The sequence below is a fragment of the Lissotriton helveticus genome, chromosome 3_1, assembly GCF_964261635.1.
Source record: "Lissotriton helveticus chromosome 3_1, aLisHel1.1, whole genome shotgun sequence".
In the NCBI taxonomy this organism is placed as follows: Eukaryota; Metazoa; Chordata; class Amphibia; order Caudata; family Salamandridae; genus Lissotriton; species Lissotriton helveticus.
In genome coordinates, this window is record NC_136061.1 from 448030515 (window position 1) to 448102603 (window position 72089).

Consider the following 72089-nt stretch of genomic DNA (forward strand, 5'->3'; position numbering starts at 1 on the left):
GTGGAGCGCATCGATAGTAATGCCAGTGGGAGGGCATCTGGCCACTTAAGTCCTGTGGTGGCCACTATCTTTGACAGTTTCAGTTTCAGTGTAGCGTTGTGTCGCTCAACCAGGCCAGCGGATTGGGGGTGGAAGACTGCATGGAATCTCTGTTTTATCCCCAACCCCTTCAGGATCAGTTGGATAACTTCAGCTATGAAGTGGGGGCCATTGTCGCTCCATAAAATTCGACAAAGGCCGTAGCGAGGGAAAAACTCTTTCAGTAGTACTTTGGCAGTAGTCATGGCAGTGTTATCTCGGGTCGGATAGGCTTCCACCCATTTGCTGAAGGCACATACAATGACTAATACGTACTTCAAGCCTTGGCACCTCTCTAGCTGGATGTAATCCATCTGGAGGACCTCAAAGGGGTGGTCGGGGATCCCAAACCCTCCCCGGGGTACCACAGTTCCTTTCCCGGGGTTGTGTTGTAAGCAGATAAGGCACTGCTGCACTAGGCGTTTGGCTGAGTCGGGGATCTTGTTGTTGTGCCAGACTTTGGAAATGAGTTCAATCATGGGGGCAGAGCCTATGTGTGCAGGGGAGTGTGCCATTGTCAGTATGGGGATCAAGTATGCATCAGGCAGCAACCATTTGTTCGTGTCTTTTGTCCGCCAGCAGCCTTCATCGTCCCTTAGACCCACCCGTGCCCACTCAGTCAGTTCGTGAGGTGTGCTGGCCGACTGGATGTCCTTAATCGTTTCCCTAGCGTCAGTCAATTTTTCTGCTTGTGACCTAGTCACATACATGCGTGTCGTTGCCCTATTCTCAGCTGTGGTTCGGGCAGTGATGTCGGCCAGTGCGTTTCCCTGTCCAACTAAGTCCGTCACCTTCTTGTGTGCCTGGCATTTGATTACTGCTAATCGTTTGGGGAGGAGAACTGCTTCAATTAGGGCGGAGACTAGATCTCCATGAAGGATGGGCGTGCCGTGGGACGTCAGGAATCCCCTTTCCCTCCACAAGAGCCCAAAATGATGAACCACCCCGAAGGCATACTGGCTGTCCGTGTAAATGTTTGCCGTGGTTCCCGCCGCTAGGATACATGCTCGTGTGAGGGCAATTAGCTCTGCTGCCTGTGCGGATCGTTGTGTGATGCGAGCTGTTTCAACTACTGTTCGAGCTGTCGTCACCGCATTGGCAGCAGAAGTGGTGCCGTTTGGGAGTTTGATACAAGAGCCATCTACCCATAGTTCTCCATCAGGGTCTGTAAAAGCAACGTCTCGGAGGTCAATTCTACTCCTGGTCTGTTCGTCCGTGGGGGTCACACAGTCGTGTATAGGGGGCACATCGGGGTCATTTTCAGGCAAGGGCAACAGTGTAGCAGGATTCAATGTCGTGCATCTCTTTAGGGTGATGTGGGGTGCAAGTAGAGTCAATTCGTACCCTGTCAGTCGTGCACTAGTCAGGTGTTGAGTCTTGGTCTGGTTCAAAAGGGTGTCAACTGCATGGGGTACTAATACCGTGAGAGAGTTCGAAAGTACAATTCCCTCACTCTGGCGGATAGAGACAGCAGCAGCGGCTACTGCTCGAAGGCAGGCAGGTAGAGCTCTGGCGACTGGATCAAGAGTGGCAGAAAAATAGGCACAAGGGCGTTGTTTGGTGCCGATGGGCTGAGTTAGAACAGACAATGCGCATCCCTCCCTTTCGTGAGTGAAGAGGGAGAAGGGCTTGGAGTAATCTGGTGTTCCTAGAACGGGTGCCGAGCAAAGGGCATCCCGCAACTCCTTAAAGGATGCTTGGCATTCGGGAGTCCAAGGGAGTGGGAAAGGGACATCTTTGGCCAACAGGCAAAGTAGGGGTTTTATGATGAGACTGAAATTCGGTAACCATTGTCGGCAGAAAGAGGTAAGACCCACTAATGAACGGACTTGCTTCTGTGTTTTTGGAATGGGGGTGTCTAGGATGGTCTGGATTCGGTCGGGCGTAAGTTTCCTCCCTTCTTTGGACAGGAGATGGCCTAGGTATGTTACTTGGGGCTGGCAGAACTGCAGTTTCTTTTTGGAGACTTTGTGGCCATTCTCCGCAAGAAAGTGCAAGAGTTGGATAGTGGCTGTGATTGCAAGTGGAGTGGTGTCGGCCGCCAAAAGGATATCATCGACATATTGGATCAACACCACTCCATCTGGTAGCTGGACGGCGTCCAGCTGTCTTTTGAGGGCCTGGCTGTAAATGCTGGGACTTTCAGTGTAGCCCTGGGGAGCTCTACAAAATCGGTATGAACGGTTTTTTAAAGTGAAGCCGAAGAGATAGCGGCTGTCTGGATGGATGGGGATAGAGAAAAATGCATTTTTAAGATCAATAACGGTGAAGGTGGTGGCGGTGGACGGGATGAGAGTCAGAATGGTGGCGATGTCCGAGACTACGGGGTACTGTGGTACCACCACTTTGTTGACTTCTCGCAGATCGATGATGAAGCGGTATGCTTTCTCATCTCCCTCACCTTGCTTCTTAACAATGGGTAGGATAGGGCTATTGCAGACATTACTAACCACTTCCTCTACCACTCCTGCATCTACCAAGGACTGAATAATCGCTACCAATGCCTTCTCGCCTTCGGGCGATATCCGGTACTGTGGGAGTTTCGGGAGTATTGCATCTGGTCGAACAGTTATGTGTACGGGATCGATCATCATTCGTCCTACATCCGAGTCGTTTCTGGCCCATAGGTACAGGGGTAGGGTATCGAACGAGGATAAGTCAGCATCTGTTATGGTGTACATATGTCTTGCAGGGTAGGGTCTGGGCATGCTCGGGTTGTCGTACAGGATGACTCAGATTCCATCCGGGGAACACCTAATAGTAGCTCGGAAATGTTTCAGTAAATCAATACCCATAATGGCGTCAGGGGAGTTGGAGGAGAGCAAACATGCTGTGTCAGTGGGGTTGTCTCCTAGGTCAAAGGAGATAGGTACAGACAGGGGGTTGGTGGAGGGCGTTCCATCGAAACCTATCGATGTAATTTGTGAGCCAGACAAGGGTGCCCTTGGAATCAGTCGCTTTGATAATACACTACGTGTCGCTCCAGTGTCTACCAAGAATGGAGACTTTGTACCCAGGACCTTAGCAGTGACGTAAGGACCTTGCTGGTCAACACAGAGCTCGACTGGATCCCTCCCTTGCCCCTGGCAGTCCTATGCAGAGTCGTGAGCATTGTTGTAGTCGGACTGTTGGCACTGATTCTGTCGGGGGCGGTCAAATGTGTTTGGTCTGCCAGGTCGGTCATTGATGGTGTCGTGGGCCTGCCCTCGCCCCTGCCCTCCAGTTTTGGGGCTATTTGTCATATCCCTTGTCTCTTTATTTTTAATCATTTCCCGAAGGGCCAGGCATTGGGACTTCCAATGTCCAAATTCTTTGCAAAATGCACACTGGTTCTCATCGAGGTCAGTTCGTGGAGCACCGGGTGTGGGGTTGCGGTCTCTAGTGGGCGGATTCCTAGGGGCATTCGACTGGTAGTTTCCCCTATACCGTTCCCTTCCTGTAGTCACTCCATGTAATTGAGCAATCATCACTCGTTCCTTTAAGTCCTTTTTCTTTCTCTCAGTCGCCCTCTCGTTCTCGTTCTTTTGGTGTTCGTAATACTGAGCCATCTGAAGGATAGCTGCAGGTTTGGAGGTTCCCCAACTACTCTCACTCGTCTGTAACTTTTGGGAGACCTCTTGCGATAGCCCTTTTACGTAGTTTTGCACGAATAGGTGTTGTCCGGTTGCGGTGGTCATGTCTTGGCCACTGTAGTCGGAGAACACCGTTTCAAATCGGGAGAAATATTCTGATACGTCTTCCTGGGGTTTCTGACGGCAAGCCGTGACTACCGACCAGTCTACCTTCTTCTCTGGGATCAATGTCTTTAGTTTCTGCACTATTTTGTCCGGGAGTTCTAGTATGTCTTTTACAGGTTTCTTTCCGGGCTCTCGCTGCCCATCTAGTTCATTGAGTTGTTTCCAGGTGTGTCCGAACAGATCTGTGTGGTCGGCTTTCCGGATTTGCTTCCACACATCGGCCGGCAGACACAACCCGAAAAACAAATCAATGTCCGATAGAGTCATTATAGTTGAGCCCAAGGCTGTGCCTAGTTCGGTATAAAATGCTGTAGGGTTCTTCCTTAAATCGGGCAGGGTTTGCCTAAAAGTTAAAATGTCTTGCCGATCCCATGGTTGGTAAACCCAATTATACACAACCCTCCCCTTTGCATCTGCATGGTTGATATCATCGTTTGTTCCCTGACCTCTTGGGGGAACCCAGTAGGGGGCGGCTTCTCTGATAGGCATCATAGTGTTGGCTGCTTCTAATGAAGGCTCAATCGTCTCAGGGACTGTGATCTTGACTTCTGGTTTCTGTTCCGCGAGGTGGCGGAAGACCTCAAGCGTTTGCATGAAGAGGTCCGTCACATCACTCTCAGTCCCATCTCCAACATCGACCCTTCTATATAGAGTCGTCAGTTTTGCAGGACCCTTATTCTGGTACCTATCCTCATATGCGTTCAGGGTGTGGTAGCTGAACCGCAGAATGAAATGCCGCCTGTGACTACCGGCATGTGAGTTGTGCATATTCATCGTATATTCTTCGCTCTCCTTCAGTTCTACCAATGTTTTTGCTATCTTGTCGATTCCATCCCGCTCATCTTTGCTCAACCTATTTGGTCTGGCTGTTAGCTGTTTGCCAGTCTCGAGTTCATCTGGTGTTGTTACTAATGCGGCCGGTGTGAAGGCCTTAAGAGTCGGGGCACTAGCGCTAGGGTTACCCTCAACTGCACTCTGAACTGGTGAGTGTTGTGCTAGAGGCTGGCAAGGAGCATAAGGAGGGGGCATGTAGATAATTGGAGGACCGAGCAGTAACTCGTCATTTGCCCGCTGTTTGGAGGGCATCTCCGGGTAGAGCGTAGGGGGGGTCCTGACAGGGCATTGGCCTGCCAGTCCTGATTCTTGTGTTTGTTTAACTTCCTCTCTTCTTCTTATTTCTTCATCTATTTCTTTCGCGGCCAGATGGGCTGCTTTACGTAACTCTTTCACTATTTTTGCTTCTTCTCTTTTCCTTCGCTGTTCTGCTTCTTTGCGCCACATGCCAATACTATCGAGCATAGTGGGCGTTGCCTTATTTATTTTTACAGCTGCTTCTAACGTTTTTATTTTATTTTCATCAAAAGAACCTATCAGTGGCCACTGACTTTCGGGATTCTTTTTTGTATATTTATGCCATAACTTACTATAAGCTATAGCGACTAGTCCTTGCTTAGTAAACATGTCCTTATTAGGGGTGCCTTCCAATGGAGCTGGATGGTTCATCTCTAATAAGCGGTCCGGGTTGACCCAACTACTAACCAATGGGGAGAAGATAGGCATGACGGATTTCATTGGGGGGCAAAAGCCTGCACTACCTACCTTTTCACTACTTGCAAAGACTGGACAGAATATTCTATTCTACGCTGTTTGCAAACAGAGAATACCTCCAGAAGGAACCAATTCCAAACAGTCAATGTTTGGATAAACAATCAATCAATGAGGAAAGAAATAGGCACGACGGGTTACAATGGGGGCAAAAGCCTGCGTTACCTACCATTCACTTTCTACAAAGGGAGAGAGAATATTCCTATTCTTCCCCGTTTGTAAGCAGAGAAGATCCTTAAGAGAACCAACTTCGAACAGCTCAATGCTCGATTCAAACAATCAATCAATGGGGAGAAAAATAGGCACGGCAGATTACAATGGGGGACAAAAGTCCGTGTTACCTACCCTTCACTATCTGCAAAGACTAAACAGAGTATGGCGACTCTGTGCTTGTTTGCAAATAAAGAATCTCTCAGAGACAATAAAATGAGTAATACTAGTATTTTCAAACAATCAAACAATCAATGTCGCAATTTGTCGTGTGTCACGACCTTACCCGGACCGCGTGGACAGTTTCTCGTCTTCCGCTTCCAGCGCCCGATCGTTCTCTATTCTCTGTTGCTATCGCGGCACTCCTGGTGGTTCCCAGTCAGGACCGTAGATCACTCGGGAGAGGTCTGCTCGGAATCAGTGAAGTCCAGATGATCGGCTGTCAGACGAGGGTCTATCGGACAGGAGCTCTCCCGATCGTTGCAGTCGTTCACTCTGTCGTCGGGACCTCTCCCACTGGATCCACGTGTCGCTGATGGGCCCCGCGTTTGGGACGCCAATTGATAAAGATCAATTTAAAATGGTCAGGCGATTCAGTTGATGCTTCCTAAGTTAAATTTGCCCGGCGTAAAACGCCTCTAATACCATACGAAGTTATCCAATAAAGAGGCAGGCGCTGGAGACAGGAAGACAGGAAACAAGTTTTATTCCGACGGGTTAGAACACGTCAGATCGGACAACAAGGTATCGTCTCGAGGTGCTCTCTCAGCCTCTCTGGGGCCTGGTCTTTTATACACTGGTTTAAGACATGTGAACGTTCTTTATTACAACAAAGACGTTGTGAAGTATGAGGATGACATCCCCGGCACCCCCCCAGTTCCGGCCCATTCCAACACATGACAACAGTAGAGGCCCTTACCCCTCATACAATGGGAGGGGGCTATCACGCAGCTGAGTGTTCTGCCGATTCCTTTGGAATGTGTGCGCCTGATCGAATCTCAGGGGGTGGGGAGGTCATGATCAATAGTGGCTCCTTTCAAGAGAGGCGAGTGCATACAGTAGTGGGCAATAAACTGTATCCTCAGGCTAAGGGATGACCAGCGGTTCGTACAGGCAATCGGGCTCAAAGGAAGGGGTCATCAAAGGAGATATATTCATGAATGGAAGGATCGGTGTGGACAATCGAGCGTGGAGGAAGGGTTTATCCAAAGAGGGGTATTCATGGAAGGAGAGGAGGTGCTGGTCAGGCGCGGGGTGTGATTCATTCATGAAAGCGTCATGCAGAAGGAGAAGGGTTCATGACTTGTGCATGTGAGAGCGGGGGCGGTCAGGGTGCATGGGGGATGCTTGCAGGGTCAGGGAAGTGTGCTGACGGGTGATCGTGAACAGGGATACCATGGTACCTAAAATGGCTGTCGTATATGTTCATACGTGAGTCTGCAAGATGGCGTAGATGATGTTCAATACACAAACTAAAATTCCACTCATGGGCGAGCGGTGCCATGTAGACGTTGAACAGTGTCGGGCTGATCAAACTGAAAGTTATTATAATTTTATGTTTTTGCTTCTGCACTGCTTGAAAGCAGTGGGATGACACTCTTCTGTCATAGTGGAGGAGCCACCCTTGGACTCTATTTATTTATGAATTCAAAGGCCATGAAGAGGATGTCGGAGGTGAGAGGAGTTCATTGAAAATTTGTTTGGTGCATAATGCATAGTGCTTCAAAGGACCAATGATTGGCAATAGGAAGCAAAGAAGGGATCACAGCAGGGCCGGACTGGCCGTTGTGGGCACCGGCATTTCCCCAGTGGGCTGCCAGGGTGGGGGCCGGTTTGGGCCCCTGGGGGGCCGTTTCTGTTACCGGGTGTCAGCAATATTACCGCTGTCCATATTACGAGTTGGCTTTTCCACAAGCTGACTGCGGCAGTGGGACCACCAGCTTCAAGTCAGCGGTAACAAAGGATTTGGGGTGCATACTCGCCACTTTCTTGTTCTTTTGGTCAGAGTTTGACGTGGATCCCTTTCTTCAGGTACCCCCTTCACAGAAACATCTTCACTCCAAGGATTACGGTGCTGTTTGTGGCGCTGTACGGGCGAGTCATTTTTGTACCATATACTCATTGCCTGGACTGCCCACATATGGGCCAGACTAAGTTCTGTATTTGTGGATGAAATGTAGTAATGAAAACTTGTTGAAACAACGAGAGACCCTCTTTAAAGTCTCCTTGAATTGGATTTAGTATATTTTTTTCCCATCCAGTTCACTATGGCCTTGAGTACTAATTTTGTGTATATTTTGTAGTCAATGTCAATGAGGTTTGTATGATATTGGGTCATTTTCTGAGCCCTTCTTGTAAAAGGGAACGAAGATACTGCTGAGCCATGATATAGGACAGACTTTTAAAGATGAAGGGCCTTATTTATGAAGGCCTTGCGCCACCGATGCGTCACTTTTAAAATGGGAAAAAGTGACGTACCGGTGGCGCACGGCCTTCATAAATAAGGCCCTAGGGGCCAGATGTAGGTAACTCATTTTTACCGATTCTAAAATACCGAATTTTACCGAATCGGTATTTTAGAAAAGGGAAATGAGATGTAGGGAAAAAATCTGTAAAAAATACCGATTTGGTAAAATTCGGAATCCAGGAGTCGGTATTTACCGAATCGGTATTTACCGATTCGGCAAATACCGAATCGGCAAATCCCATTCATTCCTATGGGCCTGGATGCCCCTAGGAATGAATGGGATTTACCGAATTGGTAAATACCGATTCGGTAAATACCGACTCGGGGATACAAAAAAGCAGGCAGTTGAGCTAACAACCAATCACGTGCCTCCACCCCGCCCCTCAGCCAACCAAAAGAGCAATCAACCAATCCTGTGCATCCACCCCACCCCACAACCAGGAAGTGGCCACACCCATGCAGGTGCAGAGTAACTGATCTGAGGATCATTATCAAAAAGAAATTGGCAGCAAGAATGAAAGAGGCCAATGCTACATGTGGAGGAAAGAACAGGGCACCTGCTCTCACGGATCTGGAGGAGCTGGTGGAGTCCACACTGGAGCCAGAGTGTGTAGTAGGAATTGGTGATGCAGACAGCTCAGCCCGAGCTGCATCAAAGAAAGGTAAGGGACATGTCCATCATTCCTCACCCCTTTCCTGTCTCCCTCCCCCAATGTGGCTGTGTGTTGAGGAACTCCAGTACAGCCTTCTGTATCCACCTGCAATGCATTATGGGAGTGGTAGTCATGAGAATTCACATCAGAGCAGGCAACATGAAAAAAGTCAGGCATGCCACACAATACAATTAGAGACAGGGGAGCACCAGAAAATAGTGCAGATGCTATGTGATTTAATTTTGAAATACACGGTGAAAGCACCACTAAGCCCCTGTCCATATCTGTCCACAGGAGAGACTTCGCGCAAGACAATGCAGGAGAGGGAGAAGACACATCCCCAAAGGGAGAGGAGTGAGGAAGAAGCCAGGGATGCAGGGCCCAGCACTGCAACACCTCTAGCACCCTGCACACAAGCACCTGCCGCACCAGAGGCAGCCACCATGCAACTGCAAGCATCTCCTCTGCTCCTTCGCTCACCACAACATGGGTCACAACAACTTGCCACACCAGCATACTCAGAGGTGTCAGACATCTGCAGGGCCAGGAGGCATGATGTTCCCCCGCTAAGGATCTTACAAACATCCTCCGATGAGGAAAGGGAGGGTGAGATCCCAATGGAGTCAATGGCAGGAAATACAGCTGGTCTTCCGTCCACTCCTGTCACTTTATCCGGATGCACAAGACGTCGTAGGGTCCGGGAGGCAAGGTTGAGTGGCCATGATGAGGGTGTCTTCCGTGGCCTCGAGACCACAATGGTCAAGGTGCAGCGCCTGCAGGCAAAAGCAATTAGTGCAGTGCACAGACAAATGCGCCATATGAACAAAAACTTTGACACCATGAACCGGGGGATAACATCAATGGCGGAAAGCATGAGGGACATGGCCGATGGGTCAGGGACATGTGACAGTGTGAGATGTCACTTTGTGATGAACTACATGAGGACCGCGCACAAAGGCGCAGGGAGAGGCAGTGCATGCAACAGCAGACAAGGGGCATGCACCGTCTTGCAACAGCGACTTCACTGCTGTGTCGCCGTTCTGTTGCAATGCAGGAGGGGCTGGTGCACTGCTGCACAGATCTCACAAGGGGGATGGGGAGAGTCACTACAGCAATGGAAGTGCTGCTGACTAACCAGTCAACCACCACAGGAGGTGAAGGTTTAGGGGACACAGACATCACCAGTAGCAGAAGCAGCACCCCTATCCCGGAAATTCGGAGGAGCAGCAGACGCCAGAGTACCGGCGCTGGCACAGCAGACAAACAACAAAGCCAACCTCAGGCATCACGCAGTGCAGTGCAGTGCAGTGCATGGGCGCAGGCAGTGAGGCTGCCAAATTCGGTCGGACATGTGAGGGTGAGGTAACCTGCGTCCACCCAGTTGTGCTAGGCACACTTAGAATGTTACAATTGTGTCTTCAGACATTTAACGTAGTGCCAATTAAACTACGTTCATTGCATTTAAACCCTTGCTTTGTCTCTATACTTACTCAAAAGTAGTTGTGTGTGATCTCTGCCCGTCTCTGTCTGCCGTCTGTCGGTGTTGGTACTCCTACTGTGCTGCTGGTAGTGCCTGCTCATCGTCATGGTCTTCATAGTCCTCCAATTCCACCTCTGTGCCCTTCTTAGTTGCGAGGTTGTGCAACATTGCACAGGTTGCAATGATCTTACAGCATATTACTGGTGAGTACTGCCGTGCCCCACCACTTTTGTGGAGGCAGTGGAACCTGCTCTTCAGGAGGCCAAAGGTGCGCTCCACTATGTTACGGGTTGGCTTATGTGCCACATTGTATCGTTTCTGGCTGGGGGGTTGTGGGGTTGTGCTAGGGTGTCAGGACGAAGGAACGGAGGGCATATGCACAATCCCCTAATGTGAAAAGTGAAAACCATTACTCACGGGCACACATTAACATACGTCTGCATTATCTATCAAGGGAGTGTCACACAGTAATTTACCTAGCAGGTATCCTTCGCCAAATTCCCCCGCTGTCAGGCGGGTGTAGATCCCACTGTTTTGGAAGATGTAGGAGTCGTGGGTGCTTCCTGGGTACCTGGCCACTATATCTGTGATCATGTACTTGGCATCACAGATTACTAGTACATTTATTGTGTGTGATGACTTCCTGTTCCTGTATATGTACTCATTGGCAGCAGGTGGGCATATTGGGATGTGGGTGCCATCAATGCAGCCAATCACGTGTGGAAAATTTGCCATTAGGTAAAAGTCAGTCTTGGTCCTGAGCAGGTCCGCATCAGTATCTGGGAAGTGGATGTAATGCTCCATTCTTTGCATCATGGCATTCTGGAACTTTCTGAAGAAACGGGACAAGCAGCTCTGGGACACCCCACCTACCGCAGCAACAACACTCTGGTAACTCCCAGATGCAAGCAGGTGTATGCTACAGAGCACCTGCACATGGGGTGGGATGGCGTGGGCCCTTGGTGTTGGGTGCTCCAGGAGTGGGTGCAGGTCCCTGATCAGGTCCAAGATGGTTTGGGGGTGCAGTCTGTACCTTTGCAGTATCTCTGGCTCTGTCAGTTGGAAGAGTGCGATCCTCTGCCTGTAGACCTGCTCCTCCCTTCTCCATTCCCTCTCTCCTGCTGCCTGTAGCCGTAGCCGCCTTGCTATGACGTAGAATGCCACCATTCTGGTTACACTGTTGCATTTTGGGGCCCTATTTTATAGCCTGCACCTGGTTACCACCTGCTTTCAATCCATGCTAAATACCGACTCTTAAATACCGAATTTGCAGCGCAATCGGTATTTTAGGGGTCACCTACATCTCAAGGGTGTTACTTTTTCCATTTCTTATTTTCCGAATCGGTATATTTACCGATTCGGAACATTTACCGATTCGGAATATTTTCCGATTCGGTACATTTACCGATTCGGAACATTTACCGATTCGGAATACTTTCCGATTCGGTAAATCTACCGACTCGGAATTTTTACCGATTCGGGAGTTTTTGGAAGCCCTACATCTCAATGTCCAAATACCGGTCGGTAAAGGCCGAAATTCTGTAAATTCGTCCGTTACCGACCGGTATTTGGCTACCTACATGTGGCCCTAAGTCTTTTAAAAGGTTAAAGTTTGGATTTTTGCCCGCCATTCTAAAGAGAGTTGGAAAAACCTTTGGGAGGTCCATGTTTGGGCCCTGAATTTTTCACTTTGGGAGCTCTTTGATGGTTAACTGTATGTGTTCCCCCTGAAGCACTGGTTCATAATTGGAACTTAGGCCATCACCATTTGGTTCTTTTGAGGGGAAGGGAGATGTGGGAGTTGTGTTGTTTGACAGGTTACAGCTTATAGAATTGTCTTCTCTGAAGACGGTTTTGAAGTGGCTTATCCATGTTCCATACATGTTAGCTTCCAGAAGGAACATCCTCACACATCAATATGCGTGGTAAAGACATGCATCTGTCTTTACCATGCATTTTAGAAATAATTATTTGGGTTTGCGTTAAATTTATATTCCATTTAATGAGTCATACAATAATCATTTGAAATGAAAAATTGATTAATATGTGTCCGGATGTATGGGTTATAGGGATATTGAGTGGGGAAAGGTAATAATACTTAGATATTAACTATTAAAACCTGGCTATTAAGTGTTACGTTTTATTTATTATTAAACTAAAAGATTAAATGAATTGAAAACAATTAGGCTATGTTTTAGGCATGGAATGCAAGGGAAACAGGGATATTGGGTGGGGAAATGTATTAATAATAAGGTATTAACTAATAGTACCCGGAAAGTAATTTTTAATTTTAATTTAATCTTAAATACATTCAAAATAAAATGTTGGATACGTTTTAGACAAGAGTGATTCAAACGACACAGAGGTATTGGGTAGGGAAGTGTATTCATACTCTGGTATACTCAGGTATTAACTTTGAATACTTTCGTATTCATGTTGAAGTTTAATTTATTATTAAGTGTAATGATTAAATAAATTAAAATAAAATGTATGATACATTTAGGCATGGGATGCAAGGGACAAAGGTGTATAATACTCAGATATTAACTATTAATACCTGGTTATTTATTGTTTAAATAATACTGTTTAAAAGTGGACAAAATATATTTAATATAATCACCAAAAGGTAACATACCTTTATAATAATTATAACGTTAAAAAACATTAGCAAATTTTATTTACTTTTAATTATCTTAAATAAAAATTCAAACCAAATTGTTAGGGAAGTAATATAATTTTAATAACAGTAGAAACAATTTTAATAAACATCTAAATAATTCTGTATTAATATAAACATATATATTTATTAAACAAAATACATGGGTAATTTTATGCATTTTGTTTTACATTATAAAATGTATTCAAATATTTTCGCAGTTTCACTTTGATTTCAATTGTCATTTTTCAGCTTCAAATCTTGATTGTGCATCTGTTTCTACATTTGGTTGAGCGTCGCAGGCAAGATCGGAAGCACTGAGGAAATGCGGCCAGGTCAGATTAATCTACTTTAAAAAAAATAACATATAGGTTGGTCATTTTATTTTAGGGAGAGAGGAGGAGAGGTAGCTTGTAGTAAAATGATGTTTAGATTTATGATAAGTTACATTTAACCATTTTTACATTCTCATACAGGCAGTGTTTGTAAGAGTATGTCGCTAATATTAGATTAAAATAAAAACTTTACATTAGAAATACATCTTTATAAACCTAAATTAAAAATAACCATTTAAAAATGTTTGATGTTGCTTTTTTGAGAGGTGTTTAACTTTCAGTGAGGAAGACAGCAGAGACTTTCTAGTAAAATGAATTCAATCTAATTTTTTGGATTACTTAAAACATTTTTTTTTTTAATAACTTTATTTTTGGATTTTATCAATGCAAGTAGACAACATTACAGTACATCAGGGTATGACACCCATTGCCTCCCACCAGAGACCAACAGGCACATTCTAAAACCAAAGCATATAGCCCCAGCATGTGTATTTGATATTCCACCAGCAAACACCCAGGACAGAAGTGGAGTACCTGCCCCCGGTCTATGTATGCCCGTGGTGCTGTAGCCAACAATAAACATGTCTTCCCCCTAGCCGCACCTGTCTAACCACCCCTCCCAACCCGCCCACCCTAGCCCAACACCCCCCCAACCCCACCCCAAAACCTGGAACCGGTGTGCCATGCGCCATGGAAATACCATGGATTACCTATCTTGCGACCCTTCTGCGAGAGTCGCAGCCTCTGTGAGTCTGAGCAGTCGCAGATACTTAGGGCAAGTCACTTCATTAAATTCTTGCGCCAGCAGCAAGATGATCGGTCGCCATACCTCCCAGAAGGAGGCTGTCGAGGCCGTGAGGGTGGCTTGCATACGCTCAATGCCAGTAACGTACCACAACTTATGCAACCACCCCGTATGCGAGGGCCTTGTCTTGGAGCCCTAGAGAAATAAGATGTGATGTACAGCTGCACCCAGAGCTATCCCCATTTGTTTCCCCATACAGATTTAAGTGGAAAGGTGAGTGCGTTAGGTAATCCTAGGAGGGTGTAGGCAGTGAAGCGAGGAATCTCTGTTTCAAAATAGGAGTCTACATCTGTAAGAACTCAGTCCCAAAACCCCTGCACCTTCCTGCACTCCCAAAGTAGATGAGTCAAGGTACCAGTTTCCCCACAACCCCTCCAACACTCAGAGCTACGCTCTGGATTAATTTGGTGCAGACGAGCCGGCGTCAGATGCCAATAGGTGGCCACCTTGACCGCCACTTCCCTACTCCCAACGTTCCGTGCCGTGTGGTGAGCTCTGTAATAGATCTGTTGCCAGCCCTTTAGCAAAAGACTACGGCCCAGTTCCGCTTCCCTTCGGCGTTGGCCCGCCGACTTCTCCTGCAGCGCCGGGGGGAGCAGCATAGGGTACAGTTCAGAGATCATTTTGCAATCTGAGTGCTTGGTGCGATCTGAGTGCTTGGAGAGGAGCCATTTCTCGAAGGTCGTAAGTTTACGGCTAACCCCAGGGGAAGATCAAAAAGGTGACCCGCCGATCTGCAGGGCGATGCACGCCACTGAGGGAAAGCACGCAATCGGTGCCCGGAGGGAAGTCCGGATTATCAAAAAGAGGAGTAAGAGGTGAGGGGAAAGACGTGAGATTTCTTTGCAAGGCGAACGAGTCCCACACCTTCAGCGCTGATTGGGTTATCAGAGATTTCTGTATGTATGAGGGGCGGTTGGTTGACTTCAAGAAAGGAACGTTCCACAGGGGTCGGCGGGCCATAGCCCTATCCTGAAAGAGCCACAGTTTTTTTGATTCTGGTCTGCTCCATTCTACTAGATAGCGGAGTTGGGCAGCTTTGTAGTATGTCACAAGATGAGGGATCCCAAGACAACCCTCCCCCGGGGGACGGGAAGCAAAGTCACGGTGAAGCCTCGGTCGTTTCCCGCCCCATATAAAATGCTGGATCTCAGACTGTAGCACACGTATGTAGCGTAGGGGAGGCTTTACCGGTATCGTTTGTAAAACATACAGTATTTTGGGCAATATGGACATCTTTACTGCAGCTACCCTGCCCAACAGCAGTAAAGGGTACGTTCTCCAGGGCTGCAGAGCGGGGGTCACCTGAAGGGTGAATTTAGTGTAATTGCGGGTAAGCATGGAGCTACTAGACGGGGTTAATGTGATTCCAAGGTAGGGGATTTCACCCTGAATCCTCACTCCCCCCATCTCCTGGAAGACATCTGCTGGGGCACCCTCATGGAGGCCCAGGGGCAAAAGCATGGACTTCCCCACATTGACCTTAAAACCTGATACCCTGCCAAATTCTTCAAGCTCTCTCAAAAAAGCAGGAACAGACCGTCGGGGGGAGGTGAGCTTCGCCAAGATATCGTCGGCGTATAAGCTAACTGTGTGCTGTCCCCCCCCCCCGAAAGGGATGCAGAGTATTTGAGGGTTGTCCCTGATGCGCTGCGCTAAGGGTTCGACGTACAACGCAAAGAGCAGGCGGGAAAGGGGACACCCCTGTCTTGTGCCCCGCCGAATCTCAAAAGGTTTGGAGCACGATCCGTTAACCCGGATCGTCGCCCTAGGTCTGTCGTAACAGCTCGCCACCCAAGCCCGGAAGTGCTCTCCCACCCCAAAATGGGCTAATGTTTTATCCAGGAACCCCCAATCCACCCGATCGAATGCTTTCTCGGCATCGATCGAAAGCAATGTAGCGTCTAGTCCCACATAATAGGCCTTATCTATTAGATGCAGGATTCTTTTGGTGTTGTCGCTGCTTTGCCTGTTGGGAATAAAGCCCCGACTGGTCAGGCTCAATTATAACTGGGAGGAGCGGGCCCACTCTCGCTGCTAAAACTCCAGTGAATTATTTCAAATCGATGTTCAGGAGGGAGATCGGCCTATATGCCGTGCATTGGGTGGGATCCTTCCCAGGCTTAGGAAGGACAACGACGTCAGCTTCCAACATTTCTGCCGGAATCGAACCCGGCCCCATAAAGGAATTGAACAAGCGGGTCAACACAGGCGCCAAAGTCTGGCAAAAGGTCTTATAAGAGCCCGCGGAGAACGCGTCTGGGCCTCGAGATTTCAACGGTTTGAGGTGCGCTATTGCACTGATCACCTCTTCCACCCTAATGGGAGCATCCAGCGCCGCAGCTCCGGAAGCATTGAGAGCCATGATGGGGGCTCGGCCAAGGTATTCCTCCCCTGCTCCGTCAACGGTGGGGGTCACTGCTGTACACGGAGGCGTAGAACGCCCGGAAGGCTTCTGCAATCTGTTCATCCCCTTCGACCATAATCCCATCTGAGGTATGGACAGCCGCTACCCTGGAGCGCTCTGCTCGCGCCCTTCGTTTGCTGGCAAGGAGCTTCCCTGTCCTGTCACTGCCTATATAATAGGAGTGTTTAAGACGGAGGGCGGCATACTCCGCCCGGTCGAGATCCAAACTTGCCAACTGAGTTCTGGCTGCTTTGAGATGTCGCCACATACGTGGGGCCCCAGTCCTGCTGTGAACACGCTCCAGTTCCAGCACCTTGGCTGTCAGCTCCTCCCACTTTTCCTTATGCACGCGGTTGTCAGCTGCGGAGAGCACGATGAGCTCGCCCCTCACCACAGCTTTAAGGGCCCCCCAAAGTGCAGTCAATGGAGTGCCCTCGGTATCATTTGTCGCTAAGTAATCCATCAGGCATTTCCACATTTGCCGGCAGGCGTCCGGTCGCTGCAGCAGTGACTCCCGTAGACGTCACTTCCCTTTTCTCTGACTCACCGAGCGCCAGTCAATAGTCAGCTTAATCGCGTCATGATCTGACAGTGCCGCTGGGATGATGTCAACCAACCTGACTAGGGAATTGAGTTCAGATGACCCTATAAAGTGGTCAAGGCGAGCATAGGTATGGTGGACATGGGAATAAAAGGAGTATTGCGTGCTATGTGGATGGGCTACCCTCCAGACATCTACCAGCCCCCTATCACGGAGCCAATCAACCCCCTCCTTAGAAAGAACCCCGGTAGCCCCCTGCCTGTGCACTGACCTGTGCTTGTCTGGGTCCATGACTATGTTGAGGTCCCCTCCCAATAAGACCCGCCTATCGTGATGACGGAGGGTATCCGAGAGTGAGTCGACGAGAAATGGCTCTTGTCCAGAGTTAGGGGCATAGACGGAACCTATAACTACAGAAGTGTCCCCAACCCAAAGTCTGTATACCAAAAGCCTACCTTTCACGTCCGCCACCTTGTCCCCAACCTTCCCCTGAAAGTGTCATGCAAGGATTATGGCTACCCCCCTCGCTTGTCTGGCCCGGAGGAATAGAGCTGCTGGGAAAAAGGCTCGGGATCTCATTCTATGCCAGTCCTTAGGCAGTAAGTGTGTCTCCTGTAATAGGCAGATAGAGGCCTCTGAATTCTCTAGGTAGCTCAGGATCGCTCCCCCCTTAATTGGGTTCTTCAACCCCTTTACGTTAAGTGATAAAACCTGAGTCATCAGAAGGGATCTGGGTCTGGCTCTGATGTATAGCGTCTCCCTGGCAGGGAAAGAAACTGCAAGCTGCGCCTGTGTGGGTCTCTCCGATGCAGAAGCTCCATGGCACTCAATCTCCAACACCCACTCTCACCCCAGACTGCACACCGGTTCCACCCTCCCACCCACCAGCCCCATCCCAACCCCGCCCCATCCTCCCTCCTGCCCCGACCCCCCTGAAACAACAACCTGCCACCTCCCCCCTCCCTAACCCCAAAAAAGCTGCCCCAACCAGTCACCATTGTCCAATGCCTGAAGTCCACAAGTACCGGCATTTGGAATGTAGAAAGAATGAGGGTCAACGTGGGATCGTGGCAACCACGCTCCCCCTCATCCCCCCAGCCGGCTTAATCATCATGCTGTGCACACCCGGGTTGCTATAGTACAGTCCCTCAATAGGGTAAGTATCTCGCTTCACCGCCTCCAGAGCCGCTTCTCTTTCCTGAGTCGACTCCAGAGTGTCCAGCTTCATGACAGTTTTGGGAGGGCGCCGGCGTTCCACTGTCTGCCAGCCATCCCGCGACGGTCACTGTGTTGGAGTGGGGGAGGACTCGCGGCTCCGCCTTTCGATGCCCAGAAGGTCGCAGGTTTCTTGAAGGGATCTCAGCTGCTGTAACTTGCCATTCCACTTAAAAATAATGCGAAAGGGGTGTCCCCATGAGTATGGCACGCCTTTATCTCTCAAATAAGATGTCACTTCCTTAAAGACTTTTTGCTTTTGTAAAGTTATGGAGGCAAGGTCCTGATAGAGGGCTACAGGATGACCCTGATAGTCGAGAGGCTGTTTCTTCCTGGCTTCCTGCAGAATACGCTCTTTATTAGGAAGTCCGTAAAGAAAGCCAGAATGTCTGGAGGCGGGGCCGGCGCTCGCCTATCCAGGCCTACCCGGTGTGCCCGTTCAATGCGTATTTCGAAGTCGGCCGCCTCACTTAAAATGTCCCTGAAGAGGCCTTGGAGATAGCCCGCCATGTCCGACCCCTCTTCTCGTGACGGGATTCCACGTCCGCGAATGTTGTTGCACCAAGACCTGTTTTCCAGGTCCTCGGCGTGTGCTTGAAGGTCCAAGTGTTGATCCTTTAGTCAAATGATTTACTGTTGCAAAGACTCGATTTCCTCGCAGGTGGAATGTGCACTCTCTTCAACAGCGACGACACACTCCCCCAGACCATCAACGTCACTGCGGATTTCTTTGATCTCACCTGCTATGTCTTGCTTTAGTGACCTACAGTCTACCCGGAGGGTGTTGAACAGTGTCTCTAGGTACTCTCTCATGACCGGGTTCTCTGAGGGCGTCAGGACCTGCGATGGCCATGCTGTCATCGGGGACGAACACCTGTCTTCCCCTGTGGAGGGTGATTTGGTGAACATGTCCTTGAGGGATCGCTCCCCCTTCTTCCTTGTGTTAGTCATGAACCGCCCGTGCCTCGGCGAGTGGAGAGCACTTAGGCCTCTCTGCTGGGTGTCCTCTTGGTAGTGCTTCTATAGTGCTGGACACCCTAGTGCATGTGGGAGCACCGTTGACCTTTTGTGCCAGACGACGCTCATCTGCGGGCCCCCGGGCCCTTAGGCTAGCTCGATGGCCCTGCAAGAGAGAGGTCAGATGTTGCGTCGGAGTGCTACGGTGGGGGCAGGGTACCCCCTCCTGATCTATGGGTCCCAAGCGAAGTGTTTCAGCAGAAGTGGAGGACAGGCCCTCTGTGTCTCCCCGCCACTGGGCCTCCGGCCCCCGGCTCTCCCAATCCTCGGCCGGGAAAGCCGCTGCCTCTGCCTCTCAGGGCCCTCCCCTCTGACCCTCTGGCAATCACGGGCTGAAGAGTTGGAGCCCTTCTTCTCCTCTTCTGTGGGTGAACCGTCCTCACGTGGAAGCGGGGCCCCTGCCGTACCAGATCACAAGGGGGCCCAAGCTCAGCCAAAAGTCGGGGCTGCCCGAGGTCTCGAGCACCGTCCCAGTCCTGTACTATGGCCTCTCGGCTGCTCCCAGGCCTTGCAAAACACTCAGCCCCACTAGCGGTGCAGCGGGAGCAGGGCCGAGTCCCCCGATGGCCCCCGCCGATCGCTACTCACCTCAGAATGCAGAAATGCTTCCCGGGGCCGGACTCCGCCGCCGCCGCTGTCCTCCGAATCCAGGGCCGACAGGCCCAGGTGCCCCAGTGTCTGATTTCGCGCCTCCTCTAGCGGGGCTATCCGCCCGCCCCGCTCTCCGGCGCCGAGCTCTGCTCGCCTCTGTTTGGGTGCTGCTATCCGCTCACTGCGCTGTACCTTCTGCAGCCCCGGGGATGCAGTGCAGGGTCCAGCGCCCGTCCGCTTCCAGGGGGCACACCGGGGCCGCCGATCGGGCCCGGGTCCGAAGGCCCAGACCCCGGGGCTCGATTTTCACGACCCCTGCAGCGGGCCCCTCTCCTGCCATTAGTCGCGCTCCAGGACCGCCGCCACACCTCACTACTGCTGTTCCGCTCCTCAGGCATCTCCCGGCCAACAGCGACCGGCCGCGCCGACTTCTCCTCAGCCACAGGGCCCCCCGGGGGGACTAGGCGCACCGTCCCCGGCACCCAGCTCACGCAGCCGCCATTTCGCGGCGGCCGGCTTCGATCCGCCGGGTCTCTTCACCAAGTGTCTCGGGAGCCTCAGAACTTCTGGAAGTGCTCGTCTCCTGTTTCTGCGCAGCCCCCGGCTCGGTTTTCTGCAAAACCAGGGTATAATAGCACAAAAACGGCCGGAACGGGGAACTCAGAGCGGGGAGCATCGAGGGTTTTCTGCATCCTAGGTCGCCATCTTAGCCACGCCCCACTTAAAACATTTTTAAGGAAAATGTTTGGGTTTCCTTGGTTTTAAATGGATGTTTCTTTTTGGTGCAAAGAGGATGGATTTTGGAGTTCGGATTCTATTTACCTGTACTAAATTGTCAGATTATCAACGACTGTTGGTGAATGGATCATTAAATGTATCACAGACAGTTGAAAAAAGAAGACATCTGCAGGTAGTGCATTTTAAAATAAATGTAATGTACAATTTAAAAAATGCCAACTTCATTAAAAGATTCTGTAAAAGCAGGAGAATAATGCACTTGAAAACCTATTACAATTAATAGTTTAGGATGCGAACAATGCTTTCCAGTACTCTGTACCTCCCAACACAGAAAACTGTTGGATTTTGTCTAATAATCGTTTAGACGTTTCTTTACTTTTGTTTTTGTTTAGAAACCTGAAGAATCATACAACCAGTGAAAGATTATGCCCATCTCATATCCTGAAAATGTTGTTTTAAAAAAAAAAAAATCCAGGAAATGATACAGGTTATGTTGCTGTTTGCCAATTAAACTGTGAAAGAAGTTATGACAGCCCTTAATGGTATTATTTCTTTTTGCACCTACCACTAAGCAGATTGAGTAGCACTTCCACCTTTCAATATCGACTTGCTTAGATGACCAATTCATGAATTTTCTAAATAATTTAAAAGGGTATCCAATTTTTCCTCATTTTGAGTAAAGAATCAAAATTATACAATCACTCTGCAACACGTGATACACACATTCAGGAGGCACAAACACAAAGCTGTTAGTTTTCTATGTTCAAAATTTCATTTACAGTTAGATATGTATACTTAGCTAAGAAATCTTTTCATTTTTGTCCACTATGTCAGGGAAAAGTAAAAAACAAATCCTTAAATTTCGGCATTTGGAAACAGTTTAAATTGTGTTAATCATCTATAATTCAAAGTTAATTATTATTTTCCTAGGATGTTTGTTTATTGTTTTAGATTTAACAACTGACATAAATACAGCATAGTCAAAGAATTGCTTGTCAGGGAGTAAACCATAAATTAGTAGGACAGTAGTGTGATTAATGTTAGCATTTATTGTGTAATTTTTTTTGAGTTTTCAAAAAACCTTTATTACAAAAACTTGCACATCGAGTTACAATATATGCAGGTGGAAAGTCCGCATTCGAAAGGGAGAACCACATCTGTTACATACATTGTAGGGACAACCGTACTTAAGCATCGCCTTACATTACACAGAACAAAGTAGCGTGTAATGAAGCATGAAGGACAGTGGGGAGCACCCGTGAGAGGCAAAGTGCTGGTAGAAAGGGATGCAGGGTATCAGTAGGGTGTGCGGATGAAGAGGTTGCACCTCACGAGCCATCCGCGGCGGCCGCCACAGGCGAAGTGCCCACGGGGAGTGCGGGAGAGGCCGCGGAGGGCGCAGAAAGGGCGCAGAAAGTAGGAAACAAGAGGGGCCCAAATGTCTAGCAGACTGCTGGTTGCAGGCACCAAATCCCATAATTCTGATAAAAGTGTCTGACAATGCATAGCATCTTCCAGCCAAGCGCTAACCTTGGGCACAGACCCACGACCCCAATGCATGGAGACCCTGTGCCGCGCGAGAACAAGCAACATAGCAATCAGCCGGCGAAGGCATTTGGACAGTATTTCACCAAGCCAAGGAGGCAAAGCAGTGGGTCTGGCATGACAGGTGTGGAGGTGATCGCAGTGATAGCGGCGCACACATCGCACCAGTACTAGGTGAGAGAAGTCTGCAGCAGGAGCAGAGCACCGTAAACATCTGTCGCTGGGGATGAGGTCCATTTTGTGCAGCTGAGCAGGGGGGCGGTACAATCTATGCAAATATTTAAAATGTATGAGGAGCAGGCGGTAGTTAGGGGACAGACGTTTGGTTTGATTGCAGCAGTACAACCAGACCTCCTGAGTGAAATCGGCCCCCAGGTCCACACCCCAAGCTACGCAGGCGCGGTCAGCAGAGATCGGAGATGCTCGCAGCGTGAGGGCGTAAATCTTGGTGACCAGCTTACGAGGAGAGCTTCATGTGTATGCAAAGTCAAGGACAGCCATCATGGGTGGGGGCTGTGGAAACGTAGGGTGGAGCTCCCTGCAAGAGGCTCTGAGTTAGTAAAACAGCAGAGTGTCCATGTGGCCGGAGTCAGCAGCAAGGGAGAAGAAGGTGTTGTTAGGGCAAAGGTCCAACACCTTGGCCAGCCCCAAATGAGTCACGCGTTTAACCATTCCGACAGTCTACAAAGAGGGGAATAACAGATTTTGCTCAATAGGCATGGCGTTTGTGGAGAGCATGCTAGAGCCGGTGTATCTCCGGACTCCGTCCCAGGCCCAACGCAAGGTCTCCTCCATGTCGACTTCGACGCACGGGGGTTTTGCAGGGACAAAGAGAGCAGTCAGAAGCAGCCAGGGGGCAGCAAGTTCGGCCTTCACCGCCACATGGGGCTGGAAGGCATCAGGTGCAGCCAGAAGTGGAGGAAGCTGGCGTGGCTGCTAAGGGCGTATAGTTTGAAATCAGGAGCACCTAGGCTGCCGCGTGATAAGGGTAGTGTGAAAATATTGTATGCGATCCTGGGCTGATGCCTGGGCCAGACCAGGGTGATGAGTGAACGGAGTCTGCGAAAATAGTGAGCCATGAGAGGGATGGGGATATTCAAGACAAAGTACAAGAACTTCGGTAGCACCACCATCTTGGCGATGGCTATGTGTCCTGCCAGGGATAGGGGCAGTCGGCGCCAGAGGTGAATCTTGGACTCCAGCCAGTCCACTGCCTGGCTGAAATTCACCTTCCAAAGTTCGTCCACATCCCTGCTGAGCCAGATGCCCAGATATCTAGTGGGTCCCAACGCCCATACAAACGGGTAGTCCGGTGTGAAGGGGACAGAGTCTTACGTGAGGGGGAAAAGAATGGACTTGACCCGTTAACCTGGATGCCAGACAGGCCGCTGAAACGCACCACCCCACGGACCATGGAGCCGAGATTCTCCTGGGGTTGGCGGACATAGAGTGTGACATCGTCCGCATACATGGAGATGACCAAGGCACGAGCTGCGAAGCCGAGAACCCTCTGGGTATGATGTTGCCTGAGCCTGGCGGTGAGGGGCTCCATGGCGATAGCGAAGAGCATGGGTGAGAGTGGATACCCTTGCCTTGTGCCCCTGGCAATGGGATTGGGCTCTGTGATTTGACCATTGACTCGAAGGCGAACTGTGGGAAGAGTGTAGAGAAGCTGGACTTTACGCAGAAAAACTGGGCTAAAGCCCAAGCGAGGGAGAAGGTAAAAGAGGAAGGGCCACTCGAGAGTATCAAAAGCTTTAATGGCATCTAGAGGGGCAGCCAGGCCAGGAGAGCAGGGTTGATCTGATGGAGAACGGCAAATATAGTCCGGAGATTATGCGATGTGGCGCGGCAGGGAATGAAGCCGGATTGGTCTGGGAGAGCTATCAGGGGCATGAGAGGGAGAAGGCGGGTAGCCAGCAACTTGGCGACGATCTTGTTATCGGTGTTGATGAGAGACAGAAGGCGGTAAGAGTCAAGGAGCTCATGGGACTTGTCCGGCTTAAGGAGAAGCGTTAGAAGGGCCTCCCGAAGCGAAGGGGGAAAATGGCCGCACTCGAAAGATTTGTTGTACATAGCGGCGAGGTGCGGGACCAGGAGAGGCGAGAAAGCTGTATAAAAGGATGCAGGCAGACCGTCTGAGCCAGGAACCTTATCGCCCAGTAGGCTATTGATAGCCCCCAGGATCTCCTCCTTAGAAAAGGGTTCATCGAGATACTCCTGGTGGCTGTTGCCCAGCCAAAAGAGCTGAAGAGCATCAAAGTATTGATCAAGGATGTCGCGCGAGGGCACAGCCCCAGCGGTGTTGAGTTGAGGATAGAAGGCAGTGAATCAAGCCGCCACCTCCTTGGGAGAGGTTGTTCTTTCTGGGCCTCCATCCTGAAGCGCAGTGATATAAGTGGCAGCATAAGACTGTTGTAAAAGATTAACTAGAGTCTTGCCAGGGCCCTCACCAAAGCGACGTGCCCTTGCCTACCTGCCAAAAAAGAGAGCTCTCTGTTGGCCTCGTCATTAAAATCGGTAAGTTTGCTCCTGATCTGCGCGAGGGGGTCGGGCAGGGGTCGAGAGATTGCAAGGAGTCCAGAGATTTTATCTCCCCATCCAACCACTCAAGAGCACCGCGAATAGAGTGGAGTACGCCAGACTGCTTGCAGATACATTCGCCACGGATCACCACTTTAAACCCTCCCACAGCGTAGAAAGGGAGTCGACGGAGCTGGCGTTAAGGTCAAAGTATTTTGCGATGGTAGTTTGAATCTCATCGCCAAAGACAGATTCCCCCAGCAGATCGGGGGCAGCCGCCAGGCAAACATAGGGCGCGAGTAATGCGGGGGATATATGCAGAGGCGTACAGAGGCGTAATGAGAGAGGGTACACCCAATTTGCTCCACGGAGGTGACCCATGCAAAGGCGTCCTGAGTGGGGACCAACAGCCCAGAGAGCCCGTCACGCACGTGCCCTCGCGTGCTTCCGTGCAGGTGTGCCACCACGCATTGAGCAGTGAGTTGTTGGTTAGTAAGGAGTGCAGAAGAGAGGTAGCGCATGAGTGCAAAGTATGAGGTCTAGAGCGATCAAGGGTGGCGGAAGATGTGATGTTAATTTTGCCCCCCCAAAGCAGTACGGATGTGTTGCCACACCAGCGCGAAGAAGTCAGGGTCGTCAGAATTGGGAACATATATCGCTGCAAGGATAATAGGTTGGGCCGGGCATTTATTGTGTACATTTGGGTGATTTGATGGGGTATGGATTTAAAAGTGCCATCCATCATCCAAATTTTACTGTTTTCTAGTGTGACCTAGTGCCAGATGTAGGAGCCCAAATACCGGTCGGTAACGGCCGAATTCGGCCGTTACCGACCGGTATTTAGGATTTGGCATGTAGAGGGCATCTCATCTACAGAATCTGTAAATTTACTGATTCGGTAAATATACAGAATCGGTAAAATACCGAATCGGTAAATTTACCGATTCTGTAAATGAGATGTAGGTGGCACTTCACAGAGTGCCACAGGCCCTTAAGAGTCGGTATTTTACCACCCATTCCTATTGGGTGGTAAAATACCGAATACAGGTGTGCATGCACATCTGTGCATGCACACCTGTTCAATGTGACACACAGACATGCTCTTAGGGCATGTATGTGTGCCACATGTTACACGTGCCTGTATTTGGGGTGCTAGTGGGTGTCAAAGTGACACCCCCTGCACCCTTGCAGGATTCGGTATTTACCGATTCGGTAAATACCGAATCGGTATTGCCCATTGATTCCTATGGGCTTCAAGGCCCATAGGAATCAATGGGCAATACTGAATCGGTATTTACCGAATCGGTAAATACCGATTTTTACAGAATCGGTAATTCAAAAAAAGATTTTACCTACATCTCCCTCCTTCTAATTTACCGATTCATAAATACCGAATCGGTAAAATTCGGTATTTATGAGTCGGTAAATTGAAGTTACCTACATCTAGCCACTAGTTATGAAGGGTTGTAAAGATAAGAATATGTTTTCTGAGGGTGTTGGTTGTCATAAACAAAGAAAGGTTTGTGGTTGAAAGACTGATAATTCTTGGGGAATGTTAATGTTAGAGTCGGAATAAGGAGTTGTTAGTTGGGAATTGCTCACCTGTTTCTGACATTGCACCATTCTTCTAAGATTGGGAATTCGGGGCATACTACTAGCAACATGCATGGGGATATTCTGGGCTACCTCTCTCAATATTGAGCCACAGATTTCATTGGAGGTGGCACCAAGTGCTTTGTGCTGTACATTTTCTGTTGCAGAGCAGAGGGGTTATGTTCTGTTGCTCTTTAAACTGTGTCACCAAGTGTAGCATATTTGCCTTTACAGCAGGTTGAGATGTAATCCACACACCTTCAACGACTCTTGGGCTCAGTAAGTCTCTCCTTACAATAAAGATATCACAATATTTTTGGAGTTTATAGCCCCTCTTGAAGAGTACACATTCGGCTTGTTTTGAATGTTTTGAATATGAATCACCCTGTTCTGAAAAAAATGTTCAAAATATCTTATGAAAATATTTATTATCTGATCATTTTCATTGAAAAATGTTTTAAAATGTATTACTGGTTTTTAATCTCTGCTTCTGAAGGTAAAAAATGTTATTTGCTGTAAGTCTGTTCGTCAAGAGACTTTATGAAGTTTAATTGGTTTAAACATTTTTATTTATACTGTGAAAAGGAAATACAATCAATATTTTATCCATGTTGTCTTGTTGAAAGTAGATAACACGGTTCTGTGAAATCGTTTGGTAGAGAAAAAGAAGGTTATATTTTTGTTTGAAGGAAAAAATATTTTTTGTTTAAGGTTAACTTCTGAAGTGGAGTTTGGCTTGTAGTTGATTATTTATTTCTGAGGGCCTCCAAGGAAGTTGGTGGTAGGTTTTTCAGTTTTTCTGTTCAGGATGTAATTCTGAAATAATGCAAAATAGATAAAATGTTTGACATATGCTTTGAAAATGGTTCTTGCTTTCGGAGAACACCAAAAGTTATGCATTTGAAACTTTTTTTTACAAACAATCACTTTAAATGTTTGGCTTCCAATTTTGCTTATAGTATTTGATTCTTGTTTTTGTTACTTTAAAGTGTTTGGTAAAAAATGATTATTAGTCTTAGTAAAAATGTTGATATTCTTTTCTTATGGAGGATGGTTTGATTTTGATCTAGATTTTTAAAATAAAGATGAAGGAAAATGTTTAAACTCCTGAAATTAATATGTCTTTTTATTTTAGTTCATGACACCTTCCAAGTGTCTAGCACCATCCCCGAGTTGGAACAGGGCAGAGTTGGAATATTAATTAAGCCCCCCAGCCAGGATCCTGCACCTTCCCTGAGTTGGCATAGGGCAGAGTTGGAATAATAGATCTGCCCCCCCGTCAGTGCCCAGCACAATTCACCGAGTTGGCACTAGGCAGAGTTGAAATTGTAATTCTGCTCCCAGTACCTTCTCCGAATTGGTACAGGGTGCAGTTGGAATCGTGATTTGGTCCCCCACTCAGTGAAGTTAGCTTTTTTTAAAATAGGTTTGTTGTTGAGTTATGAATATGTATTTTTTGAAGAATTTCTGAAAGTGCTAGAAAATAATATTGAAAACTTATCAGAAATGATTTGTAGAAATTAACTTTAATTTGTCACTCATTATTGTGAGAAATAATACTTAAGTTTGGCAATAGTTTGCACTGTGAAAGTGAGGCTGTTGCTGCTGCTCGGTGTGGTGTGTGTGTAGTCACCTCAGTGATTTAATGACCCACTGATTACAAACTGTTGGAAAGGTTGAATTTTTCTCATTAAAAGCATGATTAAACCTATAATTTAAGTGGTGTATGAAATTTAAGATATTAAGTGCGACCTTGTCATGTTTAGTCATCCACCATCTTGGTAGGGGCATTTATACCTTATGTTTAAAAGAACGCAGTATACAACTAATTCATGAAAGAAATGTTATGTTACGTTGAAAAAGATTGATTAATGTGTAAAATAATTTTTATAGTTATCTATTTAAAATAAATGCATTGTAAGGGTATGCGTTGTAACAGGATGTGTTGTAAGGGTATGCATGATAAAGGGAGATTTAACATAAATGTATTGCAATGTGTAGTGAGAACATATGCGTAGTAAAGGCATGTGTGATAAAGAATGCGTGGTAAAGACATGATTGGTCAAGTTATGCATTGTAATGTTGTATATTCCTTCCTGGATGTTCGTTCTGCCACCAAGTCCTTCACCAATTTTCATTCAGAATCATTCATTGATGCTGTTTTCTCCAGATTATTTGAGGTGTTTTGAGTGCCTCTTCCTTTTTTCTGAGAAACATTTTGTAGTCTTTCCTGGCTGTTTAAATTTCCTCCAAAAGGGCCTTTGAGTTGGTTAATGTTTTCAGTTCCCTCTTAGTATATCTATAGACAACAGGACACAAAGTTCATTTTTTTTAAAGATCTCAGTCTGCTCCTGCTTAATTGTCTTGATGCTAATGGTGTTATTGTGTCCATGAGGTTTTGATAGCAGATCAGCCAATTGTCCTTTTACACTGTGTTAATTTAACTCAGGTTGTTTGGTCTTCTCGCCATTCTTCTAATTTAGGATGTACAGTCTAGTTCCAGTTCAGTCTCTCTTTGGTAAAAGAGAAAAATAGTCCCACATACTATTTAATTCTCGATGTTGTAGAATCTCATCGAGGGTAATAATCCTGGTTTCGAGGATGAAAGTGTTGTGGTTGCTTTCTATTCTCCATAATAACACGCAGTTAGCACATCTACTCCAGTCTTTGGCTTGCAAAATGATATAATCAATGACTTTTTGGGTCCTCAGGCATTGCAAATGGGGTTTAAAGGATGAGCCTTATATGATTTTGTATAGAGACAACCATTTCCTTCGTACTTGCCATTCTTTTATATCTAAAGCAATTATTCAGTTTCAACCAAAATAACTGCTGATTTGCCTGGCTTCTTTGTTAAATGTACAGCTCCCTACACACAAATCAATGCTTTTTAACAAGAGACATTCAAAATAATGGTTTGTATCAAATGACTATCTGGGAAGAGAAGTTGCTTTGTCTAAGCAAATCTTGGCATGGTGAATGGTAGTCTGCATTGGTTTCTGTTATCAATATATTAAGTGACCTTTCCAAGAAAACTGAGCAGAACAGTCTGCTAGTGCTGCTCCCTTGATTTTGGAGAACATTTGAATAAATAGAATGATAAGGTTACTTTATTTGGAAGAATTTCCATGGTGGTCCTAAATGGGCTCTGAGAGACCCCTCACATAATGTGGTGCCTCACCAACTTGACAAAGCTTTCTGCTACGATTCTACCAACCGTGCAATTCAAGAGTCAATTGTGATACCTTGTGTGTTGGAATGGTAGACTGAATAGGCAGTGTGTGGTGCAATGTAGAATGTGTTCGGATACAACTTAGAGGATAGAAAGTTGAGGAGGGATTAACGCCGACTGGCAACGCCTGGCATTAAGATGGCCGCCGCCTAGATCAATAAATGATCGATGTGAAGTTCGGCTTGGCTACCCCCACATATCGGAGCAAGCAGCGGGCTGTGGCAAGGCTCCCCCCCACCTGCTCCACAAGGTGGGTCCGTTTGGCTTCATTAAATCATTATAGGGAGCTGGGTTTAACCTGTTGAGTGACGCCTGGCCCTATGATGGCCGCCGCCCAAGACACTGAATGACTGAGCTTGATTTCACGAGGCTGTCCCTGCTCAAGCAGGGGCGCGGCCCGCCCTTCCTCGCCCCCACAACAAATACCTTGCTCTAACGGGAAAATCGAGCCACAAAGACCTGGAATTCCTTGTAGGTTTGGCTTGGCTGATGTTGCCTGGCCCCAAAATGGCCGTCGTTGGGGACCTGAACAACAACTGGAGACCACCTGAAGCCGTTCTCTCCCTTGTTCGACCCGTTCACTAAACCATAGTTGAAAGCATACCCAGGTTAGACACAAAGACAAGCGCGTCCGGGTCTTCATACTCTTTGTTCGAATGAAGAATCAGGCCAACCTCCTGAAGCCGAGTGATTCCCGGACCCCTGATGGTGACTAAGAAGGATTACCCTCCGCCTACTCCAACAACGTTAGCGACTCTGAGCCCACTTTAAGGTACCAGTCCTGTTTCATGTCGCTCTCTCCCCCCCTGCAGTAACCACTCCTACACCTCAGCCGGCTCTCTGTCCCCCACTACCCACTTCATGACGTTGTCTCCCACCTTCAACTAACACTTACATACCTGAGCCAACTCGGTGCTTCCTCAATCACGGCTCCCATAGTAGGGTAGAACCCTAAGTCCCCACCTAACATTCATCATGGGTAGTTCTCCCATAGTCAACACTACCCATCCAAAGGAGTCTCGTCTCCCTACCAACAGCTTGTCCTGTCCCTTCTCCACAACCTGCAACAATGTCACCAGGCACGACATTTGCCATCGAACCTCCCATTTCGATCCACATGAAACCACACGGCTCGAATGCCTTCGCGATTAGCTTCCCTCCTAACCTCTCTCCGAAAGCGAGAAGAAACCACAAACACAATCTAATCAGACAACACCCAGAAATGCAACAACGTGGAGAAGTGAATGAGATTAATTCTGATCACCCACTACAAAAAGTTTTGATTACTCAGACTTGTTTGTAATTGGTGATCTCTCTGCGCAGGTATTTTGGTTATGGTCTTGGGTGGCTGTTATATATGTGCTTGCCAGCTGGTCATTGCATCTAAAGCAGCAGATGCACGCTTAGCCATACTTAGTGAGGCATTTGCTGGTTTACACCATCACGTCATCATCATACTGATCTAAATTGTGTTAGTGTTCAATGTATACATTTTATGTTCTAATCTAAATTATTATATTGATAAAATGTGGTTAAGATTGGAATGTGAATATTAAATTCTCCCCAAGTCCAAAACTTTCCCCAATGTGTTTACATTTGCAGTGGGAATAGTAAATCTGACCCCTCAAAACTCCAACATAATTTCCAAAGTGGTTACGTTGGAATGGGAATAGTAAGTGTTGCCCCATTAAAAACCAACATTTTCCCCAATGTGGTTAAGTTCGGACTGGGCATAGTAAGTCTGACCCCTTCACCCCCAAAGTCCAACACTTTCTTCAGTGTGGGTAAGTTTAGAATGGGAATAGTAAATCTAACTCCCTCACCCCCAGACCTCCAAAGTTTAACACTTTCATCAATGTAGTTAGGTTTGGTGTGGAAATAGTAAATCTAAACGCTTAAAAGTCCAGCAGCTTTCCAAATATGGTTAAGTTTGGAGATGGAATGGCTAAGACAAGTTACATAAATAGTGTTTACTTTGGTTAAGTTGGTTAATACAGTTCTCTTGTATTTTGTATTGTTATAAACTTTATTTACAATTTTTTCACACTTCCTATTATTTTTTTTAAACAATTTTTATTGTGTCAAGTGTCAAATATACTGCAGGGCTCTGTAACCCAGATGCTAACTGCTACATTTTACAACACATATATTTCCTTGACTTTTAAAATATACATTCGGCAATAAAAGAAATAACAAAAAAAAGAAAACAAAAAATTTTAAGACCCCAACAAAACTCCCCCCAAATACACTGTCTTTGCACCACATATTAGACGTCACCTGCCCTCTCAACGCATCTGTAGCAAGTCGCTGTACAGTTCGACCTCTGTACCACAGTCCTACCCAATTAACCCAGTAGAGCACATCTCCCTCAGAGACCGGTTCCAAGTAGAGGCCTCTATAATCCGCCCATCTCTTCCAGATCTTAGGGTGCTTTTGCGGATAACCCCGGGCTTTAAAAATAGGAACCTCCAGACCCATATTATAATCCAGACCATTTTTCCATGCCGACAACGAGGGCGGGGGCTCTGCCTTCCACTTTCATGCAATGTCTCGCTTGGCTAATGTAAAGCCCAAGGTCATCAGGTGGCGCTTATAGATATTTCCCCCCACCTCCTCCATTATATACAGCAGCACCAATTTAGGCGAGAAGCGAAGCTCCCACCCCAAAACTTCTGCAAGGCAGGCCAATAACCCCGCCAGAACTTCACAATCGGTTTACCCTGCCAGACCGTATGAAATAGAGTACCATCCTCCCATCCACATTGCAGGCAAACCGGGGACGCCACCAGACCTGCCTTCCATAGCCTGACACGAGTATAATAAACCCGGTGTAGGAATTTTAATTGGATCAACCAGAGGCGCATTGCTATCGCCGCCTCCCGGGGGGAGGCCAGTGCCTCTGTCCAGTCATCCCCCTCCAAGGGCCCAAGGTCCCCCTCCCATGTCGCCCTAAGTTTATCCAGTGTGATGGGGCTATTCGTCAAATTTTATGGTCTTGTAGGTCGCCCATAAACAGTTTAGCTTCAATAGGACTAAACACTGGGAGGGACTCCAAATCTGCAGCACTGGGAAAAGGGTGTGCCTAAGCTGAAGATATTTATAAAATTGTGTTTTTGGCATCCAGAATTCGTGCTGAAGATACTGAAAAGACTTCAGGAAGGTGCCTTGCATCATGTCACCCAGGGTAGAGATCCCAATATTTTCCCAGTCCCAAAATCCCGCTAGGACAGCTAATTGTGGCAATCTTCCATTGAACCTAAGTGGAGTCTCTTTCGTCAACTTGCCCCACCACTTCATCTTTCATAGTGCCTGCCTCCACACTTGAAACACTGCCCTAGTAGCAGACGGCAGGACATTACGAACTGATGCCGAGTACAGAATAGTGTGGAGCGTGTTGTTCCCCATCAACCCCCGTTCCACCGCATCTGCAGGGTCAGACCTGTCTCCGTACCACCAATCATTTAATATCAACAGCTGCGAGGCCATGTAAAAGGAGTGAACATCCGAGGTGGCCAAACCCCCACAGTAGGTTAACTGAAAACATGTCCGCAGTGCCACTCTGGATGCCTTTCCCACCCAAAGAAACTGCCCTAAGGCGGTGTTAACTAGGCGAAACCCCGGAGGGGGGACAGGAAAAGGGTAATTCTGTAATTGGTAGATCAGTCGCGGTAGCCAAACCATCTTAAAGATGGCTGAGAGACCGGGGAGAGAGAGGGGATTATGAGACCAGGCCCTCAGCTCGTCTCGCACCAGCACCCAGACCGGCAGAATATTCCGTTCCTAGGACACCCTCAATGAGTCCGACAGAAAACCCCCCAAGTACTTTACGCCCACTGTAGTCACCTGCACTGCAGAAGACCAAGTACCAAGTGCCACCCGTTCCCCAAGTGTCCACAGAATAGAATTTGCGATTCCTTTGGGACAATTAGCAATTTTTTTTTGCATCACACATTGCATTTAAGGAATCGCAAATTTTGCGATTCCTTACATGCAATAGCAAAATAAGGAATCGCAAATGTGCGATTCCTTATTTTGCACTGAAATTTGCCACATACATACCATTTTGCTCAAATTTCGGCGTTTGCGAACCCATTGGAGCTTCATACATCTGGCCCTAGGTGTTTTAGAATAGTCAGTCAGTCATAAATCCTTTATTGCGTAATTAATTAAAATCATTTGCAATTGATGTACAAAAACATGAATATTGATCAAATAAGTTATGTACGTAAACTTAAAAAAGACTGATTTAAAAACAAATGTTTCAACCTAACTAAACCACATTCAATCAATTCCATAAAAGACAATACAAGCTTACAAATTCATAAGCAAAGTCAATGCTAAAACCATATCATTAATGTGCAAAAATGCTAGGGATGTGCAAACTGTGAATGTGCTGCATGTTAAAACTCTTGGATACTGGATAAATAAAGTTAAAATTAAATAAGTCCCCTAAGGCGCTGGAAAAAGTGTTTAAGAATAGACTGGTAAAGATGTATGCATACACTCAACTATCTAACTGTCTTGCATAGATGCACTTCCATTGACCTCTGAGTAACTTATTAAACTGAGACCTACTGACACCTGATGGGGAGACTTGTGCACGTACCTAGCCACATGTTTACTGCTCCATTACCAATAACTGATGAATTGGTACTAGAGTGTTACAGCAATATTGGAGGTTCCTGTTTATACCATCCAAAAGAAGCAGAGGCAGTAGAGAAAAGGAATGCTATTTTAAAAGCAAAACTGTCGAAGATTTGCACCAGACTTATTCTCAACTGGGTTGATGCCTTTCCCCTTGCATAAATGAGTACGAGGAACACCCCAGACAGGGTGACCAAGTCACTCCCCCATGATGTTTTAATGGGACACCTATGCCAATGCCTGGTAAGCCAGGCACCGTTCCAAACCTGACCATTACTGAAGCAGTGACCAGAGATTATTGCATCCAGCTAAAAGCTTGCGCTTTATCTACGATCATGTTGAGAACGCCGTGCCTTGCAATGCCAACAGGACCGGGGCACAACATGCAACCCACAGACTGGGTGCTTGTCAAAACTTCTGCCCAACTGCATTGCAGGAGCGTTGGAACTTCTAAGTATTGGTGAGGGGGACGGAGCTTGCCACAGCACAAGATGGCTGCGAGAACGAAGGGCTACGAGAGCCATCGTCACTATGCAGCAGGTATCCTCATATCCGAAGCTGCTCGCATCTTGTGGTCGCGTGGAGGTAGCGGTGCATATCCAGAGTTACCCTCCAGTACCGCGACTGACCTTGAAGCAGGCAGACGGGGGTGTTTGTGACCGCGCTGCTGACGATCTTGCTGCGCTACAGGCCTGGTCCTCTCCTGGAGCCGGCCAGGAGCTTGGTCCGACACGTAATGTAGATGCGGATGGGGGCTCCTTCTCTACAGCACCTTTGGGGCACACCTGTAGGTGGGGGGGGAAGCACTGACACAGACACCAACTTAGTGTGTTAAAGGCCGCTTTATTTGGAATCAGGTGCACCTACACAAACAAACCCCACCTGGCCTGTGCCGAACAAAACTAGTACTCTCTAAATAATAACCGCCTAACAGCCCCCCTACACCCCCACCCCTAATTGTATCCCCAACATTGCAACAAAGTGTCCACATCCGCTCAGCAACCTACCCCCAACTGCAAATGACCTTAGTGACCTTCCTGACCTCCGCTCCCCAACTGCCCCTACAGCCCCAGGCCTCCTGTGAATCCCCCCTTTTCTCATAGGGAAACGCCACCCATCCTGGCACCTGTTCCAGCGACAACCACTCTTGTACCCTAACTCAGGTGCACCCTCATCCAACAAAGCCCCTCGCAACCCCCCAGAGGCCCACCCTGGCCAAATCCACCCCACGGGACACAGGGAGGGAGGGAGGAACAACAATTCACCGAACAACACCCCCGGCTGCCGTGTCACTGCACCTGAAATGGTGCCGGACCCAACAAAATGGCCGTATTTATCGCGGCCAGCCCAAAAGCCGCCCAAAAGAGCCCAACCAGCCCAACCAGCCCAAGCTACGGGTGCCTGCCGAGTTCACCTATCCCCCCCCCTACTGCCCCAAAAATCCCCGGGTGTGCAAGCCTCCCTTTGGTCGGCTGCCCCCCCAAATCCCCCTTGGGGCACACCTGTAGGTGGGGGGGGGAAGCACTGACACAGACACCAACTTAGTGTGTTAAAGGCCGCTTTATTTGGAATCAGGTGCACCTACACAAACAAACCCCACCTGGCCTGTGCCGAACAAAACTAGTACTCTCTAAATAATAACCGCCTAACAGCCCCCCTCCACCCCCACCCCTAATTGTATCCCCAACATTGCAACAAAGTGTCCACATCCGCTCAGCAACCTACCCCCAACTGCAAATGACCTTAGTGACCTTCCTGACCTCCGCTCACCAACTGCCCCTACAGCCCCAGGCCTCCTGTGAATCCCCCCTTTTCTCATAGGGAAACGCCACTCGGAAGTCGTTTACTACTTCCAACCCCCTCCTTAGGACTCCTGCCTCCTAGGATACCTGAGTACCCCCAGCGCTCTATCCAGTGCCTCCTTCAACTGCACTATGTACAGTTCCATGCCATATCTAGAAAGGTGTACCCCATCCTCCCTGAAAAAATACACCGCTCCATATCGCAAGTCAGGATGAACCATTCTCCCCACCCCTTCCTTGGCACAGAAATCCCCCATCACCCGATTAATCTTCCGCCTGGCCCTGTCTATCGCGCCCGGGCGCTCAGCTCCCCTCCACACCCGCCTGGGGATCAATTCGGACCAGATCACATGGCACCCCGCCCAACGCTGCTTGATCTCCCTCAGGTCCCTCATCATCTGTTTTACCACAGCCAGTCCCTTGCACTGCACCAAGTCATTCTCCCCTAAATGAATCACTACCACATCCGGACACACTCCTGCTTTTACCACCGTATTCAACATAGGCAACAACTCATGCCACCGCATACCCCCTTTGCCCCTCCAGTGACACCTATACAGTCCAGTATCCAATCCCAAATTCAATGCACGATGCTTGTCCCACTCCGCTTGCTCAGCCCGCTTGACAAATGAGTGGCCCACCAAATACAAATTCAAAACTGCCACCTCCGGCCCCGCCACAGCACCTGCAAGGAAACACATATCAGGCTTCGAAATCACAAAGACGTCACCCCTTCTACCTCCCGCAGCCGCACGTACGTCCGGTAACAATCCGACTTCCACCGTCCCAGCCTCTGTATCTCCTCCTTCCCCCAACCCCTACGCGCCGCCTCTGTCGCCGCCCCGATCCTGAAGGAGTGGGTCCCAAAAGCCAAAGGGTCCTCACCCAAGCCCCGCAGGGCGCGCCGCAGAACCCACAACGCCTGCGCCGCCGACACTCTGCCCCCACTACTCCGGCCAAAAACCTGCCCCGCTTCCCGGCTCAGGATCGCCATCAGCCGCCTACCCCACGCCGCGGGACAAACTCCCTCCTGTACCCCCGGGCCCAGGACCACCCATGTTCCAACCCCCCTCTGGTCAGTTTTTGAATGCCGCAGCCGCACCGCCACTTCCCGAGCGCGCAGGTCCACGTCCTCCCACCCCACTCCTGGCACCCCCTTCGTCCCCAACAATTCAGACACTCGAAAAGCCCCATAAAAAAGCCAGGACATTAACGTGGAGAAACGTACCACCTCGCCCTCATCTCTGCACACCTCCGGCAGCGCGCCAATGAGTTTTCCCAACAACGCCACCGTGACCGGACGCCGCAAGCGAACCGCCGCGCCCCTTTCTCTCGACCAACCCTCCAGCAGCCGGGCCCCCAGCTCCCCCGCCGACGGGACGTAGCCCCACCACAGCTTACCCATGAACGCAACAGCTGACAACTTGCCCGCGATGGTGACCCGCGACAAACCCTTCTCCATGAGCCCCAACATGAAACGCACCACCTGCTCCTCGCGCTGCCACCGGTCCCCTCGCCTTACCGCGCCAGACCGCAAGAATTCCTCCCAGGATTGCTCGTAAGATCTCCACGTTGACGCTGCTACGGATCTCTTCACCAGCTGGAAGACCCGGGCTCGCCCACCGACCACATCTCTCCCGGCACCGGCGTCCTGACCTCCTCCGCCGCCGTGGCTAGCCCATGGAACCTCTCCCACTGCGAACGAGACAAAGCATCCGCAATGTCATTGTCCACACCCGGTACGTGCCGTGCCTGAAAGAGGATGTCATTCTCCAAGCAGCGCAACACAAACACCCTCATCAATTTCAACACTTGCGGGTCTCTGGCCGACTGCCTATTCACCACCTGCACGACCGCCATGTTGTCCACTCGAAACAACACGCGCTTGTGAGCCAGCTCCCCGGCCCACACCGTGACCGCCACCACCAACGGGAACAATTCCAAAAACGCAATGCTCCGGCCGCCCGCCTGCCAGTGTGCTGGCCACTGCTCCGCGCACCACCGACCATCCCAGTAGAGACCAAAACCGCCAACACCCGCCGCGTCCGAGTACATGGTGACATCCCACTCCCAATCTTCCGCCGGCGCCATGGGCACTCCGTTGAAACGCTCCAAAAACGCCTGCCACATGCGCAGGTCCTCCTTCACTCCCGCCGACAATCGCACATGGTGGTGAGGCAAAGACAACCCGGACAACGCCAGTCCCAACCGCCTGCAAAAAGTCCGTCCCGCCCGCACCACGCGACAAGCAAAGTTCAAGTGCCCCAACAGCACCTGTACCTCCCGCACCACCACCTTCCTGCATGCCAGCATGTCAGCCACCAGCCCTAACATAGCCGATTTCTTATCGTCCGGTAGGCGTGCTTCCATGGCGACCGAGTCGAGCTCGATACCGAGAAAGGACAACACCGTACTGGGACCGTATGTTTTCTCTGGCGCCAGGGGAACACCAAAGTCCTCCATCAACCCGGCCAAACCGTCCAGCTGCAGCTGGCAGTCCGTCGCGCCGGGTCGCCCCACCAGGAAAAAGTCATCCAGGTAGTGCGTCACTGACTCCGAGCCTGTGCGCCTGGAAAAAACCCACTGCAGGAACGAACTGAAACGCTCAAAGAGCGAGCACGAGATGGAACATCCCATCGGCAGTGCCTTGTCCACAAAAATGAGCCCTTCAAATTGAATCCCCAGCAGCTGGTGATCTGCCGGATGGACCGGGAGAAGCCGAAAGGCCGACTTGACGTCGCATTTCGCCATCAATGCGCCCTTCCCCGCCGCCGTGACGAGCCTCCGCGCCACGTCCAACGACGAGTAAGTCACCGACGCCAAGTCCGCCGAGATGTACGCGTTCACCGACTCCCCCTCCGGCCATGACAGATGTTGTATCAGCCGGAACTGCCCCTCCTCCCTCTTGGGCACCACCCCAATGGGGGAGATGATCAAGTCAGGCATCGGCGGCTCCGTGAACGGGCCCGCCATCCTCCCTTCCTTAACCTCCTTGAACAACTTCTCCCGCACGATACCTTTGTGGGCATTCACCGACTTCAGATCGTCCGCCCAGCGGGCAATCTGGGGGCCCTCATAGCCCAGGCGGAACCCCTCCCGAAAACCCTGACGCAGAACTGCAGCATCCTCCGCCCGCGGATACGCCGCCAACCAGGGTTCCATCCTCTCCAGCCTAACCGGCGTACGAGCCTTTGCCCAAAGCTCCCGCTCCCCCCCCTCGCACCCCACCCCTCTGCCCCCCCCTCCCTGGGGACCTCCATGCCCCTCCTGTTGGCCCGGCTGTCCAACGAGCCCCCAGCACCGCTGCGCCGGGTGCCGCTTTCCGCAATTCGAGCACTCATGCCTAAAACGGCAAGTTGCCTGCCCGCACGACCCTTTATTGAAATCCCAACAGGCCCCAACCGCGGCCTGTCCGGTGGACTCACCCCGCCTCACCCCCCGGGTGGGGCACGCGGCAAAGGGGGGCGGTCCCACTGGCAAACCACTGGGCGTGTAAATGGTGTGGCCGAATTTGGCCCCGCCCATCGTCTGCTGGTACAAATCCGCGTCCAGCTCCCCCCACAACGCCTCCGGATCCGCCGCCATGCGCGCCCGAAACTCCTCGTCATAGTGCGACCATGCGAACCCGCCGTACGTCACCTGGGCCCTCCGCACCACATCCATGTATTTCATGAGCGCCACGGATCGGTCGGGAAACTTCTCGCAGTAAACACTTGCGTAGATAAGGAAAGCCGCCGACCAGTTGTCCAGTGTCAACGGCACTTTCGGACGCCTGGCCAACTCCTGTTCCTCCTCCTTCGACCCCTCCTTAGACGTCAACTCCCGGTGGAGAAGCTTCAGAATGTCGATGTACTCCCCCTTCCAAATTTTCTCTTTCGTAGCCAACGACAGGTGCGCTCCCAGTGGCTTCGTAATACCCATATATGGTAACTTACGCACCGGCACCACGCAGCTTTCCTTCCCACTCGCCGCCTCCTTCCCAGCAACCGCGCCCGACCCCTCTCGCGCGCCGGCGACCGCGTCCGACCCCTCTCGCGCGCCAGCCACCCCGTCCGCCGCGCCATCCGTGCCCACTCCGGTGTCCCGCACGTACCGTCCCCGCACCAGCCTCCAACCCTCCGCCCCCTCCCCCCAGTCCCCACTGAGACCTGCACACATCGCCGCTTGCCACTCCCCGCCCCGTCTCCCATCTTACCTGGCGTCAAGGTCGGCGTCCGAACCGGATCCCGCCGCCTAACCAGTTGAGCTGAGGGGGCCGTCACTCTCGGCACTTCTTGCCTCGCTGGCACCTGTAAAATACTGCCAACAACATTACTCTCCCCCCTGTCCTCCCAGATCTCCCCTTCCTCCGCGGACTCCTCCTGCGCCACTTCAACACAGTCCCGACCCCCCCCTGGGGGGTCCACCCTGCTCAAACCCGCTCTCTCCCGACACACTCTCATCAATTCACCCAAATCCACACTCCCACGTCGTTCCACTCCACTAACACCTGGTTCAACAATTTGTGCATCCATAACCACTCCCCCGCCCCCGGCGGCCGTAACAACCCTTCGGGGGGGGGCCGGCGGGGCTGACCCCCGCCGCCATCCACCATGCTCCAGTGACAGGTCCCTCGTTGGAGCACGGCCGCCCGCACTAGACAGAGCCGGCCCATCCTCTCGGTGGAGTAGAGCCGCATGCTGCTCACCCGAGCGCCTCGCAAGCAGCTCCTGCCAAGGAAAAAAGGTGGAGTCCAGCATACCGGGGTGAAAAAACCCGCCATCCCCTCCCCACTCACCCCCCCCACGCTCCCACCCCAACGGTGCCCCCCGTCCCCACCCCGCCGAGTGACCGCCGCGGCGCGAGGGAACCCCTCCGCTCCCCATGCCCCACCCACTCACACCGCCCCAGCCCCCCGGGCCACCCCACCCGGCTGACCCCCAACTGGGCCCCACACCCCCTCCATGCCCCCCGTCCCAGCCCCCCGCTGAGCCCACCCCCCCCACACCCCACCCCACCATCTCCCCCATACCACCCTACCTCCCTCGGCCCCCCCCCACCCCCCACGCACCCCCACCCCTTCCGCTCTCCATGCCCCCCCTCCCCCTGGCCCCCAGCCCCCCCCCCGCCGCGGGGACGGCACTCTCTCCTGGCCCCCCACGCCCCCACCCCCCTCCGACCCCGATGAGCTCCAATCCAGTTCTGTGTCCGCCCCCCCACCCATCTCCTCAACCTCAGTCTCCTCAATTAACTCAGGGGACCCCGCTCCCCCCACTCCCTCACCCCCTCCCCCCTGACCCCCTCCCTGCACTCCCTGGTTCGACCCCCCCCAGCACTCTCCTCCCCCGACCCCCCCGCCCCCCCAGCAGCCGACCCCGCCGGCACCGCAGATACCCCCTCCCCCCCTTGGCCTCCCACCCCCTCGTCACAGTCCGTGGCCGCCCGCCCCCCCTCCACCCCCTCCGCCACCGGAGCCTGTCCTCCCCCCCCTTCCACAAACTCCAGGGCCTTTTTCTGCGCGCCTCGCTGGCCGGCCTTCTTCGCGCCTTTTCCCCGCGCCTTCCGCGGCACCGCCGCACCACGCTGCTTCGCGGCCTTCGCGCCGCCGCCCCCCGCCCCGCCCCCCCTCCGCTCCACCTGAGCCGGCCGCGGTCGCAACCGCGGCGGCTCGCAGGCCCACACGGCCGCCGCGGCGCCGTTGGCAGCGCGCCGCGGCGGAGGCCTTACCTGAAAGTCCGGCCGCAGGACATCCAGCCGGCCCGCCTCCCCCAACAGCCGCAACGCCTCCGCTACTCTGGGGTCCCGCTCCGCCATCCTAGACCACCGCCTCCGACAATATCAACCGTGACCACCGACGCTCCACACCGCACCCGCTCACGCCGCCTGACACCACGCTCCCGCTCCGACAACAATTCACCGAACAACACCCCCGGCTGCCGTGTCACTGGACCTGAAATGGTGCCGGACCCAACAAAATGGCCGTATTTATCGCGGCCAGCCCAAAAGCCGCCCAAAAGAGCCCAACCAGCCCAACCAGCCCAAGCTACGGGTGCCTGCCGAGTTCACCTATCCCCCCCCCTACTGCCCCAAAAATCCCCGGGTGTGCAAGCCTCCCTTTGGTCGGCTGCCCCCCCAAATCCCCCTACTGCTATCTTGCGGGGGGCCGCAAGAGTCTGGGTGATCGGCTTCTTCCCGATATTCACCTCCCATGCTGGGGCCTTCTCTGACGGGCCAGGAGTCGGCCCAGGACCGGCTTATACTGTGAAAAGAGCCCACAGCAAAACGTTGTTCCCGTGCAGCCCGGCACACTGCGCAGCTTCCAAGACCCGGACGACGCAGTGAGTGCGACAAGCCGTGCCTCCTGTGTTTGGTGGAGGGGACACGGCCCGCATTGAGTGTGCTGGGACGGGCGATGAGCCGAGACCCATAAAACTAGCACTGATACCTCGCGGCCCTGGGGGGCCATTGAAATTTCAATCCACCGCCCGCTTTCTGGCATTTGCCCCTGAAATAGGGGGGCTGTCGGCCTCCAGAGGAAGGTGCCTCGATCTTTGCTGGCCCCCTCGGGCCAACGCACCACATTATCTGAGGGCCCCCGCCCCCACATAAGGGGACTTCTGCCCCCTACTTGGAAGTGTGGGTGAGATCTGCAGTGCGTGTGCTGATGCGGGCTGTGAGTTCGGGGCCCATTGAACTTTCCCTTCTGCGGCGCGGCCCTGGTGGGTCCTTAAATTTACACCATCGCTGGCTTTCCTGCTACTGCTCTGGGAGGAGGAGGGTCTGCCAACCTCTGGAGAAAGACGCCTCGGCCTCTGCAGGTCAACGTGAGTCAGCACACTATATATACAGAACGAGGTTGCCACTCCCAACACAGCACAGCTGGAGGTCGCCCTGGGGGATGGAGTAGCCCCCTGCCTCATATACCCGTCCTTCGCGCTGCAAACACGAGCATTTGGGGTGGGGGCCCCCCGGTTGGAGACCCTCCTCGAGACACTGGAGGAATGCTGGGCAGGGATCCCCGGCTAGAGACACCTGGAAGGTGAAGGCTTACTCCGGAGCGGCCGGATACACTGACAAACGCTGTGGTTGGCTCACAGCGACGAGGGCCTCAGGCTGGTTGAGTACCCCAAGCCACAGCACTTCAGCGATCTGGACAGGAGCTGCTCCCTAATAGGTGGCATCATGGGCGAAGTTGGTACGGCCAAACAAAACTGCTCTTCGACCAGGAGAAAACAAGGGCCAGAGAGGCGTGGGGCTCCCGCTCCTCGGAGGACCAGGCGGACGCCCCTGAGGATGAATGTGGAGAAGTAAAGCAGATGTTTGCAGCAGTGCAAAAGAGCTTACTGCTTACGGCATGATTGATTCACTGGTCTTCCGAATGGACAGAATGGCGGAACGTCTCAATAAACATGTGGAACGAATAGACATGACTGAGCGCCGGGCAACCGAGGTGGAGGAGGCGCAATCAGAGATGGACTCGATCCAGAAACAAATGGCAAAGGCGCTCTCGCGCTATAGGACAAGGCGGAAGATTTAGAGGCAAGGTCCAGAAGGAGCGATATTCGCATTACAGGCCTGCTAGAATCCACTTCGATGGGTACTATGGAACAGCTCACAAAAAAATACCTAGTAGCCCTGTTGGGCCATGAAACCTTCTCCTCCGTGTTTTTGGTGGAGAACGTCCATCGTTCGCTTGGCCATCGGCCGTCTCCTGGGACTCCTCCGTGTCTGATGATAGCGAAACTGTTGAACTACAGGGACAGGGATGCTGCTCTATGGCGATCCAGAGAAACAGGGGAGATACAGTATGAGGGCTTAGCTATCTCACTCTACCCAGACTTTACTGTGAAAGTCCAGGAAGCCAGGCGCCAATTCAACTCCTTGAAGTGACGTCTTTACAACCAAAACATAGAGTATGCCATGCTCTATCCTGCTAGACTAAGAGCCACCTAGAATGGCAAGTCACTTTCCTTCTGGGATCTTAAATTTGTTGCAAAACGCACTGAAGGACTTCTCTAAAAAGGTGGAGTGGGTGGCAGAGGCGGAGCGACTCGACAAGGTGACCGGGGGGGGGGGGGGGTCAGGCAGCTGCCTTGATGAGCAGGATTGAACTGTCTGCTGTGCGACAGGCCCCTTGGTCCTTTGACTGCCTTGCCTAGTTGGCGTTGTTCTCAATGACGGGGTGAGAGTGGTGGTGACCTTCTGCTGGCTGTGTTCACTCTAAGACTCCTTGAAGATTGATAAGGCTGGGGGATGCAACCCGAACTCTTGCAAGTATTGCTATTGTCTGTTCCTTTGGCTCGACAGTGGGCTACTGCGCTCCCTATTGTTACCATTGTTTTTCTCAGCTTCACTCTTATAGGAGTTGTCTTGATTACAGGGGAAGTGTAGCTATCCTCTCCCCCAGAGTGAATAAGTATTAATGATGGTTAGATAGTTTCAGATGTGTCATATTTGTGTATATGGCATGGCATTCCGCCAGCAGCCACTAGTAGTCCTTAGGTAACATCTGCCCCTGCGTGAAACACACTACATGGCTTGTTGCCTTCTTTACCTAAGGAGTAAGGGTTGGGGGAGGGGGGGATACCGACTGTTAGAATTGGGGGTCTCTGGTTGGCACAGTTAGGTACTTGTGACAAGCAGGGACCCTCTCCTCTAGTCAGGGCAAGGGAACTACTCTCTCAAAATAACCCCTGCTCACCCTCTAGGCGGCGTGGAGCGAGCAGTCAAGGCATATTTCAGAGGCGATGTAAGTTAAGCATTTGTGACCACATACAGTAACCCAGTGACAACACTACAAATGGACACCACACAGGTTTTATATCAAAAATAAGTTATACTTTATATAGAGTTACCACAAGACCAATAAACGACAAAAAGAATCCACAGTACTATCAAATGTCAAGAGTTCAGGTTTAAAAAGCTTAGTTCAAGGTTCTGTGCGAGTCGATAGCCTTGTCCGGCTTCAGCGTTGCTGAAAAGAACACAGAGTCTAACAAATCCAGCGGACCGCGGCTGTCTGGGCCTACTCAAATGTCGACAGACTCAATCACAGTACCTTTTCCTTGAGGCGGCCGGCACGGATGTGCGAGCCGGTTCCGGGGTTCATCGCGGTGTAGAAAAAGAAAGTGTTGCAGGTCACGGTGTTCTTCCAGTCGCGATGCAGGCTACGGCTCATTGGCGGAGTCGGTGAGCTCAGAGCTTGCGTTGTTCAAGGCGGACGTTGCTCGTTGGGGTGCTTCCAGCTTTACGGTGCGGCGAACGAGCCGGAGTTCGGGAGCTGGCGTCGATCAGTCTGGACAGAGGTGCGAGTCAGGCGGTGCTTCGCAAAACGTGCAAGGCGGTGCCCAACTCCGGTGCGGTCACAGGACTTGAAATCAGCAGCAGTGACCGCTTCGGTCAGACCAGTTCGTTTCAGTGTAGCGAGGCATTGCACGTCTCTGTGTCCTTCCAGTCGCGGTGCAGGCTACGGCTCATTGACGGCGTCGGCACGGAGTCGGTGAGCGCAGAGCTTGCGTTGTTCGAGGCGGACGTTGCTTGGTGCGGTGCCTACAGGACACCGGGCCGGTCGTGAGAGTCGGTCACAGCTCCCTGCCTCTAAAGCCACTGAAAAAGCAGCAATTCACAAAGGCTGGTGACGTCCACTGGTCCTGGGACTTCGGTCAGGGGGCAAGCTCTCTTCCAAGCCCTTGGAGATCTTTGCACAAGTTGAAAATTAAAGGTAAAGTCCACAAATTCCTTTCTCCTCTCTTTGGCAGTCAGGCAACCACTGCAGGCCAATCCCTAAAGCAGCACTTCAGCTTGGGAATAGTCTCTCCTCAGTTTTTTCAGGTTCCTTCTCCTCAGCAGAGGTTTTGTCTTGTCAGTTCCAGGAGTGATCTAATTTCTTGGGATCAGGGTCCCAATACTTATACCCCAAAATCCTTTGTTCTCTGAGGGGAGAGAGGCCTGTGCCCAGTTCAAGCCAGTTCTGAAGCACTCTGTTTACCAGACTTCTCCTTTCCTTTCACAGCGCAGGGCAGGCACATCAGACGTCCCACAGGAGGTGGAGCCAGCATTGTAGAAGGCAAGTACAGTCCAGGAGCACTTTGTTGACAGTCTTCCTTCTCTTCGTTCAGTGTGTAGGGTAGAGACATCAGACTCACCACAGGGGGTGGAGCCAGCATTGTAGAGGGAAGACACAGCCCTATTCAGGTCCCAGATCCAACTCCTCCCTCCCATCTAGATGCAGATCTCCCTATTCACCACCGGGCAGCCCCAGCCTGTCTCCTGGAATTCCCCCGTCCTGTCACACACAAACCCAGACAAGAAATACACAACCTAGCAGAGGCGGGCTCAAATGGTTAGGCAAGCAAATACCTACTTTCTAAATGTTGTATTTGCAAACACAGAATATTAAAATAAACTTTACTAAAAGATGTATTTGATTATTCTGAGTCCAGGCATACTAAACTCGAATTTCTACCATGTTCTCTGAGTCTGTTAGGATTATAGAATGAAACAATTCTAACAGCCCATTCTGGCCTATGGAGAACAGGTAGCCTTGCAATAGTGAAAAACGAAAATGGCTGTAATTCACTATTAGGACATGCCACACACATCAGGGCTTGTCCTACCTTATACTTACAATGCACCCGGCCTTTGGGCCTACCATAGGGGTGACTAATATGAAGACAAGGGAAAGTTTAGGGACTGGCAAGTTGGTGCACTTGCCCAGTCAGCATGACAGTACCAGACTGCACGCAGGTTCTGTAATGGGGGACCTTAGACACATTTTACAAGGCTGCTTCTGTGGGTGGCACAACTAGTGCTTCAAGCCCACTAGCAGCTTTTGGGTTACAAGCCCCGGGCACACTCAGTGCACTGTACTAGGGTCTGACAAGTAAACTAAACATGCAATCAGGGAACAACTAATCAAAACATCAATTTACAGTAGGGAGAGCAAATGCACTTTAGCACAGGTCAGCAGTGGTAAAGTGCCACGGTCATAAAATAGCCAACAACAGGTCAGAGAAAATATAGGAGGAAGGCAAAAAGTTCAGGGATGACCTGTAAAATGGGCCAAGTCCAACACAACCCCCTTCCAGCCAAAACGCAGGGTAGACCAATCACTACCTTGATGGGCTTCCCTGCTTTGGGCGGTAGAACATGGACCTGGCCCGTAACAGCAGGGACACATTCCAGTTCTACGCCAATCTGAACCCATTTCAATTCCTCTGGCCATAATCTCAGGGTCCGCCAAGCTAATCCATGGGGAACCCTTTTTCTCACCTGTGGACACCACCTGTGCAGCATCTAACCGTAGCTTGCTCACAGTTGTGTCCCAACAGACAGACAATAAGTCACAGTGTCCACTGACTAGTCAGGGATGAGACCCAGGCCTTATGACTCTCAGGGCTCTCAAACCTCTGTGGCGTCAGACAGCGGTGGGCAGTAACCCCAGGTGCTTGGCACCCTTTGTCCACTCTCCCTCCTGTCAGGTCAGGTATGACGTCCTGGCACTGACCCACCAGCCCCAGGCCTATACCTGGTGGCTGGACCAGAGACTGGGGTAGGCTCTCCCACACCCGGTCCTCCTCCTTGGGGCTCTCTACCCTCCCCCCTGGAGGGGTACTCCCTTCCAGAATTGTCAGGGCACCTGTGGCAGGTGGCCTGCACAATTCGCCCTCCAGTTCAGGGGTTTTATCCTGCAACTGGGCTTCCAGGTCAGGGGGGAAACCCTGAACCTGGCCCTCCAACCTAGGGTCTAAACCCTTGGGCTGCCCCGGTGTCAGAGGCGAGGACTCCCTCCCTCTGCACCCCCTGCCAGAGCACGGCACCCTCCCAGTTGGAGTGGTACGCCTGTAAGACCACCGGTCAGGACACTCTGTACAGTTGTCCCTCCCTCCAGGTCAGACAACACCTGAACCTGGCTCTCCAACCTAGGGTCTAAACCCTCAGGCTGCACCGGGGTCAGAGGCGAGGACTCTCTCCCTCTACACCCTCTTCCAGACGGCTGTACCCTCCCACCTGGAGTGGTACACCAAGAAGACACACTGGTAGGGACACTGATTACAGATGTCCCTCCCTCCAGGTCAGGTAACCCCTGTACTTGGCTTCCCAACTCAGGGACCCAACCCTGCAGTTGAACACTTGCCTGGTGCACCAGGACTTCCTTGGGAGCATGCATGCCCCCCCTGAGGGTAACACATAACTCCTGTGTTGTGTGATAGTCTGCCTGGCGCAGATCTTCCTTCCCCTGTCCACCTGACAGTGCGCAAAGGTCCCCCAGGACAGAAGTGGTGTCACCATGGTCATTCACTGGTGACGCAGCGCTTCTGGCTGGCCCCTGACCCACTGGTTCTTCCACTGGGGACTCTTTCCACCTCTCACCCCTCCATCTGGACTTCTGCACCCTCCCAACCGGAGCGGCACTGCCAGACACCAGAACTACTGGAGCTCTGCTTACAGAGTCTCCACGTTCTCTAGACACTGGGAGATACTCCTCAAATGGCCTACAAGTACAGCCTAGGCCCCGACTTGATGTTCCCTTAAGAAACCATCCAGGCCCTGAGACTGGGCTTCAGGTACCTTGGGACAGAACCCGCGCTCACTCCTTCTCCTCTGAGACAGGACGTGAGCCCCTACACCCCTCCCACTACACTGGGACCTAGCTGGGCTACACTGAACCTCTTCCATCACACAGGACTGGAAGATACCTGGGCCACTCTTGTTGGAATCACCACCCCATGCTTCTTCAGACCCTCTGGAATCCACCAAAAGGTCTGCCTCCAACGTGAGTTCCCTGGGGTCAGAGAACTCACTCTCCAACAGGTGTTGGCATAGCTCTGGAAAACAGGGACTTACAATATGCTCTCCCACAATTGGATCACACAGCTCCCTACAAGGGTTAACAAAACTATCCTTCACCTCACCATCCAGTGCCTCACACACGTACTCCACACCATTCTCCTGAGATTGGCAAGACAGTATCTGAATGTCTCTGTCACACAACCCACACTCTTCTGGGCGGTCTCCACACTCACATACCAGGACTTCAACTTTGGGGGAACCCCTCTCCCTGCACCTCTCATCTAGAGTCAGTAGAGTGTCCCTCCCACTACTAGGACCATGAACCCCTACGCCTGTTACCCTATTCCCTTCAGGGACACTGCGCACTACTGGAGCTACCTCACGTCCTTGAACCTCCTGGTGTATGTTAACCCCCTCCAAGTCAGGTGCCTCATCTCTGGGTTTGTATACTACTCCCTCGGCACTAGAAAATTCAATTTGGCTGCTTCCATCTGAGCTGGACTCCACCTCCAACTCAGCAAAGCTCAATCTCTAAGCTACACACATTTCTTGTTGCTGGGCTGAGACACTCTTGGCCTCAAACTCCTCGAGCTCTAAATCAAGCTTCCTCATTATCAAGTCATGCTCAAACTGCATTTTCTTTTCCTCTAGAGCCATCTTCTTGCTTTCTAGCTCCACCTGGAGAAGTGTGGCTCACTGGTTAGAGGCGGCAGACCCTGAAGCAGAGGTCAGACCCGGGACCAGGGTTCAATTCCCGACGCGGCAGGGTCTTGAGCCCAAAATATCCACGGACTCGATAATTCTCGTTTCGGTGCCTACTCGAGTCACAGGTTCACACTCTGCAGCTCTGGGCATTAGCTTGCTTAATCTCCACTGCGGCCCCCCCGCGGCGGGATGCCTGGCTTTCACCTTGGAGATGCCCAGTACGGGTATCTCACAGGGAAAAACCAGGACGGGTTCCCAAGGCAAGCGCCGAGATGCCTACGGGTAATCGAGCGCTATATAAGAACGCATAATAATAATAACCTCTAGAGCCATCTTCTTGCTTTCCAGCTCCAGTTGCCCATTCAATTTGAGCTTGGCCATCTCCATTTCATGCATCCTGTTTTCTTTCCTGTCTGCCAACTCTTCTGGGGACAGACCTCAGGCAGAACACTGCTACCCACTTGGGAGGGCGTACCCCTCCTCTCAGGACCCAGTGGCCCACCAAGCTGCTCCTCTGCATCCTCCTAATTCAATAACTCACCAGGGGCATTCCTTGCTTCCATCCAGGCCCTCAGCACCTTATGGTATTGCTCCTTTTTTGGAGATTCCAGCTACTGAAATTTTTTACTTTTTGCAGAAGCTCTTGAGCTGGGTGTTGGTGTAGCTTTCTAGTTTCTCTTCCTCCCAATCACAGTCAACAGATCCAATTGATGCTGCCTTTTCTATTCTGACTGGACCAGGCATGATTTTTAAAAAAAATTGAGATTTCTTGCCAAAACAAGTATCAGAAGTACGTGGTTGCGTTATGGTCTGCACTCACTAAGTAGTGTTCACCAATCACTGTACATGAGTCACGAATGCAAATTCGGAATCCTTTCCGCTTGACTTCCAATGTTAGAATTGGGGGTCTCTGGTTGGCACAGGTAGGTACTTGTGACAAGCAGGGACCCTCTCCTCTAGTCAGGGCAAGGGAATTACTCTCTCAAAATAACCCCTGCTCACCCTCTAGGCGGTGTGGCGCGAGCAGTCAAGGCTTATTTCAGAGGCGATGTAAGTTAAGCAGTTGTGACCACATACAGTAACCCAGTGACAACACTACAAATTGACACCACACAGGTTTTATATCAAAAATAAGTTATACTTTATATAGAGTTACCACAAGACCAATAAACGACAAAAAGAATCCACAGTGCTATCAAAATTCAAGAGTTCAGGTTTAAAAAGCTTAGCTCAAGGTTCTGTGCGAGTCGGTAGCCTTGTACGGCTACAGCGGTGCTGAAAAGAACACAGAGTCTAACAAATCCAGCGTACCGCGGCGGTCCGGGCCCACTCATATGTCGACAGACTCAGTCACAGTACCTTTTCCTTGAGGCGGCCAGCACGGATGTGCGAGCCGGTTCCGGGGTTCCTCACGGTGTAGAAAAAGGAAGCGTTGCATGTCACGGTGTCCTTCCAGTCGCGGTGCAGGCTACGGCTCGTTGACGTAGTCAGTAAGCTCAGAGTTTGCGTTGTTCGAGGCGGATGTTGCTCGTTGCAGTGCTTCCAGCTTTACAGTGCGGAAAATGTGTCGGAGTTCGGGAGCTGGCGTCGATCAGTCCGGACAGCGGTGCGAGTCGGGCGGTGCTCTGCAAAGCGTGCGAGGCGGTGCCCAACTCCGGTGCAGTCACCGGACTCGAAATCAGCAACAGTAACTGCGTCGGTCAGACCAGTTCGTTTCGGTGTAGCGAGGCATTGCATGTCGTGGTGTCCTTCCAGTCGCGGTGCAGGCTACGGCTTGTTGACGGCGTCGGGACGGAGACGGTGAGTGCAGAGCTTGCGTTGTTCGAGGCGGACGTTGCTTGGTGGGGTGCCTACAGGACACCGGGCCGGCTGTGAGAGTTGGTCACAGCTCCCTGCCTCTGTAGCCACCGGAACAGCAGCAATTCACAAAGGCTGGTGAAGTCCACTGGTCCTGGGACTTCGGTCAGGGAGCAAGCTCTCTTCCAAGCCCTTGGAGATCTTTGCACAAGTTGAAAATTAAAGGTAAAGTCCACAAAGTCCTTTCTCCTCTCTTTGGCAGTCAGGCAACCACTGCAGGCCAATCCCCCAAGCAGGACTTCAGCTTGGGAATAGTCTCTCCTCAGTTTCTTCAGGTTCCTTCTCCTCAGCAGAGGTTTCGTCTTGTCAGTTCCAGGAGTGATCTCATTTCTTGGGATCAGGGTCCTTATACTTATACCCCAAATTCCTTTGTACTCTGGGGGGAGAGGGGCCTGCGCCCAGTTCAAGCAAGTTCTGAAGCACTCTGTTTACCAGACTTCTCCTTTCCTTTCACAGCGCAGTGCAGGCACATCAGACGCCCCACAGGAGGTGGAGCCAGCATTGTGGAAGACAAGTACAGTCCAGGAGCACTTTGTTGACAGTCTTCCTTCTCTTCTTTCAGTGTGCAGGGCAGAGACATCAGACACACCGCAGGGGGTGGAGCCAGCATTGTAGAGGGAAGGCCCAGCCCTATTCAGGTCCCAGGTGCAACTCCTCCCTCCCATCTAGATGCAGATCTCCCTATTCACCACCGTCAGCCCCAGCCTGTCTCCTGGAATTCCCCAGTCCTGTCACACACAAACCCAGACAAGGAATACACAACCTAGCAGAGGCGGGCTCAAATGGTTAGGCAAGCAAATACCTACTTTCTAAAAGTGGTATTTGCAAACACAGAATATTAAAATAAACTTTACTAAAAGATGTATTTGATTATTCTGAGTCCAGGCATACTAAACTCGAATTTCTACCATGTTCTCTGAGTCTGTTAGGATTATAGAATGTAACAATTCTAACAGCCCATTCTGGCCTATGGAGAACAGGTAGCCTTGCAATAGTGAAAAACGAAAATGGCTGTAATTCACTATTAGGACATGCCACACACATCAGGGCTTGTACTACCTTATACTTACAATTCACCCTGCCCTTTGGCCTACCATAGGGGTGACTAATATGAAGACAAGGTAAGGTTTAGGGACTGGCAAGTGGGTGCACTTGCCTCGTTAGCATGACAGTACCAGACTGCACGCAGGTTCTGCAATGGCGGACCTTAGACACATTTTACAAGGCTGCTTCTGTGGGTGGCACAACCAGTGCTGCAAACCCACTAGCAGCATTTGGATTACAAGCCCCGGGCACACTCAGTGCACTGTACTAGGGTCTGACAAGTAAACCAAACATCCAATCAGGGAACCACTAATCAATACATCAATTTACAGTAGGGAGAGCATATGCACTTTAGCACTGGTCAGCAGTGGTAAAGTGCCCAGAGTCATAAAATAGCCAACAACAGGTCAGAAAAAATATAGGAGGAAGGCAAAAAGTTCAGGGATGACCCTGCAAAAAGGGCCTAGTCCAACACCGACTGTGTTGGGTTTAGTTCAGCATGGCGTGGGCGGGGGTGGGGTCTCTGTTTTGGAAATTGTTTTTGTCTGTATGTTTTTATTTTGTCACAGTGAGAGTTTTGTATCAAACATCTGCTGCAGGAGTAGTATGTGGTATAGCGCCGATAAGCGGCTGTTAGGCTAGAGGTCTCCTGAGAAACCTAGTTGGGAAATTCCTTCCCCCTTTCCTGATGCTGTGGGAGACAGGGTAAGATTGCTGACCTGGAATGTTGGAGGTCTGAATGACCAATGCAAAACCAGGAAAGTGATGGCTTACTTGACTAGGCACAATATAGACATAGCGCTACTACAGGAAACTCACCTCCCACTTCACTACCTATCACTGACCCGCAAGAGAATCCATGGCACTATTCACACTGCAGGCTTCTCCTCACACGCTCGGGGGTGCTCACCTGGATAAACCCTAGGGCTGGTTTCTGCCTGGAAGAACTATATAAAGACACTGAGGGCAGATGCACTATATTTAAATGTAAGGGTAAAGGCATGGAATGTGTTCTTATTAATGTATATGGCCCCAACTACGTTTGCTCACAGTTTTTTCGGAGCCTCTTAGATTTAGCACAACAATTGCCCTCTCTCCCGCAAATCTGGGGAGGGGATTTCAACTGTGTGTTAAACCCAGACATTGACTGCTCAGGGGCCCTGTTAGGCACCAGTCGTTGGCAGCCAAAGCGATTGTAGACGCAATAACTGAACTAGGGTTGATTGATGTTTGTCGTTCCCAATCAGGCAGCACAGGGGGTTTCACACATTACACCGCCTCTTATGACCTGCATATCAGGATAGACTACTGGTTCCTGACAGGCTCACTGAGGCATGCCATTCGAAGTTGTGAGGTGTGTCCTCGCTCGTACTCTGACCACTCGCCTGTACTGTTGGTCCTGGAGTGCCTTGCAATGCCCCACCTCCATTTACATGGAGATTCCCTCCAAATGCACTATTAGATGATGCCTTTAACGGGGAGCTGTCACAGGCCATACATGTTTCCTTTACTACCAACATTGACTCAGTCCCACAATTCGTCATAATTTGGTAAACCTTCATGGTTTATATCCAAGGAATAGCTATCTCTAACCACTCAGGGTTTTAAGATCTATCAGAGGGCACTTAGCTTTGCTGGAGCGAAATCTGGCGGCATTAGAGGAGGAAGCCCTCGAGAAAGGTAACAAGCAGGTCATGGACGAACTCAAGAACACATTAGAGGAATATCACAAAGAGGCCGACAGGGAGGTTAAAGTAATGGGTAAAGATGCAATAGCAAGGACATTCGGGGAGGGGGAATGTCCTGACGCCACTTTGGTGGCTACAGTGAGGGGAAGGCGGGAGAGTGTAGGCCCCATAGAGATTTACTTAGAGTCAGGTGAGAAGACTAGCGACCCTGACGAGGTAGCTGAGTGCTTTAGCGGTTATTACTCTGAATTATATCACTCTAAATCCCACAACACGGACACGAACATGCTGTCATACTAGACCACATAAAACTACCTTGGTTGTCAGATGAACATAGAGACTACCTGATGAGACCTCTAGAGTCCTGGGAAGCCCTTGATGCGCTGCAATCAATGAAATCCAACAGTGCTCCGGGACAAGACGGGCTCACAGTGGCCTCCTATAAAGAGTTCATGGAGCAACTGACCCCTCCCTTGATCTCTCTGTTCGAGGAAATGGGTGTAAGGGGATCCATGCCACCTATGATGCCACCTATGATGCGTGAGGCCTTACTAATCACTCTCCTAAAGCCGGGCAAACCACCACACGATTGCACTTCATACAGTCCCCTATCCCTTTTAAATGTGGACACCAAAACATTAGATCTACCTTCTCCTTCATGTAATTTACTGTTCTTTCCCCCGCAGATCTGCCTCACATCCTACCCCCGGGGGGCCCCTCACTTTGTGACTTAGTAGACACCAAAACCAAGATCCTCACGAACCGCTTGGTCCCTCTTGTCCCGTTTTTAGTCGGGCCTGAACAGGCAGGTTTCGCCCCTGGGCATACATTGACACACAACTTACGTACTGGGTTTGGCACCATTCAACACACCAAACCAGATAATAAAGTGGCTGCGATCTTCCTAGATGCTGAAAAAGTCTTCGATTCTGTGGAATGGAACTTTATGCTGCTAGTGCTTGAACTCATGGACTGGGGAGCCTTTTTATCCACCTGGTACAAGTCCTGTATACTATCCCAATGGCCCGAGTGAGGGTGGGTAACATCGTCACTTTCCAGCTGGTGATTTCCAAGGGTACCCACCAGGGATGCCTGCTATCCCCACTTCTCTGTGCGTTGGTTGCGGAGCCATTGGTGTGTGCCCTCAGTGAGTACCATAGCCACAGGGGCATCCGGTTTCCCAATTACAATCTAATAATCTCTTCGTACTTAGACGATAACACTCCTGTACATTCGTGATCCAAAATCGAACTTCTCTCCGGTGTTACGGGAAGTAGTGAAATTTTGAGAATTTTCGGGGCTTAGAATTAACTGGTCAAAGTCTACTATATTTCCCCTCGCCCCAGTGATGCTCCCTGTGTATTTGGACTTCCCCCTGGCTTGGTCTTCAGACCTGGTACAGTACCTGGGGATCCACATACACACATGCTCGGAAACAGTATTCAAGGAAAACTACGGCAGAGCGATTGCTAGACTGGAAGATTACGCCAATAGGTGGATTTCTCTTTCATTATCGCTCCTGGGAAGGATATCGATCATGAAGATGATTATGCTTCCCAGATTCCTCTTCTTGTTTTTAAATATACCTATCGTTCTCCCGGCACATTTTTTCCAAACCCTTAAGTTGTTGCAGGTCATACTGGCGTGGGCCAGGATACAGTCAAGAGCCAGATGGGACATTCTTACTTTTCCATACTCGATGTGGGGGCTGGGTACCCCGAATCTAGATCTCTATTACCGGACGGCTCAATGCTCACATGCTTTTTACTGGATACACCAACAGACCCGCCCCCCATCTTCACATAGAGAGGGTGGCAGTGACTCCTTCTCACTTGTCTTCGGTGATGTTCCGCGCAGCGATTCGACATACGTGGACCTTGGATTCTATAAATGCGACCACGCACGCCAAGCGATCTCCATCCTTTACTCCCCTCTCACCCCCATTTAATGGTGTGCTTGACTCCCAAACATCACAGAACCTGTAGTGCGGGCCATGCACACCCTAGATATATCAGTAATTGGAGACTTCTTTGCAGATGGGAGGGGGCGGGATTGGGAAGAGCTGGTTGCTAATAATGATTACCCCTTAACGTTATTCCATTACCACATAGTGAGACATGTACTCTGGGAGTTGCTCGGCGAAGAACTGTTGGCACCTCCATAAGTTTAGCCCCTCACTACAATGTTACGCACAGACTCCCTGAGTAGGCTAGTCTCGCACATATACCGTACAACACAAGATCCACCATCTCATATATTTCAAGTTTCTTAATAGAACATTCCATACTCCAGTCCGGTTAAATAAGTTTGGGTTACGTGATACCGACAAATGTGAGCATTGTGGTGAGGATTCGGCTGGCTTCTTACAAGTGGCATGGTTATGCCCCTCAATTGCCAACTTTTGGATACTAATATTCTCAAAACTAAGCGAGATTTCTGGTGAAACCCTGAAGCCAGGTCCACTGCTAGCCCTACTGGGCTTCTCTAAATGGGTCTGTCAAGGTATTGGACGCTTAATAGACATGGGCCTCCTGATAGCAAAAAGTGTGGTTGCAATGCACTGGGCACGAGCCCCCCCCCCCAACATTGACGCACGGAGAGCTGCTATAACTGCTGAGTGACTCTGACAGGGTTACAGTAAAAGGTGGGCTATTAAATTGCAGATCTTTAAGCAAACACTGTCTTCAGCTATGGGATCTCCTACTTGATGAGGATTTGAACTTACTATTCCTAACGGAAACTTGGCTGGGTGAGCACTCTGATCCTGATATACTGAATGCAGTCCCTCCAGGATTTACCCTCCATAGACTTGACAGAGAAAAGGGAAGGGGTGGGGGTATTGCCATTATTGTCAAGCACCCCATTGAGTGCGCCCTGAGACCGGTAAAAATTGACAATAGCGAAGCTGGCGAATTCAACATTAAATTGAGTCAGCAGGAATCTATCTCGGGAATTTTAATCTATAGGCCTCCGGGGTCCTTGGGAAATTTTCGAAGTAGCTTAATGGAAGGGATTACTCAGACTGCTATTAAACACAGTAAAGTACTGGTGCTGGGGGATTTGAATTTACACTTGGAGGATCCTCTACAGAAGGAGGCAGCAGATGTTCGATTAGTCCTAAAAGAGCTGCAGCTTGACTTGTTAAGTGTGGCCGCTACCCATGAGCGGGGTCATTGTCTGGACCCTCTGTTCGCCAGCTGGGATATGATAAAGCCACTTACTCCCCTACAGCTCCCTTGGTCTGACCATTTTTTGGTCCCATTCCTTCTCTCGTATCAGTTACATAAGTCTACTAGGTCTGGGCCTAGCAATTTCCCGCGTCGTAAATGGAGACTTTATTCTCAAGAGGCTTTTGTTCTGGCCGTTCAGAGAGCGAGGCCACCGCTGGCCACAAACAGTGACTTGGCCAATAAGGAATTTAATCAGCTTGTGGCGACCACCTTGGATGAGCTCGCTCCTTTGAGTAAAGGCAAGGCCAAGGAGGGTAGACAACGCACTGCCCCTTGGTTCACACAGGAACTCCAGCACATTAAATCAAATTGTAAAAAACTTGAAAGGAGCTGGAGACGGTATCCGAGTGAACAGGGCAAAAGCAGCTGTAGCATAGCACATAGAAGCTATCAGTATGCAGTACGAAGAGCGAAAGCTAAATATTACCAGTCTCGTATTGAGGAAACCGAGAGCTCCTCACGGGAACTGTTTAAAATCTACAAGGAGATATCCTTGATTTCCAGCTCTAACTCCCCTGCATGCGACTCCATGGCAGAGTGCGATAGAGTAGCTGACTTTTTTTCCAACAAAGTCAAGTCCATTTATGCCTCCTTTTCGAAACAGCCAGGGAGGCGCAAAGACTTTAGAGCCACTGTATTGCCTTTGGATCCTTGCACTTCCTTGCAAATTTTTGAGGTCCCCTCAGCTGAGAGTCTAATTAAGATCTGTCAAAGTGTGAAGTCTGGTTCCCCTAATGATCCGGCCCCTCCAAGGGTTATTTCAGAGGGTCTGGTAGGTCTGGAACCGCACATAAGACATGTTCTACAGACTTCCTTTTCCTCCCAGCGGGTTCCAGAGGAGTGGAAGAAGGCAATAGTATTACCTATTAAGAAAAAGCCAAGTGTAAGCATAGAAGTGCTGGAGAACCTAAGGCCCATTTCTCTATTGCCTTACCTGGCGAAAGTGGCTGAGAAGGTGGTCAATGTTCAACTCACCGAGCACCTGGAGAGAGGGAATAGTTTTCATCCCTCCCAATCCGGATTCAGAGCAGGCTTCTCGACAGAGACAGCTCTATTACGGGCCACGGAGACCCTAAGAGCTGGAGCGGACGCAGGGCACACGATGGCCTTGATCATGCTCGACCTCAGCGCAGCGTTTGACACTGTAGCTCATTCCATCTTGCTACAGTGTCTTAGCGAGGCTGGGGTCGGAGGTGCCGCTTTGTACTGGCTGCAGTCGTTCCTGACAGGACGATGCTTCCAAGTACAACAAGGGGCCTGTCGATCTGTAGAGATGCCACTAGACCAGGGAGTGCCTCAGGGCTCAGCCTTGAGCCCCACTCTTTTTAATCTGTATATGGCCTCCCTGGCTAAAGTGGTTCAGGCATTTGGGGTGGAATTGGTATCCTATGCCGACGACACCCAGCTGCTGATCTCTTTATTGCAGAATCCAGCCACTGCTTCCTCCAACTTTAAGGCCTGTATGCAGGCCTTGGCTGGCTGGATGGACTTCCACTGCCTTAAGCTCAACGGTTCAAAAACAGAGGTTCTGGTAGTGGGGGGGAAGACCGACAGCTGGTCGGCAGAGTGGTGGCCTCCATGTCTAGGTCCCACCCCCACACCTTGTGAGGAAGCTAAGAACCTGGGAGTATGGGTTAACCCCACTCTCTCCTTTGAGGGCCACATAAGGCGCCTTGTGGGTAAGTGTTTCGGGGTACTGAAGACCCTTAATAAAACACTAGGGGCCAGATGTAGGTAGCCAAATACCGGTCGGTAACGGCCGAATTCGGCCGTTACCGACCGGTATTTGGCTACCGAGATGTAGGGGCAGGTAAACTGGGCAAATCGGTAATTTTACCGAATCTGTAAATATACCGGTCGGTAAATTTACCGACCGGTATTTTTACAGAATCGGTAAAATTGATATGTAGGTGGGACTCTTCTGAGTCCCACAAGGCCTAAGAAATCGGTATTTTACCATCAAATTCAATTTGATGGTGAAATACCGATTCAGGTGTGCATGCACATGTGTGCATGCACACCTGTGCCATATGACAGGCAGACCTGCCCTTAGGGCAGGTATGCCTGCCATATGGCCCCCGAACCTTTTTTGGGGGTGCTAGAGGGTGTCAAAGTGACACCCCCTGCACCCTTGCCAAAAATCGGTATTTACCGATCGGTAAATACCGACCAGTAATGCCCCATTCATTCCTATGGGCTTCAAAGCCCATAGGAATGAATGGAGCATTACCGGTCGGTATTTACCGAATCGGTAAATACCGATTCTTAACGATTCGGTAAATGGAACATCTGGATGTTCCTACATACCCCCACTTCTTATTTACCGATTCTTAATTACCGAATCGGTAAAATTCGGTAATTAAGAATCGGTAAATAAGTTTTACCTACATCTGGCCCCTAGATCTGTTACCTCTAGAGGCTAGAAGGACGATGACGCAGGCGCTGGTGACCTCTCGGTTGGACTATGGGAACATTTTGTTCCTCGGGTCCACCGAGGGATGCTTAGGTCGCCTGCAAGTCATCCAGAATGCCGCCGCCAGACTGGTGCTGAGGAGACCGAGGAGAGCAAACTCGCAGAAGGCGTTGGATGCCCTTCACTGGTTGCCAGTGAGGAAACGCGTGTTGTTCAAATGCCTTCTGTTCGTTCACCTTATTGTCTGGGGCAGGTCTCCCGCTTATCTCCGGGACTTAGTCAGCCGGTATGAGCCGCCAAGGGCCCTCCGTTCAGAGGGCATTGGGCTGCTGACAGTTCCGAGGGTAAGAAAGGCCAGAATGGGCGGGCGATCTTTCTCGCTTCAAGCCGCTCAGCAATGGAACAAACTTCCTCCTGCTATGAGACTGGAAAGCAGTGAGTTGGCGTTTCGGTCTAGGCTCAAAACCCTTCTGTACATTTTGTAGGGACGGGGGTTATGAATGAGGTCTGGGTCTGCTATTAGCTCCACCAGCGCGGGGACACGCCGTGATGGCGTTACTGTGCGCTTTATAAGCTCTTTATTATTATTATTATTATAACGATTGCCTCTTTTAAGTGATAACTGCTTACTGCTGGGCTAACGCTGCTATCAAAACTCTCTCCAGCTACGGCCAGGAGGACCACAACTACCAGCTGACATTGCGTGCGCGCACGCGCTACAAAGGTCGAATGCCAGCCCGCGGCGAGCTGTAATCGAGCTTACTGCTGGGCTGTGCTGGGCTAAAGTTACTGCCAAACAGTCTCTCCCGCTACCTTCCTTGATCATGAGTAAACGGAAGGGTCAAATTGAAAGACCAGGGAATGGGGTTGTAGGTACCTTAGATGCCTTTCTCACGAGGGCTAAATCCGTCCTAACACATGCGACAACTTTCCCTGGACTCCTGTACTACACAAAAACGCTCCTCCCTTAGTGCTTTTAGGACTGCACTCTCGCCCGTGAGGCCTCCAATACAGCTCACCCCAAGTCGGGGCATTGCTACACCGTCTGCCTCCTCTTCCCTCCATAGTGTATTACCAACCAGCAATTTAGTGACCCAAGTCGTTGCCAGTGCAAGCTCAACCTGATCCCAGTCACAGTGGACCCCTGGGCAAAAGAAGAAGGGGGGTGGACTCACTAAGCAAAAACTTGCTAAAGTGGCACATGCTAGGAAACGTATTGGGACCAATGAAATGGAAGTGGAAGTGGAAGCGGAACAATCAGAACCAGCCAGGCTTATGGACACAGAGACTGGCACTTTAAAGTCATACACGGCTGACGAGGACTTTCTGAAGAAGATGGAGACTATGGTCTCTATATTGCTGAATCCTCTCCTCTATAAATTATCTAGAATTAAGGAGAGGCTGTCATTAATGGAAATTGGTTGTTGTTTGCATCATACTTGAACCAATAGAACCCAATTAAATGGATTAGAGGGAACAATGGCCCAGACTCAGGCCCAGACTCCGGTCCCAGCTATAGCATCAAATGAGGAAATGGCCACCCACAATCCTCACCAGACTTCTGGGCCTGTAGCTTCATCAAGGGGGGCAGCCCCTTATCAGGGCTGCCTGATAAGAAGGTAGGGGACAGTGAATTGCACCAGCATCAGACCCGGGGCAGTTTCAATCAGGGTACTACCACAAATATTAATAGTAATAGTACCAACTTTCCGCAAGGTGATTGTAAAAGAACTATGAGGGTTCAGGATAATTTACATTCTGGATCTAGTCATCCAAATAATTTCCAATCGGCCTCAACGAGGAATGGTGACAAAGTAGCTAAATTAAGACAACCCCCCAACAAAGAGCACTACTCTCTCCATATTCCCCCAGCAACAATGCCCCTAGTGATAGTACTGAGAAATGTCCCTCCACTGAGGGAGGGCCATGTGGAAACCACTTCCCAGCTGATGGATAAGTCACTTCATTGGCTGAACCAATACGCAGTGAGCTCCGGTCGCGGGGGACCATACCTAGCCAATCAAATCATCCTGGCCAGAAGGATAGGGTGGTTGGGAGTGTCCCTGAAAATAACCCAGGGTGACTGTGTCATGATTCATTTTAATAATCCCTATGTAACAAAACTCATTTTAGACCACCTGCATATAATTCCTCCCGTAGACGCATATCACTGCCCTTTCACTGGGCTACTTCTTTAGACCCCTTCCACTGTTGATCGTGGGAAAGCCACTGTATACAAGAGAAAACTTAGGGAACTACAATCAGTTGGATAACCAGAGAATTCCCCTGGAGAACCGATTTGCCCCCCTCTCAGGGCTAGAATACTGTGATTGACTACCTAGGAACGGGCAGGTCTCTCCTCCTGTGGTGGTTCCCGCAAACAATACTGGTAGAGTACCGACTATTGCTCCTAGTAATATCGATAGGGGGTATTCAGATGTAATAGGATTAGCATCATGGTGTCGCAGGTATTTCTAATAAACTTGGGGATCCCCACTGGCTTAAACTATGGCAGGACCAAGATATCTCCTGCTTTCAGGAGACCTGGGCCACAGGGGAGATCTTCGTAAATTGTTATCGCTCCTATCGGACAAGAGCAATCCCATCCCCCGTAGGTAAAGCGAAAGGGGGCTTGTTAACTTTGATTCCAAATACCCTGGCAATAAAAGCAAAGACACTAGAAGGAACCTCCCCATATTATCACCTGATTATTTTAGAGTTTGCTAATAGAGCTCAGTGGCTTCTAATACATTTCTATATTAATAATTTTGGCCCAAACAAGCATAAAGTTTTGGATGAGGTGAACTGTGCCATTGATAAAGCTACCAATTGTGTTAAACAAAAGGCTCTCCTAAACCTCATCTGGCTGGGAGATTTTAATATACATCCTTGCAGCCATAACTTAGAGCGGGTTTGAGGAGTGGAGGATTTGAGGGACAACCCTGTCCACCATTTTTCACATAATACCTATGGAAACACTCTGAATATGTTAATCTCAACGAGAAATATGTTCATGGTCAATAACTTAACCACGGTTGGTAATGGTTTGGCTCCTACTTTTCACCGGGAACATCAGGAATCAACTATTGATATTATATTGGTCACAAATCCTTTAAACACCAGGTGCAGCAAAATCAATAATCAATTTAAGGTTTCTAGTGACCATGCGAATTTGCTCTGTGAGATTCAATTTATCCAGAAGGTGGCATCAACGTCTCAGGTAATTGGTCAGCCTATATTAGCCAGGCAGAATGGATACCAATTGAAGGGGCACAAAATTGATAAAGCAAAAGTGATACCTATTATAATTAGGAATGCCCTTCATAATATTAGTAACTGTTTAGACTGTGATAATGATCCCCAACTTGTGGTGTCTTCCTTTGTAGAATTCTTAGATCATATAAGGAATACAATTACTGGAAAAAACATGAACAACTCAAAAAAAGCCAAGGGCTGGTTTGACGCTATTTGTTAAAAAAAAAAAAAAAAGAAAGCCCTCACTAAAGCTTTAGGATGCAATCCTAGAAACATCTCTGAAATTGTCATTTTCCGTAAGGAATATAAAATAGCCAGGAAAAATAGGGAGAATTCGATAAAGGAAGAAACATGGGCCAAATTAGAGCAGGCCGCGGCTTCAGGCAACTCTAAGGTATTTTAGGGAATAATAAATGGCACCCACTTCAAAATGCCTAATGATCCATCACTCAATGTTAAGGTAGATGAGGAGGAGTGGGTGGCTCACTTTAAAGGTACCTTTGCTCCAACCGATTACCCAATACCACCAGTTTGTATTATCTCCGGGAATCCTCTCTTTTTTCTCACAACAGAAGTTAGGGATGGGATTAAGGCCTGCAGTACTGGGAAAGCCCCAGGTCCCGATGGTGTTCCAATGGACTTCTTCTTTGAGAACACGGAAATATGGGTCCCCCTTCTAACTAAAAATTTTTTTTAAATCTCTATAGTTGGTCCCCCGTGTCTTGGAAAATTAGCATAATCATCCCAGTCTACAAAAAGGGAGATAAAAGCAATCCTAAAAATTACCGGCCAATTTGGCTAATTGACACAACAGCTAAACTCATGGGCCGCCTTCTTCTAACAAAATTGGAGGCATGGGTGAGGAGTAAGAATACTTTAAGGGAGTCCCAATATGGCTTCCAGGAGGGTAAGGGTACGATAGACCAATGCCTGTACCTCTCATTGATCATGGATAGATATGTCAGTGCCAGGGGTGGGAAGACCTATCTTGCCTTTATGGACCTGTCTGCAGCTTTTGACTGCGTGTCTGACCCTAGACTCTGGCAGATAAGGAAGGAGATGGGAATCGATCAGGCATTGGTCGACTTCATCAGACAGCTGTACTCTGACGCCTCCTCGTCAGTCCGCTATGGAAAGAATGGGGAGTGTACCCGGTCATTTAAGATCTTAAGAGGGGTAAGGCAAGGCTGCGTCCTGGCACCATTTTTATTTTCCATCTATACCAACGGCGTGGGAAAACAACTTGAGGGCGCAACCTTGGATGCTCCCGTGCTCTCCAACCATCAGCGGGTACTGATCTTGGCATATGCTGATTACGTCGTTCTGATGGCCCGAACTGGGAGGGGGCTCCAGCATCTTATATCAGCCTATGCGGTTTTTATGAATTCACTAGATTTAAAGGTCAATCAGACCAAGGGTCAGATGTAGGTGTCTAAATACCGGTCGGTAACGGCCGAAATTCAGTAATTTTGGCCGTTACCGACCGTTATTTGGATTTTGAGATGTAGGTGCCAAAAAGTACCCGAATCGGTAAATAAGAGTCGGTATTATTCCGAATCAGTATTTTCCGAATCCTCATTTACCGAGTTCTTATTTACCGAATCGGTAAATAAGAAATGGTAAAAATGGCCCATCGAGATGTAGCAAAGGCAAAAAATACCGAATTCCATGAAATTCGGTATTTAAGAGTAGGTATTTACCATGGATTGAAAGCAGGTGGTAACCAGGTGCAGGCTATACAAAAGGGCCCAAAATGCAACAGTTTTGGAAGAATGGCGGCATTCTACGTCATTGCGAGGCGGCTACAGCTACAGGCAGCAGGAGAGAGGGTTTGGAGAAGGGAGGAGCAGGTCTACAGGCAGAGGATCACCCTATTCCAACTGACTGAGCCAGAGATACTGCAGAGGTACTGGCTACACCCCAGAACCATCCTGGACTTGATTAGGGACCTCCACCCATACCTGGATCACCCAACACCCAGGGCCCATGCCATCCCACCCCATGTGCAGGTGCTGTGTAGCCTACACCTGCTTGCCTCTGGGAGCTACCAGAGTGTGATTGCTGCATCTGGTGGTGTGTCCCAGAGCTGCCTGTCACGTTTCTTCCGGAAGGTCCTGGAGGCCATGACGCAGAGAATGGAACATTACATCCGGTTCCCTGACACACCTGTGGAACTTGCAAAAACAAAAACTGATTTCTATCAACTGGCACACTTCCTCCACGTGATAGTCTGCATCGATGGTACCCACATTCCACTCTGTCCACCTGCAGCCACTGAACACATCTACAGAAACCATAAGTCAACGTACTCCATCAATGTGCAGGTGATATGCAATGCTGGCAACATCATCACAGACATAGTGGCCAAATATCCTGGTAGCACCCACGACTCCTACATTTTCAAGAATAGTGGGATATACACACGGCTTGTTGCTGGAGAGTTTGGGGATGGATATCTGCTAGGTAAACAACTGGGATACACCCTGATAGTCATGGCAGATGTAGGTGTCATGCTTATGTAACTAATGGGCCTCCCTTTACCACCTAGGCGATAGTGCATATGCCCTGCGTTCCTTTGTGCTCACACCCTACCTCAATCCAACTACCAGGAGTGAGAGGCGTTATAATGTGGCTCACAGGTCTACTCGCAACGTAGTGGAGCGCACATTTGGACTCCTCAAGAGCAGATTCCGCTGCCTCCACAAGAGTGGAGATGCACGGCAGTACACCCCCATCCTGTGTTGCAAGATAATAGCGACCTGTGCCATGTTGCACAATCTTGCCACCAAAGAAGGCACAGAGGTGGAGGTAACACATCACGAGGACATTGATGATGATCAAGAACAGGCAGAGCCCCAAGCAACAGGAGCAGTAGCAACAGATGTTAGATTGAGACGGGCAGAGATCACACGTCAATATTTCTAGGTAATGAATGAGACACAGACAGGTGTAGTATGTGAAGTATGTAGTTTAATTTTCACTACATCATGCAAATGTTCAAACGCCATTGTCCTACAACGTCTGTGTCCATGACTGTGTGCTCACAGTTACCCTCACTGTGACCAGTCCTGTGGGGTGTGGGAAATCTTTAACGTTTTCGGCCACGCACTAAAGTGCGGGATGCACGAGGCTGGGTATCCACACTTTGGGTGGTGGCTGGGTCAGAAATGTTGTGCCTGACGCTCCTACGCTTCTCAGGTACAGGTGTGCTGGAGCCACTCCTGCTGGTGGACCTTTCTGTCTCATCCACACCTGTGTCACCAGCAGTGCCTGTCTGGTTAGGAGCATCTGCTCCATTGCAGAGATGACTCTCCCCATGCCCCTTGATAGGTCTGTGCAGCAGTGCACTAATGCATCCTTCATTGATATTGAACGCCGGCACAGCAGTGACGTTGCTGTGGCAAAGCGGTTCAGGGCCTTAGACTGCTGCCGCATACACTCTGTCCAACTTGTCAGACAGAGCACCCATGTACTGTGAGATGTCTGTCATCCCCTTAGCAATTGCCTCCATGCTCTCAGCAATGTTGCCTATTCCATGGTCAATGTGTGAAGGTTTGTAATTGATGCTGCGCACCTGCCTGTCCACTGCCAACATTGTCTTCGCCTGCTGGCGCTGCACCTTAACCATGGCGGCCTCCAGGCCGCAGAAGACCCCCTCTCCTGCCTGTCCTTCACCACTCTCCCGTGCCCTTCTGCCAAGGACACTGGCCCGCACAGCGCCTGCGGTACTCTGCTGCCTGGCCTTGTCAGCCACAGGTGGATTTCTCTGCATTTCACCCTCCTCATCCTCCTCATCTGATGTTTGCCGAATCCTCAGAGGGGGCACATCAGGCCTCCTTGCTCTTCCCTGCATGGATGACTGTGTTGTTGGTGTTGGCGAAAGTGCTGCTGGTTCCAACTCAGGTGCTCCAAACAATAGAGGGGAATGCGGCTGAGGTGTTGTGACTCGCTCAGGTGTTGTGGCTTCCTGGGATGTGGTTTTCTCTTTTTCAACAGCGCTGTGACCTGCACTTTGTCTTTCATTTTCCCTTCTTTTAGGTACTGGTGCCCTCTCCTCCCTTTCTGGTGCTGCACTGCGTGAGGACTCTCCTGTGAAAAATATGGACATAGGGTCAGTGGTTTCGTTCACCTGTGTGTCTTTATTAAATACATTTATATCTCACATTTGCCTAGTCTACATCAGCTGCTCGATGTTGTGTGTGGCATGCCTTGCTGGATTCTATGGTGTATGCATTGCATGTATGTACCTATGACTACGTCTCCCATGATACATTGCTGGCCATCAGTAAAAGCTGTTCTGGAGTGTTATGCTTACACACAGTGGGAAAGGGGGACAGGGTAATGGGTGGGGATTACTGTCCATGCATCTTACCTTGTTTCTTTGAAGCTCTGGCAGAGCTATCCATGTCCCCAATTCCATGGATGCTTTCTGGCTCCAGGGTGGATTCTACTAGCTCCTCAAGCTCTGTTAGTTTTGGAGCTCGGTTTTTTCCCCCACCTGTGACACCAGCTTCCTTTCTTTGGGCAGCAATTTTCTTCTTTGTGATGATGCGCAGGTCGTACCATCTTTTCTTTAGGTCGTCGATCTCCCTGTGCGTCACCCCAATGGCATTGACCTTTGTCTGGATGTCAAGCCATGTGTTTCTTTTTACAGACTCTGCAACATGCAGAGACTGTTTCCCAAAAATTTGGGTGTTGTGCTTTACCACTTCTTCCACAAGCACCTGCAGTTCTGCTGGGCTAAATTTTACTTTCCTTCTGCGCTCTCCTGCATCCCTCTGCCCTTCCTGAGACTCCATTCTGATGAACAGGTAAGCTCTGGAATGCCAGCTCCTCTCTGTTTCCTCTTGCTCTGCAAACTATTCAGTTGCTCTGCACCTGCATGGGTGTGGCCACTCCCAGGTACTGGGAGGGGTGCTTGATTCTGATTGGTTGGTTCCTCTGTGCCTTTGTTGTGGGGTGTGGTGGGTGTTCCTGATTGGTTTACAGGGTCACACATCATTTTTTTGATCTCCCGATTCGGTATTTACCGATTCGGTATTTACCGAATCGGTAATTACCGAATCGGTAAATGCCGAATCGGTAAATCCCATTCCTTCCTATAGGCCAGGAGGACCATAGGAATGAATGGGTATTTCCGAATCGGTATTTACCGATTCGGTAAATTCCAATTTGAGATTCCGAATGATACCGATTTTTTTTTTATCTACTTCCCATTTTCCGATTCTTAAATACCGATTCGGTATGAGTCGGTATTTAAGAGTCGGACAAAAAGATTTACCTACATCTGGCCCCAAATCTTTTATAATTATTGCGGCGGCAGGGAAACGTGAAAGACCACCATATTTTTTTATGGACTCTGGTAAAATTGAGGTGGTGGACTCGTTTCCCTATTTAGGCGTACTCTTTCATAAAAATCAATCATGGGCCAATTTACTAGAGGGCAGACCAATGGGTATGCAGAGAAGTCTAGTGGCATTGAAAACATTTTCCAAAAGATTGGGAGCCAAACCTCTAATTCCTATGAAAAAAATCTATAATGCAAAAACAAAGGCGGCAGCGGTGTATGGGGCAGCAGTATGGGGGATGGCTCCCAGCGATTTTCAGCCAGTCATATTTGAATTATGTGCTTCATATGGAATTGGTTCTACCATACATTATGGATTCTATCAAAATGGCAACACTCCTGTTGTGGCATTCTATATGGCGTAGGGACACAGTCCTCCTTACCCAAAACTTAGTGACAACTATTTTAAAATCAGACAACTACAGCAGGATCAGGTGGATAAAGTATGTGGAGTCAGAACTAATTGCAATCGGTCTAAGTCGCCTTTTTAAAGATCCATTCACCTGTAACTCCATTACAAAGTGGAAAGTAATTGAGATATTCACTCAGAGAGCTCAATACTTAAGAAGAGAAAAAAAATTCCACACTCAGTCAGCTCGTCTGTAGGAATTAACCCCAGTGCTGGAGGAGGGAAGCTACTTTTATTTGGCTGATGTTACATTGCCACATCCCAAATATATTTTAATATTATTTTGCCTAAATTTGATACCACTGATGGTAGGATATCCAGGGAAGAAATATAAACATTCAGATCTTTCCCTGTGTCCATATGACAAGTTATCCCGACAAAATGATCTTCATATTTTATTCTTTTGTGGTCTTTACCGCCAGGAAAGACATCATTTTATTGTACCGATTTGTAAGTGTTTCAATTTTAAATTCTGTTGCGCAGCACTGTTTTTTCTCAAATCCTTGTAGAATTCTTTTGTGTGTTTCTCGCTAGCATAATTTTTATGGGCATGTTTTAAAAAGCGGAAGCAGGTCGGCTCATAAGACGATTTAGGACTGGTTTTCAAACTCTTATTGTATTTGTATATGTATAAAGATTGATAAGCGTGGCTCAAATCCACCCGAGTGACTTACCGCACTCACCTATAGTTACCCAATAATAAGTCAGCCGGACAGTGGAGAAGAATAAACAAAACTATTTATTAGGCCACAAACTCCCATATGAGAGGGCCCTGTTCGACCTCACCCCTAAGAGTGCGCCGAGAAGGACTGACTCATATCATTACAGTAACACATTATAATACGAAAAGCAGAGTAAGGCACGCCCATTGTGGAAAAGTACTGGACCCCTGAGATGGTGAACAATAGTCTCATACAAGAGGCATCTGCACCTGGAATAGCAACATTTCGTTATCTGGCTCCAAGGACACGGAGCCAGGCCTTAGCATCTCCAGCACATGAGAACAGAGTGATAAGGAGTTTCGCTAGTAGTTTCAGTCACAGTGAGCCGAGAAACAAAACTGCTGACATGTGGAATATACCTATTCCTACGAGAGGGGGGAATGAGCAAGTGCAACTCACACATAGAGGGAAATGCTTCAAAATGGTGGCACACAGGCTAAGCTAAGAATAATTGTAATAATGTTGCACGCATAAATGAATAACTAATATTGGAATATAAACGAAAATGCATAAATGAATATATCAGTAGTTAGACACATTCTGCTAACTCATAAGCATAATATAGAAGTTGGTGGGGCATAGAAAACTGAAACCTATCAGACCCTCCTTTTAGCAGAGTGTGGCTAACATAGGCGGTACCTTTATTAACCAAAAGGAGGATCTTTACATCAAAATCTAAGGGTCGGCATAGCATATTAATCAAAAATATCATCATCAATAAGCATCAACCAGTGGGGGTCATGAAGCGCAAGATCATTGGAAACAGGATATTGTCGTGTTGATCGTTTAGAAACCCGTATGTTGCTGGCAGACATAGAACAGCAGGGGGGAAGGCAATATACACAAAGGCAACAAGTCAAAAGTACACCAACTATCCCCACAATGCCCATCAATAGTTTCCAGCCCCAGGAAGAGAAAATACCCCACAACCATGTCTGTAATGACCAGGTGCTGGTGTCCTAATGGAGTTCGGCCGCCAACCTATGGAGTTTCTGTACAGCTAAATTAACCGTCGGGGCGGAGTCAGGGATATATACACAACAAGAAGTCCAGATGACGCGACAAGCTCCACCCCTATCTGCAAGGATGACGTCAAGCATCATTCTGTTCTGGATCGTAAATAATCTCATAGCCTGCATCTCAAGAGACATATTGGCTGCAATATCAGCCTCCGTAGTCACTACCTTCTCCATTACCCTCGACAAACGCCTAATGGCTCTACTGTTAAAGATAGGACCCCAGAATGGTAATAAACCCTTCGAGAAATCTGTGAATTGCTGTCCAGAAGTGTCAGTCTGATCGACATCCTCAACCTGAAGGTCCCTCCTTTTACGCTGACCCTGCATGATGGTAAACCTTCGGTGAGTTTTATGACAATCGGAAGGCGCCACATAAACAGGTGGGAGTAAGTATGCTAAGTAACATGTTCCACCCCAACCCTCAGGCAACCACAAATACCCATTATTTCCACATACAAAATAAATATTCGGTGGAGTAACTAGTGAAGGACTAAGGGGCAGGCGAATCGAAGCAGTCACATTGCAAAGGCTGTCGCCCACTTTAATCAGACCTCTTCCCTGTATGCAAAAGTAAGGTGAAGGTCCTACTGTCGCAAGGGGTACCAGAGAATGACTACTACCGTTTGTGGCAGGAGGGTGTCTGTATGCTAAGGAAGAGTTCAACTGTAGGAAACTCTCCCGCACTTTGTCAGTGTCGTTGGGTGTCACAAATCGTTCTACCTTCTTCGAGCAAGTTTCTAAGAATGTTTGGTCAAAACGTCCGTCAGTAAATAACCGTCCAAGAGATGAAGGGGGCAGAGGGCGTACTCGCATCGTCAGTGTCGACCCAGTACCAGGGAGTCGGGGAGTCAGAGAATCAGGCTGCTGAAAGAACTTCACCATACCAATCAGAGTGTACCAGCCCACACAGCTATTCACGGGTGTCAAGGGAAGTACCAATAACCTGTCCTTCTTATATGCAGCAGAAGGAAGCAACCCACAGACCCAGCAATCTGTTACATTATACACAGCATGAGCATGATGTAAAGTTTTAATGAAAACATTATCACGATAGCCCTTCCTCATGCATTGTTCACCATAATCAACAGTAATCATATTATGCTCTGGCAAGGGAGAAGGAGTAGGGACAAGTTTGTGGACAGGGTAAGCTTCATCAAGGAAGAACAGTATCCCAAGAATGATCAAAAATATAATAATGAATACCACAATAACCACCATTTTTCCTTTTCGAGGCAGGGCATGCCATGGTGAATCTGGTTCTGATCTGCGGGGAGCAGCAAAAGGCTGTTCCTCCTCGGGAATAGGACGGCCAAAGGGATACATTTCACCTAATAAACGGACCAAGAGATACTCTAACAGTTCCAAACACTAAGGGGCACTTCTAAAAAGTTCCAGACACTCCAAAACCGGCCGGAGGGGTTCTTCACCCTTCAAAAGGGATCTTCTCCCTGTGTCCGTTAAAGCCTCACAGGCAGGCTTTCAGTCTCACAAACCCTAATCCCTCGATGGAGTCGCACAACTGCAGCAACTCAGGGGCACTGAACCTGGGCCCACACACAACTCTAGCGTCCCGTTCAACAGTGTCTCGATAGTGCACCAGGGCTCTTTCAGCAGTCCATCCCTAGTACTAGGCTAACCTGCTCAATATAGTCCACTTCTAATCCCTACCTCAGCCCTTCTTCCGGTGCTCAGTTCTTTTGCCTCTCTTTCCTGGGCCGCAAGTTATAACTGCATATATATATCGCACTTCAGGAT